The sequence below is a fragment of the Pristiophorus japonicus genome, chromosome 8 (assembly GCF_044704955.1).
Source record: "Pristiophorus japonicus isolate sPriJap1 chromosome 8, sPriJap1.hap1, whole genome shotgun sequence".
NCBI classification, from domain to species: Eukaryota; Metazoa; Chordata; class Chondrichthyes; family Pristiophoridae; genus Pristiophorus; species Pristiophorus japonicus.
In genome coordinates this window covers 55458184-55530272 of record NC_091984.1, presented here as the reverse complement: position 1 = coordinate 55530272, position 72089 = coordinate 55458184, and positions in this window count along the sequence as shown.

The following is a 72089-nucleotide window of genomic DNA, read 5'->3' as shown; positions in this document are numbered from 1 at the left end:
TTCCCCTCCTCGCTCCACGCTGCCTGGCTGAGGAGCTCCTCAGGCGGTGCCTCATTGGGGGGGATGAAGGTAGAGCCGGTGGTCGCACGGATCCGGGAGTGGGGGGTACCGAGGTGGCAACATTATCGGATGCAGAACCAGGATCTTGCTCCTGCCTCTCATGTGTCATCGGCACTCGGGGTGCGGAGCCTAGGAGTGGAGTGCCATGCTCCGGGACCACTGGGAGGCCTGTGCCACCAGTGTTCCTGGCTATGGCCTCCGCCATCCGTGGTATATACTCGGTTATGGTGCCGGAGATGTTGGCCAGCTGTCGGGATATGCCCCCCAATGCCTCTATGATCAGGTCACCTATGTCAACAGTCCTTGTGTACAACTGTACCATGTCTCCGCTCTCATATCGCACTCGTATCTCTGCCCTCATATCGCAGAATAGCTCAGATAAATACGTGGCTTGAGGAGTGGTGCAGAAGGGAGGGATTCAAATTCCTGGGGCATTGGAACCGATTCTGGGGGAGGTGGATCCAGTACAAACCGGACAGTCTGCACCTGGGCAGGACCGGAACCAATGTCCAAGGGGGAGTGTTTGCTCGTGCTGTTGGGGAAGGATTAAACTAATATGGCAGGGGGATGGGAACCTATGCAGGGAGACAGAGGGAAGTAGAATGGGAGCAAAAGCAAAAGATAGAAAGAAGAAAAGTAAAAGTGGAGGGCAGACAAACCTAAGGCAAAAAGCAAAAAGAGCCACATTACAACAAAATTCTAAAGGGGCAAAGTGTGTTAAAAAGACAAGCTTGAAGGCTCTGTGCCTCAATGCGAGGAGTATTCAGAATAAGGTGGACGAATTAACTGCGCAGATAGCAATTAATGGATATGATGTGATTGGCATCACGGAGACATGGCTCCAGGGTAACCAAGGCTGTGGGCTGGGAACTCAACATCTAGGGGTATTCAACATTTAGGAAGGATAGACAGAAAGGAAAAGGAGACATTACTGGTTAAAGAGGAAATTAATGCAATAGTAAGGAAGGACATTAGCTTGGATGATATGGAATCAGTATGGGTGGAGCTACGGAATACCAAAGGGCAGAAAACGCTCGTGAGAGTTGCGTACAGACCACCAAACAATAGTAGTGAGGTTGGGGACAGCATCAAACAAGAAATTAGGGATGCGTGCAATAAAGGTACAGCAGTTATCATGGGCGACTTTAATCTACATATTGATTGGGCTAAGCAAATTGGTAGCAATGTGGTGGAGGAGGATTTCCTGGAGTGTATTAGGGATGGCTTTCTAGACCAGTATTCGAGGAACCAACTCGAGGGCTGGCCATCCTAGACTGGGTGATGTGTAATGAGAAAGGACTAATTAGCAATCTTGTTGTGTGAGGCCCCTTGGGGAAGAGTGACTATAATATGGTAGAATTCTTTATTAAGATGGAGAGTGACACAGTTAATTCAGAGACTCGGGTCCTGAACTTAAGGAAAGGTAACTTCGATGGTATGAGGCGTGAATTGGCTAGAATAGACTGGCAAATGGTACTTAAAGGGTTGACGTTGGATAGGCAATGACAAACATTTAAAGATCAAATGGATGAACCTCAACAATTGTACATCCCTGTCTAGAGTAAAAATAAAACGGGGAAGGTGGCTCAACCGTGGCTAACAAAGGAAATTAAGAATAGTGTTAAATCCAAGGAAGAGGCCTATAAATTGGCCAGAAAAAGCAGCAAACCTGAGGACTGGGAGAAATTTAGAATTCAGCAGAGGAGAACAAAGGGTTTAATTAAGAGGGGAGAAATAGAGTATGAGAGGAAGCTTGCCAGGAACATAAAAACTGACTGCAAAAGTTTCTATAGATATGTGAAGAGAAAAAGATTAGTGAAGACAAACGTAGGTCCCTTGCAGTCAGATTCAGGAGAATTTATAATGGGGAACAAAGAAATGGCAGACCAGTTGAACAAATATTTTGGTTCTGTTTTCTGAAGACACAAATAACCTTCCAAAAGTACGAGGGGACTGAGGGTCTCGTGAGAAGGAGGAACTGAAGGATATCCTTATTAGGCGGGAAATTGTGTTAGGGAAATTGATGGGATTGAAGGCCGATAAATCCCCAGGGCCTGATAGTCTGCATCCCAGGGTACTTAAGGAAGTGGCCATAGAAATAGTGGATGCATTGGTGATCATTTTCCAACAGTCTATCGATTCTGGATCAGTTCCTATGGACTGGAGGGTAGCTAATGTAACACCACTTTTTTAAAAAGGAGGGAGAGAGAAAAGGGGTAATTATAGACCGGTTAGCCTGACATCAGTAATGGGAAAAATGCTGGAATCAATTATTAAAGATGAAAGAGCAGCGCATTTGGAAAGCAGTGACAGGATCAGTCCAAGTTAACATGGATTTATGAAAGGGAAATCATGCTTGACAATTCTTCTGGAATATTTTGAGGATGTAACTGGTAGAGTGGACAAGGGAGGACCAGTGGATGTGGCGTATTTGGACTTTCAAAAGGCTTTTGACAAGGTCCCGCACAAGAGATTGGTGTGCAAAATTAAAGCACATGGTATTGGGGGTAATGTACTGACGTGGATAGAAAACTGTTTGGCAGACAGGAAGCAGAGAGTCGGGATAAACGGGTCCTTTTCAGAATGACAGGGAGTGACTAGTGGGGTGCCACAGGGCTCAGTGCTGGAATCCCAGCTCTTTACAATATATATTAATGATTTCGATGAAGGAATTGAGTGTAATATCTCCAAGTTTGCAGATGACACGAAACTGGGTGGCGGTGTGAGCTGTGAGGAGGACACTAAGAGGCTGCAGGGTGACTTGGACAGGTTCGGTGAGTGGGCAAATGCATGGCAGATGCAGTATAATGTGGATAAGTGTGAGGTTATCCACTTTGGGGGCAAAAACACGAAGGAAGTATATGATCTGAATGGCTGCAGATTAGGAAAAGGGGAGGTGCAATGAGACCTGGGTGTCATGGTTCATCAGTCATTGAAAGTTGGCATGCAGGTACAGCAGGCGGTGAAGAAGGCAAATGGTATGTTTGCCTTCATAGCTAGGGGATTTGAGTATAGGAGCAGGGAGGTCTTACTGCAGTTATACAGGGCCTTGATAAGGCCTCACCTGGAATACTGTGTTCAGTTTTGGTCCCCTAATCTGAGGAAGGACGTTCTTGCTATTGAGGGAGTGCAGCGAAGGTTCACCAGACTGTTTTCTGGGATGGCAGGACTGACATATGAGGAGAGACTGGATCAACTGGGCCTTTAGAAGGATGAGAGGAAATCTCATAGAAACATATAAGATTCTGACAGGACTGGACAGGTTAGATGCAGGAAGAATGTTCCTGATGTTGGGAAGTCCAGAACCAGGGGACACAGTCTTAGGATAAGGGGTAGGCCATTTAGGACTGAGATGAGGAGAAACATCTTCACTCAGAGAGTTGTTAACCTGTGGAATTCCCTGCCGCAGAGAGTTGTTGATGCCAGTTCATTGGATATATTCAAGAAGGAGTTAGATGTGGCCCTTACGGCTAAAGGGATCAAGGGGTATGGAGAGAAAGCAGGAAAGGGGTACTGAGGGAATGATCAGCCATGATCTTATTGAATGGTGATGCAGGCTCGAAGCGCCGAATGGCCTACTCCTGCACCTATTTTCTATGTTTCTATGTTTCTATATTTCGTGGAGCAGAACTGCTGCATCCACGAAACCTCCACGGGGCCGGCGCCATCCTGGGGACACCTGGGGTGCCCTGTGGTGAGATACTTGGGCCCGGTACCTCCAGAGTGGAGGTGGGAATGGCCGGAGGAGCACTAGATGGCCTTGGGTGGAATGCTTTCTGGAGCCTGGCGATGCAGGTTTCTCAAAATCGCGCTCTCATCCGTGGAGAACGGACCCAGCTGACTGACAGGCGAGAATCGCAGCTCCTCAGCACCAGATGTAGGGTCATTCGTCGAGTCCGGCCCCGCGCTCCCACCTTCTGACCTCTGTGGTCTAACCTTGGGACACGCTGTTGGCTGAGCTGCAATACACAAATTAGGTTAGTAGACGAGAAGGGGGTACTATGGTCATAAAGTGAGTCCAGCGCTACACACAGCATATGCACGACAAAAGCACCACCGCTCTCAAAATCATCACAGACCTCACATATCATGCCCGTCAACACATTCTGCATTGCAATGATTTTCATGAGGCCAGCATTATTTATAGGACACTTTTAGAAATCATCTATCATGTATTATTGTTCGGATATGAGTGGGTATGGCATCTATTGACTTTATATCATGCAATGGTGTCTATTTTACTCACGTGGCATCACTTCAGGGTCTGCAGGTGCCTGTGTGGCCATCTAGGGGTTGTTCCCCACGAGTGTGAGCACCCGTTCCTCAAAGTCAGTGAGGTCGCCGGTGACTGGTGGCCCCCCACTCGTTCGCCTCTGCTTGGACCTATTCCTCGATAGCTTCTTCTGTAAAAGGTTACAGGATGACATGGCATGAGATAATTGCGTGTTATCATTGCTAGGTACTGTCACAGAGACTGATACAACACGTAACCGACAGATGTAATCATGATTATTATGATAATTATCATTCTTTACCTAAAGATGGCACCGTGACCACAGGCTTTGAGTGCAACATTTCCGGTAAAAGTGAAAAGATCTCACATCTGATGATAGTCACTCATGACTCTTACAAATCAAATTATATAAATACATAAGTACAAGTAAATAAATGAAATACTTACTCTTGCGGATCCCACAAGGTCGTTCCATCGCTTTCGCCATTGTTTGCCCTCACGCACCTCGTTGGTCACCGACGAGACCACCTCTGCTATCTCCGCCCATAATCCTCTGGTAGACCTTTGGGGTGGACTTCCCACGCCCTCCCTGTGTCACATCACCCCAGCGTGACTCGACCTCCTGCATGAGGGAGGCATTAACATCTTCTGAGAACCTCCTTGCTCTTTTGCATCCTCCAATTTGCTCCTCTCCCACCTCACTGCTCTTGCCAGCGTCAGTCTCCACAGCGTGCTGTGTCACCTCATCCACTCCCTCCATTATAGGTACCAAAGTCGGGAAAATATCTGGCTGATAACAGCTAAATTTTTTGGCACAATTTTGTATAAAGCTCGAATCTCTCCCTCCCAAAGCAGCCACACCACACCCACACACGCCTTCACTCTCTCTCAGCTCCCTCTCTCTCTGTATCCTCTTATGCGCATGTAATGATGACCCTTGACCCCCTGAATCGTGGGAATCGAGCATTGCCATGCCGTTGCTAAGGACAGCAAAACTTTACGGCAGAAGGTCAGAGAGATTTAACGCTAACGCCCATTTCAGATCGCTTGCGGTAATGCTCATTTTATAAAATGGAGGGTTTGAAAATGGGCGACAAGCCGGCGATCAGAAAATACATATTTACCGCCCACATGGGAAATAATGCCCATTTTTGGACGATCTGCACAAAATGGAAAATCTAGCCCATGGTCTTTAATAGGCCCTACCCTTTCTTTAGTTATCCTCGTGCACTTAATATATTTATAAAACATCTTTGTGTTTTCCTTGATTTTACTTGCCAAGAATTATAAAAGAAGTCAGACAACAAAGTCAACTAATAATTGATTATTCACATCAGCTCATAAATTTAAACAAGAATACAAGAATAGTTTGCCGATAGAATTACTTGACTAATTAAATAACAGAGGTTACAAAGGCAGTTCCGTTATGTTATAGTAATTCAGCTATAACTGCTGGATGATTATAAATTTACAGTTAAGATTGCTACAGATTTGTGAGATTAATTTAGCATTAGACTCTTAAGTTAGCCAACAAGCCAATAGCATTAGAGAGCCAGGGGCCGAAATTACATTGTTTTACGCCTCCCTTTAGCACTTCCGGGGGGAACTGTTTTCGCCCAGGGTCGGGCGGGCGGTGGGGGGCACTACTGGCTCCCGGGTAATTGCACGGGAGTTAGCGGAGGTGCTAACACGGAGCACCGCGCCCTGCTGGAAGTGCAGCGCAGCCGCTGATGACATCATCGCCATGTGCGCCGACCCTTTAGCACTGTGCACCAGCCCCTTTCCGGCCCATGGTGGGAATTGGCTAGCACCCCGCGAGGCTACCACGAGCGGTGTCAGTGCCAGCCTCGCAGGTCGCGAACCGGGTCGACATTCACACGCAGGGTGGAAGTTAAAGTGGAGTTGGGGAGCACTGCACGGCAGCATTTATTTTCTGGCCGACTTGCCTGTCAGCCCCTTCTGTGGTTTCGCATGGTCCGGGCCGCCATTGTGCAGCCGGCACTCCGTTTGGTTGCCGGGCTGTAGCCTCGCCGCCACTCCGCCCTGGTAGCCCAGTGGAGGCCATCAGAGGCTGACAGAGTGCGTAGCGGCCCTCCCCTTTGCGCTCCACTTCCTGTGAGGGCCGATAATCACAATTTCGCGGCCAGGGCGGGACCACCCCACCGGGCACAGGAAGTCCCACCCCGACTCGGTGACCACCCCCAAGGTGGGATATTTCCCCGCCACCCCCCCGCCCCCTCAACGTCTATTAAATAGATTAAAGTCTATGGTATTGAAATTGGAGCCCTTAGCACTGGCCGTTAAGGCTGGTTTGGAACAAAAAATAGCGGCAGCCTCACTTCCGCCTGCTTTCGGTGAGGAATGTGGCGGCCGCCATTTTGGGCAGATCGGTAGTGCTGCCATTGCCTGCGCTTGTTTCCCATATTTAAATGACCCAGATCATGACGTCAATCGGCGTACAATGCCTGAATTAATAAATGATCTAGGATTTTGGTCATCGTCCCTCTTAATAATGCCCTCTCCAAACCACGCACGGAAGAACCTGAGTGCAGGTAAGTTTAGACTTTTGCTTTTGGATTATGTTATTGGATTTAATGGCTTGGTGCAATACATTTAAAATGTGCAGGGAGTGCTGCTGGATGTATGCAAGGCTTTGGCTCTTAAAGCAAGACCTCTGAGAACACCACCTGCCCCAGGCCTGGGGGCCCTTGTTGCAGTTCCCTTTGTGCTGCAGCCTCACATGGTGATGGAGCAGAGAAAGCAAGGGGGCAAGCAAAGGAAGGAGGAAGAAGCAGAAGAGGAGGAAGCAGAGGAAGGAGGCAACCCAGACAGCCCCTTTCTGGCCGGGATATCCGGGATCCAATCATCCACCTGTGGTACCAGTGACCACAAGCCCAATTCACCTTTCAACATTTGTCCCACCCCTTACCTTCCCTCTGTTACTGACAATCACAGCGTCCTCTTGGCCACAATAAAAGCCACCACAAAGCAAACTTTCCAATCCAACTTTATCCATATATGCAGCCAATATTACATCAAAAAAATCAACTAACCATCCTTGTGCATTCCCTTAATGACTGTCTTCCGTGTGTCTTTGCCTATCCTACTGATATCATGCAGTGGCTGCAGCAAGGCTGGTGGAAGGCTGCTAACTTTCAATGGGGGACACTGCAGATGTCCTTGCTTTGAGGAGCTGGTGGCTGAGAGAGTGAAATCGAGTGACAGTGTGCCTTCTTCACTCTCCCTTCCCTTTTCTTGGTCAATCACTGGTTGGACAGACAAGATTTCTTGGGTGACTGAAATGAGGAAGGCATAAGGGTAGGGTTGTGGTGAGGGGAAGGGGTTAAAGCAAGAGCTGCATGCTTACACCATGTGCATCTTGTAAATCAGAAAAGATTGTGGGATGAGGGGGAAGTGGGATGTGAGAAGGAGGATAACATATGTGTATACCGGCATCTTATATTCTTTCAGCCCCGCTGCTGGCCAAGGATGCAGCCATACCAAGAATGGCCAGTACCTTCTCCTCCAAAGGGATGAGGTGAAGCTAGGAACGTGAGGTGTGCCTTGAGTTTGGTCGAGATTGCTGGTAGGTGAGTGATGGGGGAGTTGTGCATTGAGCAGTGTGTGAGGCTTGTGGTGCAGTTGGTAAGGGGTGGCTTTTGAAGATGCATTCACTGACCTTGACCATTCGACTGAAGTCATGAACTTCTTTGGGCACTGGAGCCAGGTCCTGGGAGCGACACTGCTGGCAGTGACCTCCCCTCGACGATCTGATCCCACACCCTTCTTTCAAGGGGGCCTCCTGGACCCCTGTGCATAGAGGATCTCTCTTCCACTGTTGACCTCCTGTACAAAGCTGGAGTGCTGCATCCAAGGGTGCCCTTTCTCTGGCCTATTGAGCCACTTGTGTTAGTGCTGAAGCACTTTTAGCATTTCTGATCTGCAGAAGGTTGAAGACTGACTTGAAGAGGAGCAGCCTAGCTTTAAGTAAAGTTAGCTTGGTTCCAGCAATGCGAACTTTGGACCCCTGCTGAGCACACAGCCTGACAGCAGTGGGTTCAGCGCTGGGCTGTGCACTCCTTTCATGGAAGGAGGAGAGGGGGAGAACAGGAGCAGGGTGGGCAATCATGGGCCAGCAGCAGCCTGCCTCCTTCTCGTTTCACATCAAGTTTTTAATAAGCAGCCGCTTGCTGGGCCACATCCACACCTGGAAAAGCTGAGCAGAGCGGGCTCGATGTTTCTCCATTCAGGGCAGTCCAATTTCCCTGAGGGATCCTAGTATATGCAAGGGACCTAATGCCTGTATTAGGTGGCTGCCACAGACCTCGCTGAAAGCAATTTTCTTTGAACAGTTATAAAACACAGTGAAGAACGAGTAAATAAAAGGAATGTTGAGCTTTTAAAGTTTGCAGTGTCCCAGATCCATCCTTCCTTCAACTTTGCTACTTCATTCCACACTCAGCAGTTTTATTGCCAGCCTCTTTCCAGACTCTCAGCTCTGTTTATTTTCCTTTGTCTTTCTCTGTTATTCCATCAGTGATCAAGTGCAGTGAGTAAACTTGCAAACTAATCACCAGGGCAGGATATGAAAGAATGAGCTGGTCTTCCCCAGCACCTTTCATCTTCACCACTGCTTTTTCATGTACCTGTGAACTTTCCAAAATGGTTAAAATGGGAGGACAATAAACACTTTTTAATAAATGTATTTCACTATGGAAGTCAAGAACAGTCTTGTAATACATGAGTCACTACTGTTATGGTTTGATTCAATATGGTTTAAATAGTCAGTTTATTTATAGAGATTATACTACAACACAATGAACAAACGCAGTTATTAATTTGATCTTATAATGTTCATGATTGCACCATGTGCTCTGTGATATCACTGCATCATCCCTATTTAAGCAAAGATGATGCAGTTTTTGTCTCTAATTCTTTTATGTACCTTTTGATTATTTAAGTCATAAGCAGCAAGTAAAAAACAGAACATTGTCTTCTACAAAATGTGGTATTTCTGCTGATCATCACTACCTATTGAGTTAGAAGGTGACGGAACGTGCACACACATTCAAACACCATCAAACTCCTTTGTACATCTTCACAAATCTTCACACAACTTTACAAGAATCCCTGCCATCGATGTCCTCCAGCACTGACCCTCACAGAGTTTGTGGGGTCACCTACTTTTCATGGCCACCTAATTTAAATGAGCCACCAAATACTCACAGTACAACAGGTCCATTTCCAGCTCTCATCTTGCCCAAGTCTCCACTCCAAGACTCCATGAGGCCCCATCCATTTTAAACCCTGCCCAGTTTTACTTTCTGTTATCTTCATGTAGTGTCTACAGTCGCTGCATAAGCATCACAGCTCTTAGTACCAGCTAAGTTCCTTCAGATGCTAAGTTTTAAATATGATTCACAAGTCATCTTGTGGCCAGGATTTTGCAGTTGGAATAACGATGAGACTATCAGGGCTCACCGTTATTAAGAAGTAAATCATCAGTATCGTCCAGCGTCCATACATGCACAGTTAATGCGGAAATCAGTAAGTTGCTGTCTGAGTTGCCCTGCTCCTCTACAAGCTTAGCTACACTGGTGCCCCGCCGAGAGATTCAGCATTCACATACATGAAGGGCATGAAGTTGCGGTACTTCCACACTAGATACCCACTAACCATGCCAGAGAAAGTTAGAGCTTCAAGTGTAAATGAATTTTTACGGCGTGATAAGTCTTAATTACTGCCAAACAAGCTCTCTGGCACTGAAAGTTTACTTTTACAAGTGTGGAATCTCATTACCTCAGATTTTGTTGGAGATAAAAACAAATTAAAAAATAAATAGAAAATGTTTTTTTTTACTTTTTCTTTTAATTTCTGTTTCTTTTATCGTTCTCTTTTAACTCCATATTTCTTTCCCTCTCTTTATTTAAATTTTTGTCAATGATTTAACATTGAATTTAATATTCTAACTTGTACTTCCTGGTTTGGACTCTGCATGCCTCAGTGAGGATTCTTCAATTTGATTGATTGAAGTGACATGCTGTTGCTTGCCCTTTTTGCACAGGTCCCAGATCACCTGTACAGGGCGCTGTGCTGTTTTGGACTTTTGGTAACCATAAGTTGCTGTGCAAAAGTCCACAAAAACTCTGTGGGCAGCTGTAAATGTAATGAACAGCAAGCACCGTTCATTTGCCACTGATCACAAAATCTGGGCCAATATATTCAAATAGGAGCAGGAGTAGGCCATTTGACCCTTCAAGCCTGCACTGCCATTCAACAAGATCATGGCTGATCCTCTACCTCAACACCATCTTCCCGCACTATTCCCCCCCCATATCCCTTGATTCCCCCAAAATTACTTACCTCTGTCCTGAATATACTCAATGAATGAGCATCCACAGCTCACCAGGGTAGAGAATTCCAAAGATTCACATCCCTTTGACTGAAGAAATTTCTCCTCATCTCAGTCCTAAATGACCGACCCCTTATTTTGAGACTGTGATCGCTGGTTCTAGACTCCCCAGCCCTGTAAGAATTTGGTATGTTTTAATGAGATCACCTCTCATTCTTCTAAACTCTCGAGAATATAGGCCTAGTTTACCCAATCTCTCCTCATAGGACAATCCGCCCATCCCAAGAATCAGTCTGGTGAAATCTTCTGGTATTCCTACTATTGCCCTGAGATTTGTTTATCCATGTAGATTATGCTGAATGTTATGTCTAAACTTAAAGTGGTGAGAGCATAAAAGAAAGGTATTATTTAGCTTAGGGATACATTGTTGAATCATCAGTATTCTAGTTCTGCTTAGTTCTGCACAAACCTAAGTTGGCTCGAAGTAAAGCAGAGAGGTTCAGTAATGATGATGTAAACATATAGGGACCAAAATTGATCAACTCACTGCCCACTGCCACCGACTGCCGTGCACTGCTGGTGACATTCCTCTGGAAGCTCCATCCAGTGCCACTTTCGAGGTGGCCTGGAACGGGCGGGAGGGGAGAGCCACCAGGAACCGCCCGCTGACGTCAGCAGTCGGCCGAGTGGCGCAATCGACATCCTGCCCGCCGAGCTCCCAGATTGGTGCGAGCGGAAGTCGGCGGGAGTTGGCACCAGAACAGGGGTGGATCGCTGGCTTGAGGCTGGTCTGTCTGTATGAACCTCCTGAAAAAAGGTTCATGAATATTTTAGATTTTTTTTTCCCCACTGTGACTTACTTGGATGGGGTCCGCTGAAGGTCTTAAAAAAAATGTTAATGATGATTTTTTTTGCAGCTGTTCGACCCTCGGTGGGCCCGACTCCATCCTCGGTGGCACTTGGGCGGCAATCGCCTCTGCCGCCGAGAATGAGACCTTCCACTCCCTGCCACCCAGATTGGCAGCATACGTCGTTCATTTGCCGCCCGCTGACCTTCGAGGGACCTCGACCAGGAATATTCCGTCCAATGTACCGTTTGGTACCTCGACGGCCATCGACGGCACTTTGGGCGGCACTTGGGCGGGTCTTGATCAAAATCGGCCCCTGTAGCTTCTGAAAAGATCAGTATAACGTCACTGAGAAATCACAAGAGATGTTGCAGTAGCACCGAAGACTTCATGGGAAGCTACAATATAATGAGGAGCTTCAGAAGATACAGTGGTTCTCAGTAAGTAGTCTCAACAGCATCAACTTGCATTTATATAGCGCCTTTAACATAGTAAAATGTCCCAAGATGCTTCACAAGAGCATTACCAAACAAAATTTGACACTGAGTCACATAAGGAGATATTAGAGCAGATGACCAAAAGCTTTTTCAAAGAGGTAGGTTTTAAGGAGCATCTTAAAAGAAGAAAGAGAAATAGAGAGATGGAGAGGTTTATGGAGGGAATTCCAGAGCTTAGGATCTTGGCAGCTGAAGGCACGGCCAATGGTAGAGCTATTAAAATCGGGGCTGCACAAGAGGGTAGAATTGGAGGAGCGCAGATATCTTGGAGGATTCCAGGGCTGGAGGAGGTTACAGAGATAAGGAGGGGCAAGGCCATGGGGGGATTTAAAAACAAGGATGAGAATTTTAAAATTGAGGTGCTGCTCAACCATAGGTCAGCGAACACAGGGATGATGGATGAACGGGACTTGGTGCGAGTTAGGATACGGGCAGCAGAGTTTTGGACGAACTTAAGTTAATAGAGGGTGGAAGATAGCAGGCCAGTCAGGAGTGCATTGGAATAATCAAGTAACAAAGGCATGGATGAGGGTTTCAGCATCAGGTGAGTTGAGGCAGGGGCGGAGTGAGGCAATGTTGCAGAGATGGAAGTAGGCGCTCTTAGTGATGGCGTGGATATGTGGTCGTAGCTCATCTCAGGGTCAAATATGACACCAAGGTTGCAAACAGTCTGGTTCAGCCTCAGACAGTTGCCAGGGAGAGGGATGGCTAGGGAACAGAGTTTGTGCCAGGGATCAAAAACAATGCTTTTGGTCTTCCCAATATCCAACTGGAGGAAATTTCTGCTCTTCCAGTATTGGATGCTGGACAAATAGTCTGACAATTTAGAGGCCGCGGAGGGGTTGAACTAGGTGGTGGTGGTGAGGCAGAGCTAGGTGTTGTCAGCATACATGTAGAAACTAGCACTGTGTTTCTAGATGATGTCATCGAGGGGGAAGCATGTCGATGAGAAATAGGAGGGGCCAAAGATAGATCCTTGGGGGATGCCAGAGATTACAGTGTGGGAGTGGGAAGAGAAACCAAATGATTCTCTGGCTATGACTGGATAGGTAGTAGCAGATGCAACCTGAGATAAGGTTTTAGTAACCGTAGATTCAAGACAAGTTGCAATAGGTGTAGCAGCATTAGGAAGGCCCACAATATGCACTTGGATCATAATTTTAATGATTACTGGATGTGCACAGCTATTATATTACAATTGTAAACCCTCGGTTTATATCTTATAAATTCAGAGAATTCTCTGAAAACATAGGGTAAAATCCCTGTCCAATTTAATGCAAGAAAGCCTATTTTTTCTAATGGTAACATTTTTGATGACAATTAGTTGGTGATTGTAAGGTGAATAAAACAAGGACTTCTTCCAAGATTTGTGTTGGAACCTACTGAGAATTGGCAGGTGAAAATAATTATAACATTCATCTGTACACTGTTTATCCATTATTCTTCAAAGATGACTGTTTTACATTCTACTTCCTATTGGTTACACATTGTTGCTTTTCACGGTTTCCTTGTTAGTTTAAGGAGGTCATAAAGGTTTTTTTTACAAAGCAACATATACATAAGAACATAAGAAATAGCAGCAGGAGTAGGCCACCTGGCCCCTTGAGCCCGCTCCGCCATTTAATAAGACCATGACTGATCTGATCATGGACTCAGCTCCACTTCCCTGCCCGCTCTCCATAATCCTTTATTCCCTTATCGCTCAAAAATCTGTCTATCTCCGCCTTAAATATATTCAATGACCCAGCCTCCACAGCTCTCTGGGGCAGAGAATTCCATAGATTTACAACCCTCTGAAGGAAGAAATTCCTCCTCATTTCAGTTTTAAATGGGCAGCCCCTTATCCTGAGTCTATGTCCTCTAGTTTTAGTTTCCCATTGTATCTTACATATCTGCAGTTGAGATTGATAATAGATGGCAACTATTTCATTGGAGTAGATAATAATATATCATTTAAATCCTCAAGGCAGAACCAGAATTTCATCATTAATTATAAGTTGATAAATACCAAAATAAAATGTGAAATACTTTATCAAACTTATAGTGGTTCCATGTCAGCAACAGAAACAGAAAATCTCAAGGTCGGAAAAGATTATACGATAGATTTTCTTCAATGGATATCTGCTGGGTGTACAACAGCTTGGGAAACTGATCCTGTGATTTTCCTGCCCTGAGCCATTTGTATGGCCCAGGTGTACTTCCAGTGCATGCCTACCTCCTGGATGGAACTTGCGCTAGATCGCAGAACTAGGAAGCAGGAATGAAGCAGCTAGAAGGGCCCATGGCCCGAAGGCCATATAGTAGGGGTTTCAAGTAAAGAACACCAAACCTCCAGTGTGGAGGACTCCTGGCACAAGCCCAAATGCTGGCCTTCCTCAACCATCCTTCCATTGGGATGACAAATGGTCCCTCTAAGAGAAAACTGAGGTGGAAAGCCAACAATGTCCCCCTTCTCCTCATTACCATTGTAACATTGGGAATGCAACTACTCTAAGTGTAGGTTAGTTATGCCATTATGAGGATGATCCAATACAGTATGTTTGAATGAAACCAGTGGATTGGATGTGAAAGTTACTTTTGTAGAGCTAAGAGATGTGGGGGCAGAAATTGCCCTTTGTCCCAAACAGGGTGCACTAAATGATTTTTTTTTTCTTGCCACAATCTATAAGCGGGAGATTAAAGCGATATTGAGGCCTTTGTATTTTTTTTGGTGTCGGTGTGGTGTTCCGGGTGGCGGCATTGCGCTGACGCGTCACAACATCCCTCGCCTTCAGTTAAAGGGGAGGGCCACTGCGAACTCTGCAGATATTTTAGTTCGGTCCACAGGGCCACCAGGAAGGGTTTCAGCCGGGCCAGTTGGCGGCCCGGCCTTATCTATGGCCACCATTGTCGGTCTGACCCGGCAGTCGGCTGGCAATTAAAATAAAATGGCGGCAGTGGCAGAGCGCCCTCCCCTTTAAGGGTTGATGCCCGCCCAGGCACACACACCTTCCTGCTGGGGAAAGCTGTCAGTGGCACCGACCGGGGGCAACGGACCTCCCGCGGGGAAAATTCCTGCGGGGCAATTTCCCACGCGGGGCGGAAAGAGGGTCACCGTCGGTCGGAAAGGGGTCAGCGCGTGCCTGACGGGGCGGCTACACAGGCGGCGCAGTGACGGTCACAGCAGGCAAAAACATGGCGGGCAATTTATTAAATGTCGGTGACCGTGGTCACATCTTTGTGGTGGTCACGGCTCTTTTAGAAAGGGACAATTTCGGCCCTGTGATTTTGTTAATCAGAACTCTACAAAACAGGATATTTCATTTCCTAAAAATCTATAAGACCTTGGGATAGAAATTCACCTTGAGCGGCAGTGCAAAATGGATGGTAGCATATCGGCTGCCGGTTACAATCCCCGCCCGATATTCAGCTCCCTTAACTGCAAATGAAGCGTTGCGTAGCACGGGCATCCGATGCGATACCGCCCGTTTAGCGTTACTGCCCAGATGGATTTCTACCCCTTGTATTTATGTAGCATATTTCATATCCTCAGGACATCCCAAAGCAATTCATAGCCAATGAGTTACTGTTGAAGTATAGTAAATGTTATTATGTAGCCAATTTGTGCATGACAACGTTCCACAAACAGCAAATGTGATAATTGATCAGTTGATCTTTTTTGGTTGAGAGATGAATTTGTCCAGGATACCAGACAAACTCTCTGCTCTGCTCCATGGGATATTTTTCAGCCACTTAAGCAAATTGATGAGGCCTTAGTTTAACATCCCATCCAAAAGACAGCACATGCTTAGTGTTGCACTGAAGCATCAGCATAGGGTATGTACTTGAGCCTGAAAATGGGGTTTGAACCTGCAGCTTTCTGCCTGAGAAGCAAGAGTACTATGAAAGGAGAGGATGACAAAAGACAATACGAAGAGGCTGGGAAAGTAGTCAAAAAACAATTAAGAAGGCAAAGAGAAACTACAAAATGAAATTACCAAAGAGTATAAAATAAATAATAAAGTATTCTACAGACATATAAATTGCAAAAGAAGAATTAGGGGTGCACAAAATAAACTAACAGGCAGTGACAGTGAAATTGCAAAAATATTAAATAATTACTTTGCCTCAGTATTTACCAGGGAGACTAAAAAAGTGGACATGACATTAGAACAAGAGATCAAAAAGAATATCAAGTCATTTAAGATAGAAAGGAAGGATATAATTGATAAACTTGACAAACTGAAAGAGGATAAAATTCATGGTCTGGATGGATTGCATCAGCACATGCTAAAAGAAGCTGGAAACTGAAAGCAGAGGCACTTACATATACTGTATATATAAAAAGTTAATTGTGCCAGAAGACAGGCAACAGCTAATGTTATTCCTATATTTCAAATTTGAGATAGAACAAATCCAAGGAAGTAGTTAGCTGAATGTCGGTGGTAGGAAAGATATTGGAATCTTTACTCAAAGATGCAATAGAAAAACATCCAGCAACCGAGAATATAATAACGAATCATCATGCTTGAATATCCTTGTTGAATTCTTTGAAGAAGAATAGACAAAGGTAATGCAGTGGATGTGATATACATGGACTTGCAAAATGCCTTTGATAAGGTACTGTATGGTAGACTCATGACTAAAATCAGAGCATGTGGAGTCAGGGGACAAGTAACAGAATGGATAACAAACTGGCAAAATAACAGAAAACAGAGAGTAGTGGTTAAAAACAGAAAATGCTAGAAATCTCAGCGGGTCAGGCAGCACCTGTGGAGAGAAAGCAGAGTTAACGTTTCGGGTCAATAACTCTTTGTCATAACTGGAGTGTGTTCGGACAGAACGGATTCTTAACAAGTACTGAAAGGGGGAGGAGAAGAAAGAACAGAAGGAAAGGTATGTGATAGGTTGGAAGACAAGAGAGATTAGAGAGACAAAGAGGATGATGGCCCAAATTCAAATGGTAATACCAGGAGTTAGGAAAACATTAAAGAAGATATGTTATGAATGGCAGGATAATGATCAGCTGCCATTAGAGACAAGGAGAAAAAAAGAAAGAAAGAAACAGGCTCGGCGGTGGTGGGGGGGGGGGGAGGGGGGGGCGGAGGGAGCAAGATGGGGGGGGGGAGGGGGGAGGGGGGAGAGAGCTAAAGATTAGCAGCAGCTATGCTCTGAAATTGCTGAACTCAGTGTTGAGTCCAGAAGGCTGTAAAGTGCCTAAATGAAAGATGAGGTGCTGTTCCTCGAGGAGTCTAAATGGGGTAGAGGAGCAAAGGAATATAGGGGTACAGATTCACAAATCATTAAAGGTAGCAATGTAGGTTGTTGTTGTTTGTGTGACAGGAACAGCTTATAATGGGATGTCTACTTTGGCTTTCCATTCGATGGTCTCCTGAAATGCCAAGCGGAGAAATGAGGTGTCTCCTGCAACATATCTTAGTGGGCAGGTTGATGTGATGTGTTCCATGGTCTGGGACTAATGGCCACAGTCGCACTGTGGGTCGTCCCTCCTCTTCCACTTGTGGAGCAGGGGCTGCATCGTCCGTGCCCTGTGCCGATTGGGTTGAACACTGTCCACTGTCTTCGAGGGAGGTTGAACCCAGAGACCCCCGCTGTTGGGTCAGTGATGAGGTCTTGGTTCTTTATGTTGCATGCGTCCCACGATTCCATCCCTCTGAATCGCCGGTCGATACCAGCTGCATGAATATTGGCTGCTGTTTCCCAGAATGGCCAGCGCGATCTTAAGTGCTTTCATGGTGGGTTTTTCAAGTTGAATGGGAAGATCGATGTTGCCCGTGATTTATTTCCATCTCAGGGAGCACAGTGACGTCGCGGTGAATGGCAGGCAGTACACTGTGGGCCAGCACTGGGAGGCCCTGGGAGGGGACTTGAGCGTCCCTGACACCATCCTCATGGTGCTGTTTAGCTGTACACCCCGATGACAACCTACACATAGTCTCCCCGTGTGCGCTAGTTGAATAAGAACTTACCAGCTAATGTCATCAAGAAGATGGCTGAACGCCTGAAAGCTGACTTCTGTCTGAAAAGCATGAAAGCAATGTAGCTTAACAAAACCAAAATAAATTGCAAACATAGCACTGGGATTTATTTCTAGAGGACTGGAATTGGAAAGTAGAGAAATTATGTTAAACTTGTATCGGACTTTGGTTAGACCACACTTAGGGCTGGAAATTCGATTCCAGCCATTTTACGGTGTTATTTATGGCGGGGCGGTAAGTATAGAACCCTATAAAAGTTTGCGCCTCCATCCGTGAAATTCGCCCAAAACTCAGCTACACTGATCAGGGGCACTAAATCACCTAAACACACCTGTGTTGGGTCATCCCAACCGAAAAACCGCAGCGCAAAAAAAAGCAAGTTTAGTTGCTCATACGCAGAGGTCCGTGATAGATCCTGAGCCCAGCCAAAAGTTTAAGGCGCGGCACTTTACGTTTGCACATGCGCAGTTCCACCTGTGCACTTCGAGCTGAGTGGAAAAATGGAGGAGCAGGAAGGACACCAAAAAGCACACCGCTTCTCAGCCACGGCCGCTGAACCACTGGTACTGGCCATAGAGAGTAGATGGCCTGCCTTGCATTTTACTGGAGGAAGGAGGCCCGTGCCAAGAGTGTTTCGAAGGATTTGGAGGGAGATAGCACAGGAGGTCTCTGCGAGAGACACGGTGCTTCGAACTGCGACCCAATGACGCAAGAAGTTTAACGACCTCACGAGGGTCATCAGGTGAGTGCCCTTTACATTAATGCGCCACTGCCATGTTTGCAAGATCGCTGTCTCACACAATGTAAAGTCTTTGAGGAAGCTGCCCCGTCTCTATGTGTTCCAGGTGTGAGTTGATGAAGCCACCTGAAAGCTGGAGGCTCAGTTCACCAGCCATGCCCTGCGCATTCAGGCATCGCAGGCCCTCTTCTCACCCCTCCTTGCAATGCCCTTTGACTCTTGATATGCATTTGCCAAACATCACCCTGAGCTGCAATCCTAGGTGGCTATTGCCTCCTCCCAGCCTTCCCACATGCTCTGTGCAGACACGCAGATTGTAATGCACATCTTTACACTTCCAGACACTAACAGCTACTCTACTGTGGAAGGCACATGAGCCACAAGATGAGCTACAGACTCACTCATACCTTCTTCTTGTTCTTATTGTAGGTGAAATTGGCTCACAATCGCCGGGAGCAGCAGTGTACCGGAGGTGGGGAGCCTGATCTTCAGGACCTCAGAGGTCAAGAAGCCAGTGTTGGCCCTCCTGGGCACCCCAGTTAGTGCTGTGGCCAGCGACCTATGGGTAGTGATGGTATGTGAATGGCGATTGCGATTTATGTTACTTCCTTGACCCCTGATATCAAGTGGCCTACCCCCTTTACATATAGGTGTCCAATGCCACCTTCCTCTTATCTCCCTGTCCCCTCCCTTGCTGCTAACTGCACATCTGTTGCTTTGTGCTTACAGATGATCAGCCAGAAGCCTAGCAGCCTGCCCTTGAACCATCAACATCAGATGATGTGGGAAGATGACAAGGGAGGGGACAACAGTGCGCTCACTGAGCAGGTGACGCCATTAGTCCCATCGAGTGGGGACACCACATCGGTGAAGGAGCCTGAATTTGAGGGGTTTGAGGAGCCTGAGGCTCCTGGCCCCAGTGGCCTACAGCAAAGCCCGGCAGCAGAGAAGCTCGGAGGCCAGCTCCCCGGACTTGGTGTCTATGTCCAGTGAGACCAGGGAGTCCATGCAGATGCACCGCAACCTCATGGGTGCATTGGAGAGGGTCCCGCAGAGCATTGACGCACTTGCGGAGGCCGCCTCAAGCATTGCCCCGTGCTTCTCAGGAGTCCAACGAACCAATCCTTGCCCGCTCATAGAGAGAGATGGCTCAATGAATGATAATGGAGTCCCAGAGGGGCCATGGTTGACGTGACAGCAGCAATCGCATCACAGGCCGAAGCCACTCAAGAACATCGTGATGTGATGTTGTCAGTGATTGCTGACATGAACTCGCAGATTGCTGCATGCCAGGCTCAGTGTGCTCTGAGTCAGTCGCAGAGTGAGTGATGCCACTGCTGCCACCCTCTCTGTGTTCCCCACAGTCCGACGGGGAAGTGATGGTGCTGAAGCAGGACAGCAATGTGTGCTCACACATCGTGCTCCGGATGCTGAGGCTCCGCTCCGTGTGAGTGGCAGTGAGCCGCTGGAAATGGAAGGTGCTGTCTTTCCTCAAGATGACAGCATTCCAGCTCCCACCACTGCCACTCCTCCTTTGCACCTGCCGCGGTCTACACCTGAGCCATCCCAGACTGCTGCCAGCAATGCTGAGGCAGTGGAGGCCACAGCCGGGCCTTCCAGGCCCAGAGCTGGTCCAGGGCATCCTGCTCGACCATCTGTACTGTCTGCCCCACACACAGCAACCCTCAAGCAGCCTTGATGTAGGTACTGAGGCCACATTGAGGGGGAGCACGAGGTGTGGGAGGGGGGGTAAAGATGGGGGTTGGGAGATGCCAGTCTAGGTCTGACTGAGGACTTTGCCCACCATGGACAGATGTACTCATCATGTAAATAATGGATACAAATATGTCTTTGCATTGTTTGACGCAGCCTATTGGTTGTGGTGTGTGTGCCTAAGATGCCACCTGGATGTTGCTGCGGGATGACTAATGGAACTCGCCTTTGTCCAGACATTTTTTCAGTTCATTGTGGTTGATGGTGTTTCGACGGGATATTGTGTTGTTGTTTTGTTACTTGCTGGGGAGGGCTTTGGTTGTGGATTTGAAGCCACTATATTGGTGTTGTGAATAAAATGTTACTTTCACATTTTGCATTGGCGGCTGGAGTATGATTGTGAACTTTTAACGGAGATGTGGCATTATAGCGCGATTAGTATTAGTTACATCCCTCATCTTCCTCCATTCAAGAGACCCGATGCATTATGAGTCACTGACGTGTGGCTCTTGCACTGGCAGCATTGCCACGCTGCCTCCACCATGGATGGCACACCTCCTGGTGTGGCTGGCCATTCGGGGCCTCGTCAGGCTCCTGTTCCTCGTTCTCCTCCTCCCAATGTGAGGCTGCAGCTCTGCCTGTAGGAGATGATATATCTCTCTCAGCACTTCCTTTGAGCAGTGCATCCTTCTCACACACTGCTCCTCAGAGAGGTGGAGGTATGAGCATTGCTGCCTGTAACCTCGTGGTTGGGGGGGGGGGGGTTGGTGAGACCTCCTGTACAGACATCCGCATCTTTCCTTATTTATGGCTCTACATGGCCAACAGCCTTTCTATCTTCATGCCACCTAACCACAGTATGGAGTACGCAACGATGGTGAACTACTAATGCACCCATTAAATTATTTCACTCAAGTAGTGAGGGCCCTGTTATGCCAGATCAGTGCTCAGATGTAAATTCAGGGGTTCACGTAGCATCCTGAGTGAAAGTGTGTCGTTCGATGTGCCTTCCGATATATGCTCCTCCTCCCTCCCTTTCAGTACGCTCCAAATAGCGCCAATCAACTGTGGGACCGCCTGGTTTTTCGGGCGTGACTTGAGGCGGATGTTAAATGCGGTATTTCCACCTAATTTAGCGACCAGGGCGCTCGCTAGCGGGATGTTGCACGCGACTGACGTCATGATCTGAATGAAACTACAGAGCGAGGCGATAGTGTTTTCAGCCACCGCAAAATCAGCACCAAGCTGGCCACTCGGGCGGTAAGTGTTTCAGGACCCATTACTGCCCCTCCGGGGCACTAACAGAAGCGCAATCCAACTGAATTTCCAGTCCTTAGAGTACTGTGCACAGTTCTGATCTCTGTAATTACAAAAAAGATATAGAAGCACTGGGGAAGGTGCAAAAATGTTTTACCAGAACATTTTGGGAAGGCTGAGCAGCCTGGGCTCTTTTCGTCAGAAAAGAGAAGACTGAGCAGTGACCTGAGACGTGTTTAAAATTATGAAGGGATTTGATAGGGTAGACATAGAGAAGATGTTTTCTTTTGTGGGGGAGCTCTAAACTAGGGGCCACAAATATAAGATAGCCACTAATAAATCCAGTAAGGAATTCAGGGGCTACTTCTTTACTCAGCCCGTGCTGACAATGTGGAACTTTTTACCTTGTGCAATGGATGAGGCATGGACACATTTACGGGAAGCTTGACAAGTACATGGGGAGAAAGGTATCGAAGGATAAGCTGATAGGGTGAAATGAAGTAGGATGGGAGGAGGCTCGTGTGGAGCATAAATACCAACATAGACCTGCTGAGCTGAATGGTCAGTTTCTGTGCAGTAAATTCTATGTAATCCTATATAACTAAGTCACAAGAACATAAGAAATAGGAGCAGAAGTAGGTCATTTGGCCCCTCGAGTCTGCTCCACCATTCACTAAGATCATGTCTGATCTTCTACCTCAACCCCACCATCCCGCACTATTCTCATATCCCTTGATTCCTTCAGTATCCAAAAATCTATCAACCTCTGTCTTGAATATACTCAACGACTGAGAACCACTGCCTTCTGGGGTAGAGGATTCCAAAGATTCACCACCCTTTGAGTGAAGAAATGTCACCTCATCTCAATGCTAAATGCCCAACTCCTTATGTCCCCTAGTTCTAGAGGGCCCAATTTTCCCCAACCCCTTTTTTTTGGCACACTTACTTTAAATGCGCCGACTTTGCACGCTGGAAATGGCGCCGAAAAAAAGGGGCCCCATCCTGCCCGCTCTGCCGAGTCTCCGGTGTCCCAGCGTGGCATAGCTAGTGAAACATAGAAACATAGAAAATAGGTGCAGGAGTAGGCCATTCGCCCCTTTGAGCCTGTACCGCCATTCAATGAGTTCATGGCTGAACATGCAACTTCAGTACCCCTGAAGTGGGAGGCGGAGCAACAGCCGAGCACAGAAAACACTGCCGGCAGCTGTGCGCATGCGCGATGAAGTCTGTGCGCATGCTCCTCGCCCTCCCAGCGGTCCTGCGGGCTGTGAGCAGGACCCGATGCTCGCAGTCCCTATCCCCGGCCGAAGGGACGCCCCGATCTTTGTCGCACCCTATCCCCGGCCGAGTGGCCTCCCGCACTGATCGGTCGGCCCGCTGACTTCCCGAGCCGAGGTAGGACTTCAGTTTTATTTTTTATTTATTGATGATTGTGCTTGAGAGTTTTGATTGGGGGGTGAGGGGGAGGAGGAGAGTTTTAGGTTCGGGGAGGGAGGGAGAAAGAGTATTTTGATGGGGGGGTGTGGGGACTTTAAAAAAAATTGATTCTGGCATAAAGGTAAGACTTCTATTTTTTATTTGTTGTTGATTGATTGCTAATTACTTTTTCTGGTTCGTTTAGTGCTTTGTAAGTCTTGATGCAGATCCTCTCAGCTCCCTTGTATTTTTTATTTGTTATTGAATGAATATTTTTGTGATTTGTTTAGTGCCTTGTAAGTCTTGGTGCTTTAAATGTACTAACTGTCATGTATTCAACCAGTATTGTAACCCATGTATAATCTGACCTAAGTTGTACACTGTGAGAACAATGACCACTAGGTGGTGAACTTGTGGGAGACACTCCTAACCTGGACCTTCAGGTATAAAAGGGGAAGCTCCACTCACTTTAATCACTTGAGTGCTGAGGAATAAAGGACAGGTCACAGACTGACCTCTCAAGCATGGGCCTCGTGTGCATTTATACTGTATAGTAAGGATGTATCAATAGCGACGAGAAACTGGGATTTAAACCACGCGAGCATGGCCACAAGCAGAACAGACAAGAGGTACTGTGTTAAGGAATGGTTGGGACAGAGATTCAACATTGTTAAAGCAGCACACAGTTCTCCAGGCAGACAAGGGCAATCGGGCATGCCCTAACATGTAGTCGAACCCAGAGGGGGAGTTCGACAGAGACAATGGCAAGCTGAACGGCGATTCACGCCATTGCAAGAGACAATGCGGCCAGTAATGGGGCTATCAACACCTGTTAATGGCGCACTCAAGGACAGTCACAGGGGCAGTCAGGGACGATCGACTGGCAAGGGACCTTTTGTTTCCAACAACAGCTCATGTTGGAGGCGTGGAGGCACACACTTAGCCGGAGTTTGCAGAGATGAGCAAAATACCTGCAGAAATTGCAGAAATGAACGCTGGGGGAAATCGCTGGAAGCTGAAGTTCAGCGAGTTCATGTGGAGTACATATACAGTTCATACACCAGGATGCCACCGATAATGATGAAAGTGCTCCTCAATGGCATCCCAGTATCAATGGAGGTAGACACGGGGGCCAGCCAGTCCCTGATGGGTATCAAACAGTTTGAAAAGGTGTGGGCATCCAAGGCCAGGAGGCCAAAATTATCGCCGATTGACGCACAGCTACGGACATACACAAAGGAGATCATTCTGGTGCTAGGCAGCGCCACGGTAGTCGTGACCCACAAGTATTCGGAGAACAGGTTGCCACTCTGGGTTGTTCCGGTGGATGGTCCCGCACTACTGGGGAAGAGTTGGCTTGCTGTCATGAACTGGAAATGGGGCGATGTCAATGCAATTTTCTCTGTGGAGCGAGTATCATGCTCACAGATCCTGGACAAATTTGACTCACTATTTCAACCCAGCATTGGCACGTTCATGGAGGCCAAGGTAGTGATTCACATAAACATGGACGCCAGGCCAGTACACCACAAGGCCAGAGCGGTGCCGTACATGATGCGGGAAAAGATAGAAGGCGAATTGGACCGCCTGCTGAGGGAAGGCATCATCTCGCCAGTCGAATTCAGTGACTGGGCGAGCCCGATTGTGCTAGTGCTCAAGGCAGATGGGTCGGTCAGGATATGTGGTGATTACAAGGCCACCATCAATCGGGTGTCACTCCAAGACCAGTACCCGCTACCGAGAGCGGAGGACCTCTTTGCGACGCTATCCGGTGGCAAACTTTTTTCAAAATTGGACCTGACCTCAGCTTACATGACCCAGGAGCTGGCGAGTGAGTCGAAGAAGCTGACCACCATCACGACACACAAGGGGTTGTTTGAGTACAACAGATGTCCATTCGGGATTCGCTCGGCCGCTGCGATCTTCCAACGAAATATAGAAAGCCTCCTCAAGTCGATTCCAGGGACGGTGGTTTTTCAGGACGACATCCTCATCATGTGTTACGATACTGAAGAACACCTCCACAACCTGGAGGAGGTGCTATGCAGATTGGACCGGGTAGGGCTGTGACTGAAAAAGGCGAAGTGCGTCTTCCTAGCTCCAGAGGTAGAATTCCTGAGGATGAGGGTAGCAGCAGACGGGATCAGCCCTACTGCGTCCAAGAAGGATGCGATCCAGAGAGCACCCAGACCCTGTAACACGATGGAGCTGCGTTCGTTCCTGGGACTCCTGAACTATTTTGGTAACTTTCCTCCCAAATTGAGCATGCTGCTAGAGCCGCGACACGTGCTCCTACGCAAAGGTTGCGAATGGGTCTGGGGGGACAGCCAGGAAAGGGCTTTTAATGGAGCACACAATTTGTTATGTTCCAACAATCTGTTAACGCTATATGACCCATGTAAGAAACTTGTGTTAACATGCGATGCGTCGTCCTATGGCGTTGGGTGTGTGTTGCAGCATGTCAATGTCAAGGGTCAGTTACAGCCGGTAGCTTATGCCTCCAGAAGTCTGTCCCAGGCAGAAAGGGGCTACGGGATGGTAGAAAATGTGTATATGCGGTAAAGAAAATGCACCAGTACCTGTTTGGCAGGAAATTTGAGCTGGAGGTCACAAACCCCTAACATCCCTTTTGGCCGACAACAAGGCCATAAATGCAAACGCATCGACTCGCATATAGAGGTGGGCACTCACCGCCTATGACTATACAATTCGGCACAGACTGGGCACCGAAAACTGCACTGATGCACTCAGCAGGCTCCCATTAGCCACCACTGAGGGGGCTACCGAGCATGCTGCTGAGATGGTCATGGCTGTTGAAGCTTTCAGAAGCGAAGGCTCACCCGTGACAGCCCATCAGATTAAAGTCTGGACAAATAGAGACCCGCTATTGTCTCTAGTCAAGAAATGTGTCCTGAATGGGGACTGGGCAGCCATGTACAGGGCATGCCCTGAGGAATTTAAACCATTTCACAGGCGCAGGGATGAACTCTCGATTCAGGCCGATTGCCTACTGTGGGGAAACCGCGTAGTCATGCCCCAGATGATCAGAGAGGTGTTCATCAGTGAACTCCACAATGGGCACCCGGGCATTGTCATGATGAAGGCAATTGCCAGATCACACGTTTGGTGGCTAGGGATAGACGCAGATCTGGAACTTTGTGTTCGTAGGTGCAACATGTGTGCCCAGCTGAGCAATGAGCCCAGGGAAGCCCCCCTTAGCCCCTGGCCATGGCCCGCCAAGCCTTGGTCACGCATCCATGTGGACTACGCAGATCCTTTCATGGGAAAAATGTTTTTGGTTGTAGTAGACGCCGCATCCAAATGGATTGAGTGTGCCATTTTAAATTCAAGCACATCCTCTGCCACGGTAGAAAGTCTACGGGCAATGTTTGCCGCCCGCGGTCTACTGGAGATCTTGGTCAGCGACAATGGCCCGTGCTTCACAAGCACTGAATTCCAGGACTTCATGGCAGGCAATGGAATTAACCATGTCAGAACGACACCGTTCAAGCCGGCCTCAAACGGCCAGGCAGAACAAGCAGTGCAGATAATCAAACAGGGGATGCTCAGAATCCAAGGGGGTTCCCTACAAAGCCGCTTATCACGCTTCCTGTTGGCCTACAGATCCCAACCACACTCGCTCACAGGGGTTCCACCTGCAGAGCTGCTAATGAAAAGGATGCTCAAAACCCGGTTATCCCTTATACACCCCACCATGAAAGAAATTGTCGAGAGCAGGCGCCAGTCACAATACGACTATCATGACAGGAATGCGAGGGCGCGATGTATTGATGTAAATGACCCTGCTTTTGTCCTCAACTACGCTGCAGGGCCCAAATGGCTCGCAGGCACTGTGATTGCCAAAGAGGGGTATAGGATTCTGGTAGTTAAACTTATCAATGGACAAATCTGCCGCAAACATGTGGATCAAACAAAAATGTTCAGCAACCCCATAGAAGAAGCAAAGGAAGAACACGATGTAGAGTTCACTCCACCACAAGCGACTGAACACCGGAACCAAAGGGAGGAGAGCCCAGTCACTGTGGGCAGTCCAGATAGACCTGAGGCACCGCAAACAGCAGACACTCAGGCCAGCGCCCAACAACCGGAGCCCTAACTCAGGCGCTCTACAAGAGAACGTAAACCACCAGAGAGACTCAACCTGTAATCCCAATAAGACTTTGGGGGGGTAGGTTTTGTCATGTATTCAACCAGCATTGTAACCCATGTATAATCTAACCTAAGTTGTACACTGTGAGAACAATGACCACTCGGTGGTGAACGTGTGGGAGACACTCCTAACCTGGATCTTCAGGTAAAAAGGAAGCTCCACCCACCTTCATCACTTGAGTGCTGAGGAATAAAGGACAGGTCACAGACTGGCCTTCTCTCAAGCATGGGCCTCGTGTGCATTCATACTGTATAGTAAGGACGTATCACTAACCTGCACCAAATTCTTAACTGCCCGCAATGTTTTTCAAAGCTGGCCACATACACTGACCTAAGTGGATCTGGAGTAAGTTTGAGCTGACCAAAGTGGCATAAATGGCCAGAACTGGTGTAAGTGGCTGGGAACGCCCCCTTTTGAAAAAAAACTCAACTAAAAAAAATCGGACCTAACTGACTTACTCTGGAGCAAATTTTGGGAGGAAAATGGCACTTTTTAAACTTACGCCAGGACAAACAACTTACTCCAAAAAAATTGTTGCAAGTCATGGCCAAAATTGGGCCCAGACTCCCCAGCCAGGGGAAGCATCCTCCCAGCATCAACCCTCTCAAGCCCCTTAAGAATTTTATACGTTTCAATGCTGACTTGTGAGTGAACTCTGAGCATTCTTCTAAATCATCTGAAAGAAAAGTGATAATCTTCAGCCATATTAGAATAAGACTTTGGTCAATCTGAAGTCCAGAGAAGTTTAAAAAAGCGAAGAATTAACCTAACCTATTGATCGTATAGGAAGGTGTTACTATCGAGCACAACCAGTGTGAAGAGAAGAATAACATACTTTAGTTGCAGTATGCTGAGAGAAGAGTTCTTTTTCATTGCTGTAAACTAAACAGTTTTAGTGAGATTTTTTTTCTTTAGGAGGGGACAAAGAAAGAAAATCTGGCAGGACCAGCAGTCGGTTGATTGCTGACAGGGGCCACACAGGAGTGAAAACCCAAACCAGCTGTGGTGTGGAGCATGGTCAATAAGAGGCAATGGTGGAAATGTAAAAGTATCCAATGAAACGTGTTGATTACAAAATCGTTGCTGATTTTTAGTATTTGCTTCACTGCTAGAATATGCACAAGTGCTACTTGAACCCGTCAGAAAAAGGCAGCTTGCAAACTTCTTCATCTTTTTCTTCACTTGTGGCTCTTTTCTATTTTCCATTCAACAATCGCACAGTAATCAAAAAGAGCAGATGCTTTGAAGCGCTTCCAAATGAAAATGCCAAAAGGCCCAATTCGTTCCAGCTGCCTGACCAGCCCTGGCGATCATTAACCGAGCAAGCTAATTTGAGTTAATATTTATCAAATGCATAGTTTGAAACTGAGATTTTACTAAAGGCTATAAACCTTTGATGTATAAATAAACCAAAGTGAAGCTTTTGAAAAAGACAATTATTTAACTTGTTCAAGAATTTTTTTTTCAACTCTCTCATTCACTTTGACATACATGCAGTAGTTTGTTTTTAAAATTAAGCAATGAAATCACAGACACAACATGTTGTATCTGAGTTTGGAACAATGAAACAAGGCTTCACTTCCTGTAGTATTTGCTCTCTTTGTTGAAATTATTTGGTGTCACTACATCATGTTTTATTCAATTAATTTGCACAGGCAAGTAAATTATTCCCAGTGGCCTACTCCTATCTCTTGTGTCAAACATCAGGCAAGGGCTCTGTGGGATGACTCAGGATTAGGTTTTCCCTCCTTTCTTGGGGAAAAATGCCTTCTTCCAGCAGCACAACTAACATTAAGAACCCATTGGCTGAAAGTTCCTCCAGGGAAGTACGTTGGGGGCGGTGGGGAGGGTCTCCGAGGAGGGCGGGAAATCTGGGAGGCCAGGTTTCCTGCAGGTCCTGCCAACTTTTACAGCAGGGCCTGATTTGCACGTGAGGCCTGCCCGCAGCCAGTTTGAGAGGCTGGTGGCTGCGGGCAGGTAGGCCTGCAGATGCGAGGGGTCGGGCCGGAGAGTGATCGCAGAGGGGAGGGGGAATGGCATTTGGCATAGGGGATCGCGGGAGGGGGAATCGGGGATCGGCAGGGCCGAGAGAGGATCGGGGCCAGCCACCAGAGGATTGTGGTCGGCCTCAGCATCATTGGTGGGGATTGAAGGCCTGGGAAGATGATCGGAGGCCTCGTGGGAGGGACTCCGATCGCAGGGGGTGAATTAGGGAGGGACCTTGGATTCAGTAGGTCAGTTTAAAACCACTTCCTTCCAGCTTCAGGAGGTTTAACTGTCGAGTTTCACAAATTATGTGCAATCCATCTACAAGCAGTTAAGTTCAAAATGGAGGTGATAAAAGAGGCTTCCAGCCTCGCTACGTTATTTAAATTGACATACTGCTCCCTGGTTGGTCGCCCAACCCTGTCCCGCCCCCCCCATCCCGCCTCTATTAAACCTGAAGTGGGTGGGTTGGAAGCGTGGTCAGGTCGGGAATCCCATTTTTAACAATTTAACAGCCCCCCTGCTCCAAAGCCACCCGTTTTTTAGGGGGAAATCCCAGCCATTATATTTGATGGGGAGCATTACTCTGTTTTAGGGCATTGCTAAAGTGAAGCTTGCAAATTGGGGATCTATTAATAGCTTTCTTTATCTTATGGTGTTACATAAGAACATAAGAATTAGGAACAGGAGTAGGCCATCTAGCCCCTCGAGCCTGCTCCGCCATTCAACAAGATCATGGCTGATCTGGCCGTGGACTCAGCTCCACTTACCCGCCCACTCCCCATAACCCTTAATTCCCTTATTGGTTAAAATGGAGCTGATAAAAGAGTGTTCGTTGACACAACACTGAAAGTCACCCTTCGCATTATTATGGGCCATAATGGCACTACCTGAAAGTGTGGTGGAAGCATATTCAATAATAACTTTCAAATTGAATGCATTTCAATGGTGAAGCAGAGGGCGATATGCCATTTTCGCAAAGCTAACAGCGAATCGGAGCATCTCGCACATCAACTTTTTGATATTTGAGTTTAACTGCGCATCTGCACTCCGCCTGAAGTTGTTGTACCATTTACGCATAAATAACTGCGATGCCATTAGCCTCACTGTTATTTTGATAGCAACATCTGGGCCATAATATAAAATTCTGTCTCTACAGGTTTCTAATGCTGCCACCATCTCTTTAGCAATTCACAACAATTGACCTTGAAGCACCCAATGGTTGCCTGGATCTCTGAATAGTGGCCTCATCTCTACATTGAATGTTCATGTTTCTACTGGAGCCTTATTATGTGTCAATAATTATTCCACATATCTCCTCTGCTACAGAGGTTAACTTGCAGATCCTAATTTTAGCCAGTGCCATATGCACAACTGTATGAGATGCCTCTAAAGTATCAGCTGTGATTCAGTGGGTAGTACCTTCGCCTCTGACGTCAGAAAGTTATCGGTTCAAGGCCCACCCCAGAGACTTGAGCACAAAAATCTAGGCTGATACTCCAGTGCAGTGCTGAGGGAGCACTTCACTGTCGGAGGTGCCATCTTTCGGATGAGACATTAAACCATCTGATCTCTCAGGTGGGCGTAAAAGATTCCATGGCCCCATTTCGAAGAAGGGCATCCCCAGGAGTTATCCCCGGTGTTCTGGCCAATATTTATCCCTCAATCAACATCTCTAAAACAGATTATCTGGTCATTATCACATTGCTGTTTTTGTGAGCTTGCTGTGCACAGATCGGCTGCTGCATTTCCTACATTACAACAGTGACTACACTTCAAAAGTACTTCATTGGCTGTAAAGTGCTTTGGGAGATCTGGTGATCGTGAAAGGTGCTATATGAATGCAAGTCTTTCTTTCCTTTTTAAAAGTTACCATTTTCTCTGGACATCCAGAGGGATGGAGTAGGTCTACTGCAGGCAGTCATTATTTTTCCATTATGTCTCCTTGAGATGATGATAGAGGGTCAATCCACCGTGAAGGTAACTGCAGATTTCTTCTACGACATACACAATGGGCATTTATAAAACATCCAAATCGCAAATGAATGCCAAACTTCAACTGATGACTGAATTAAGGCTACGAGAATACTCCCCATTGTCTTACCTTGCAATAGAATGGCCCTCAAGCTGGTTTGAGGAAAGTGGAGCAGACGGTTGCAGTAAACCATGCTACTGAATACAGTAAACCTATTTTCCTCCAGCTGGTTAATGTGTGAAAAAGTTGGTGCAAACATCAAATGTTTTATCCTCACACAAACTTTTGTGATTCACATTGGAGACCAAGATAAAATATACCCTTTGGAATGAGACTGAAATGATTCAAAATTCCTCTATGAGTTACTTTATCCCCTGGGCAAAGTCGTATTTGGTGCACAACTGTCTCTGGGGTTAATATAGGGCTTGGAGGAGTTGACAACCAGTATAGTGATGCATGTTTAAGCATTAATCACTGGCACAACAGAATAGTACGATTCAGCTTTGGCTCTCCACTTCACTGAGATATTGGTAACAGCAGGTGATGAGGTGGCACAGGGAAGCAGGGCAGAAATTGGATGGAGTCTTCCCCAGGCTGCTCTTGTGAGAGATCAAGGAAAGGAGAGAAAATAGAAAGATTTAAACTGTAGAAAAAAGTGATACCTCACTATCCCAATTCAATCACATACAAAATAATAATCCAACATCAGTCTCTTGAAAGTCCAGTCATGTAGTTCAAAAGTTGTTTAGCGTAGTAAACTAATTCTCCCACATAGAAGACCATATCACATCATTAATAAAACGCTACTGAGTCTTTCCCCCATGTAAATTATAATTTTCTTATTTCAGTGGCAGATACCAAATGTGGGTCTTTTATATCTCGCGCTGTGATAGCGTGCACTTTTTTCTCTTTTGTTCTTCTCAGCAAAAACATCTAAATTTCTTGATCAGATTCCTTTCTGGGAAGCACTCCCAGATATCCATTATTTCCCATATAATCTGCAGTGAATGATCCAAAATTCACTGTCCCGCATACAGTATGGTATATGCAATCAGTTTTTCCGCACACAATTTTTTGATTTTCTCTCTCGCTCTGTATTGATCTCTACATCTTACTGATATCATGTACTTTACACATTCAGAACTCAGTAATGAGCAAATCACTACAGAGTAAATATTTAAAGGAAATTCTGAAACAAAATTCCTCAGAAACCACATACTAAACCAACTTGGAAAACCGCAATGATGTTTTTCTGCTTGAAATTTTTAGGCACTTATGAGAAATAAATATTGAATTTATAATGTCATTTTATTTGTATTTCTAGAGGACTTTTTCTCTCAGCATTGCTGTGCGATGACCTTAAGGTCTCTGAAATCTCTTTTTAACAGAAGAACCTGCGTCACATTCTTACCCCAGCTTCAAATGTTTGTATTCATTGCAGGACCCATAATAACATCATTATACATGTAGATAATTATAAATCATTGAGACCTGAAATGAAGCTACACTGTCAAGAAAAACTAAGGAGCCCGTGCAGTCATTGATACAGAGAAGAGAAGGTGCACCAAGGTGGTGGCATCAGGTGGCAGAGGCAGAATGAGTATTCTGAGTGATTCCATTGCATTGCATGGAATCACTATCTGAATCACATATGAGGTTACATCCTTAAAATCATTTCCACGTATCCGCTAATTTATGTTATATACTAGCTGATTTCTGGGCAGATTCGGGCCTGCAGCAAAGTTATGATGTTTAACTGCAATTCCATTCTATCCCATTAAGGCCGCTCATCAGGCTCTCCCTGTAAGGAAGTATTGAGGAACAAATAGACTTTTAAATGCTTTTGGATTACTTTTATTATGGGACCAAGATAGAATGGCTATTGTAAATATTATGGGTTGAATAGAGTATGATGGGTAAAACAGTTAGCTTAAAATCTCATATGCTGTCAAACATGTAGACTTCTGACCATTGACGCTACACTCATGAGCACAACTAGGCAGAACGGGAAGATAGGACAGAGGCAGAAGGAGAAGTGATAGTCGATGATTAGCCACCATGCAGGTTGAATTTTAAAATAAGCAGATCTGCTAGATGACCTAAGTGCCAGGAATTATACAAAACCAACACCAGCGGCTGCATTTTCGGCTATTTTGTGCCTCGGTTAGTGCCCCGGTGGGGCGTTAAATGCGGTTTCTGGGCAGGATGCCGGGTGTCCAGGATTTAGCGCCCGGCCGAAAGATTCGTCCTTTGGTTTGCGCCAGCACAAAAACTTAGCACCCCACCTGTCATGTATCTCACACTACTGTACATAACTGTATCTTACCATGCTATACATGACTGTAACTAGAGATGACCTGTAGCCACAAGCTTACCTTACCACCAGGGGTGCACTTGCAGGAGACACTGGATACCTGTCCCAGACAGGTATATAAGGACAGGTCTCAGGCAAGTGTGACATTCGAGTGCTGTGTAATAAAGGTGCAGGTCCTGAGTGATCTTGACTTCAACATGTGCCTCGTGTGAGTCTGTACTGCGGGGACAGGATTTTATACCACCCTCTCTTTTCAACGTGATTATGGAACGCCCATTTCAGGTGCCCCGGATGGGCAGGCGGCTTCAAGCTGGAAGAAGGGTTATTGGCCATGTTGGGCCACAGATTCGAAGAGGTCGCAGAATTATGGGGAGGAGGCCTTACCCCCCACGGGTTTACAGGGAACATCGATCATACCTCCACATCTCTGAAGCTCAGTGCGTTAGAAAGCTGCGCTTCAGAAAAGAAGTGCTGACAGAGAAAAGCCAGCTCATACAGGCAGACCTACAGCCTACCAGCGCCAACAGGACTGTGCTGTCCATCGAGGTGATGGTCACTGTGGTGATGGCCTTCTATGCCTCCAGCTCCTTCTCAGGCAGCAGCAGGGGACATATGCAGCATCTCTTTGCATGCTACACACTGCATTCACCAGGTTAGAAAGTCACTGTACACATGCAGAATGGACTTCATAAAGTTCCCAATGAGCAGGGTTCGGGTTCGGATGATTTGCAGGCTTCCCCAAGGTTGAAGGTGCCATTGACTGTACACATGTCACCTTGCGAGCACCATTGCACAATGCAAAGGTGCAAAGGTCTTCAGAAACTGAAAGGGATACCACTCCCTAAATGGACAGCAGGTCTGCCACCACACGCAGCGCATCCTCACAGTGAATGCTCGCTATCCAGGGAGAGCACATGATGCGTGAGATCTTGCGTGAGAGCAGTGTCTCACGAATGTTTCAGCAACAAAGACAAGGCTAGAGCTGGCTGATTGGGGACAAAGGATATGGCCTGGCCACCTGGTTCATGACCCGCCCCTCCAGAAGCCCGCCACAGAAGCCGAGCAGCGCTACAATGAGAGCCATGCAGCCACCCGCAACATCATCGAACAGACAATTGGTGTGCTCAAGCAGCTCTTCCGATGCCTGGACCACTCTGGAGGCAGCGTTTAATACTCCCCTCAACTGGTCTCCGAATTCATTGTGGTGTGCTGCATGCTACACAACTTAGGCGTCACGAGGAGCCAGGGATTGCCAGTGGGGATTGCAGGACCACCTCAGGAGGAGGACGAGGAAGAGGAGCCTGGTGAGGAAGCAATTGTGGAGCCACCATAACTACAGGGGAAGCAGCGTGGAGATGTGGCCGCAGCAAGAGCCTTATGTCGGCAGTGTAATGTATGTACATAAGGTCTGCCCACCACCAGGGGGCACTACCATCAGAGGTCCTAGGGTCATAGGTACACTTGTGCTAGGCCCGGTATATAACCTGAACTTCACCTTTGTATCTTCACGTCTGGAAGCCATTAACGACTGACCAGGTTGCACCTGATCACTGGCTCACAGTACGGAGTTCATTGTATCATTTCATACACCACAACTGGCGACGAGCAAATACGAACCCACGCAAAAGTATGGCGAGCACAGCACGATTGAGTACTGTTGGAATTCTCGAGCGATTCAATGAGGGAGAGGATTGGGGAGATTTTACGGATCATCTTGACCAATATTTCGTGGCAAACGACCTAAACAAAGACAAGGATGCAGAGAAGCGCAGGACAGTTCTTCTCACCGTCTGTGGCCCCACGATCTATGCACTCACCAAAAATCTGCTCTCACCCACTCTTCCTACAGAAAAGGATTACAAAGAACTTTGTGCTCTAGTTCGGGAACATCTTAAACCCATGGAAGGAATCCTCATATCCCGATATCGCTTCTATACGCACGTTCGTCCAGAAGGCCAGGACGTAGCGGCATTTGTTGCCGACCTGAGACGTCTTGCAGGGCCTTGCAAATTTGGGCCTGTGTTGGAAGACCTGCTGCGTGACTTTTTCGTGATCGGGGTCAACCATGAGGTGATATTAAGTAAGCTGCTGGCTGCGGAGACGCCGGACCTCAGCAAGGTCACCACCATCGCCCAGGCTTGCATGTCCACACAGAAAAGCACGAAGCAGATATCGCGACAAAACAGGAACTCCATGGCAATTACTGTGTACAAAATTGTATCGACGGCCGGCAGAGCTGCACATGGCACGGCCTATTCAACTGCGTCTGCAAGACCGGGAGCCACTCAAAGTTTGCCATCGAGGGACTACTCGACTGCGTATGCGAAAACAGGAGCCATTCAAATCCCGCCATCGGGCGCAAATCCGAGCTCAATGTGTTGGCGTTGCGGGGGCCCTATCAGTGCCACTTCAGGCAGTATATATGCAGAGGGTGTGCGAAGACGGGGCATTTTCAGCGGACGTGTCCGCAGCGGTGCAAGCGAGCTGTGACACACCATGTGGATGATGATCAATTCAGTGTGGATCTGCCGATGCAGCCCAAGGCATTTGAGAGCTCCGAGGAGAAAGTGATTAGCATACGTGCGTTCCTAACAAAGAGCCAACCGATAATGATGGAGGTAAAATTAAACGGCGTGCCGGCATCCATGGAATTAGACACAGGTGCGAGTCAATCGATAATGAGCCAGAGGACTTTCGAAAAGCTGTGGGAGACTAAGGCAGAGAGACCCAAGCTGAGTCCGATAAATGCGAAGTTGTGTATCTACACCAAAGAGCTCATGCCTGTGATCGGCAGTGCAGCAATAAGAGTGTCGCACGAGGGAGTGGTTCATGATCTACCATTATGGATTATCCCGGGCAACGGCCCATCTTTATTCGGCAGGAGTTGGCTCGAGAAAATAAAATGGAAATGGTACGATATCAAAGCTTTGTCATCAGCGGATGATGATTTGTGTGCTCAAGTGCTGAGCAAATTTCCCTCGCTGTTTGAAACGGTAATTGGAAGCTTCAAGGGAGCGAAGGTACAGATTCACCTAGGCCCAGACGCAAGGCCCATCCATCACAAAGCCAGGGCGGTCCCGCACATGATGAGAGAAAAGGTTAAGTTCGAATTGGACAGGCTACAACGCAAAGGGGTCATCTCATCGGTCAAATTTAATGAATGAGCCAGTCCCATTGTTCCGGTGTTAAAGAGTGATGGCACAGTCAGGATTTGTGGAGACTACAAGGTCATGATCAACCGAGTTTCGAAACAAGATCAGTACCCGCTACCAAAAGCTGATGACTTGTTTGCAACGCTAGCTGGGAGAAAATTGTTCACCAAATTGGATCTAACATTGGCCTACATGACACTGGAACTGGTTGAATCATCAAAGAAACTTACGTGCATCAACACGCACAAAGGACTGTTTATTTACAACAGGTGCCCTTTTGGCATTCGTTTGGCGGCAGCCATATTTCAGAGAAACATGGAGACTCTATTGAAATCTGTCCCCAGGACCGTGGTATTCCAAGACGACATCCTAGTCACAGGGAGTGACACCGCCGAGCACCTGCACAATCTGGAAGAACTTCTGCATCGTCTGGACAAAGTGGGACTCGGGCAGAAACGTTCGAAGTGCATTTTCATGGCACCAGAGGTCGAATTCCTTGGACGAAAGATTGCTGCAGATGGAATCAGGTCTACAGACGCGAAAACAGAGACCATCAAAAATGCGCCCAGGCGCTAGAATGTGATGGAGCTGCGTTCGTTCCTGGGTCTTCTCAACTACTTCGGTAACTTCTTACCCAAATTGAGCACAGTATTAGAGCCTTTGCACAAGCTGTTCAGGAAAGGAGATGGCTGGATGTGGGGTGAACTTCAAGACAGAGCCTTTGAGGAGGCTAGAAATCTGCTGTGTTCCCACAAGCTATGGTACTGTATGACCCATGCAAGGGTCTAGTTTTGACCTGTGATGCGTTGTTCTATGGGGTCGGCTGCGTACTCCAGCAAGTCAATGAGTCAGGCAAACTACAACCAGTTGCATACGCGTCTTGAAGCCTGTTCAAGGCGGAAAGAGCCTACGGCATGGTAGAGAAAGAGGCTTTAGCATGTGTTTAAGGGGGAAAAAAAAATGCACCAGCACCTGTTTGGGCTTCACTTCGAGCTGGAAACCGATCACAAGCCGCTTATATTGTTGATCTCGGAACATAAAGGTATCAATACCAACGCGTCATCCCGCATCCAGAGGTGGTCGCTGACATTATCTGCCTATGATTATGTCATTCGCCATAGACCAGGCACCAACAACTGCGCTGATACATTGAGCCGGTTACCATTGCCCACACTGGAGGTGGAAACACCAATGCCCACAGAGCTACTCATGGTCATGGATGTCTTTGAGAGTGAAAGGTTGCATATCACTGCTCAACAATTTAAGACCTGGACCAGCCAGGATTTGACCCTATCGGTTATAAAACGTGTTTAACGGGAACTGGTCGACCATCCCCAAGGAAATGGGTGATGAAACCAAACCGTACAGCCATCGCAAAGATAAGCTTTCCATCCATTCCGACTGTTTACTGTGGGGTAATTGTCTTGTAATGCCCAAGAAAGGCAGGGCGAGATTTGTACGGGAGTTACATAGTACGCATCCCGGTATTGCCATGATGAAGGCCATCGTCAGGTCCCATGTTTGGTGGCCTGGCATTGACTCGGACTTAGAGTCATGCGTGCATCAGTGCAGCACTTGCATGCAGTTAAGCATTGTCCCAAAGGAAGCTCCGCTCAGTCTGTGGTCATGGCCATTCAAACCGTGGTCTAGAATCCACATCGACTTTGCGGGCCCCTTCCTCAGTAAAATGTTTTTTGTGGTGGTGGATGCATGTTCCAAATGGATAGAATGTATTATCATGTCATCCAGCACTTCCACTGCCACCATTGAGAACCTGAGGGCCATGTTTGCCACACATGGTCTACCAGACATTGTTTTCAGCGACAACGGACCATGTTTCATGAGCCTGAAGTTTCAAGAGTTCATGAAACACAACTGCATAAAACGCGTGAGGTCAGCCCCGTTCAAACCCGCGTCCAATGACCAAGCGGAGCGGGCAGTTCAAACCATCATAAGAGCCTGAAACGCGTAACTCACGGTTCCTTGCAGACACGCCTGTCACGCATACTGCTCAGTTACTGGACAAGGTCACACATGTTCACCGGGGTCCCGCCTGCAGAACTATTGATGAAGAGAGGCCTCAAAACCAGGCTCTCTCTAGTTCATCCTGACCTTAACGATCATGTTGAAACCCGATGTCAACGCCAGCACTGGTATCACGACCATGCCGCAGTGTCACGCGACATATCTGTAAATGACCCAGTGTATGTACTTAACCATGGTCAAGGGTACAAGTGGCTCCCGGGCAATGTTATGGATAAGGAGGGTAACCGTGTGTATATAGTTAAGCTCAAGAATGAGCAGATGGGCAGGAAACACATTGGTCAAATTAAGCTAAGACACACTGACGAACCGGAACAGTTGGAAGAAGACACGGCGAGCTTAGACGACCAGCCAACTCATGTCCAGCCATCAGAAGAACCCACTGTGGTCAACGCCCAGCCCCAAGTCGTGAGAGACTCAGAAAGCACTGGGATTGTACTGAGACGGTCAACCAGGAAGCGAAGGGCTCCGGACCGTCTGAACTTGTAATATGGACTTGTGCCAAGAACTGGGGGGGTGGGGGGGAATGATGTAATGTATGTACATAAGGACTGCCCACCAACAGGGGCTACTACCATCGGAGGTCCTAGGGTGATAGGTACACTCGTGCTGGGCCTGGTATATAACCTGAACTTCACCTTTGTATTTTCACCTCTGGAAGCCATTAAAGACTGACCAGGTTACACCTGGCCACTGGCTCACAGTTTGGAGTTCATTGTATCATTTCATACACCACAGGCAGTTCATCATGCTTGAATGAGGAAGGTGGGGTTGCAACGATGACTCGCTAATGTATGCCACCATGCCGGCTAATCTACACTTAATTCTGCAATGAAACACAAGACAACAATGGCAAAGGTGAAACAAATATTTTTATACACATTAATTATTCACAATGTTTCCCGCCTAAAAACCCCAAACTATACAATGGCTAAAGTAGGAGTAAAGAAAGACAAAACTGCTTCCTATGGTGAACAAAATGTAGAGAGACTGTAAACTGTTTCCTGTAGTAAGACTATTCAACATATCACACAATTTTGAACAATTTTGACAATGTTACATGGAGCCATGAGCACCAACTTGTGCCAGGCCTTAATGGCTCTTATCCACACTTTGCCCACCCCTTCCCTTCAAACTCCTCCCACGCATGCTGCTCCTCCTCAATGAGGCCGCAGTGCCTACAGCAAGGCTGCTTGAGGACTGCTGAGTCAGGGGGGCAGACAATGCAGATGGTGTCTGAAGATGCCCTGGACCAGCTCTTGGCCTGGAAGGCCAGGCTGTGAACTGCTGCACCTCATCATCGGCGGGAGCAGTTTCTGGTGGCTGGAACATCAACCATGTATGGTGCATGGTTGGTGAGTGAGTGGTGGGAGCCAGAATGCTGTCATGCTGAGGAAGGACAGCACCTTCCATTTCCTGGAAGTCACTCACTCTCCGACGGGACTAGGCCTGAGCATCCAGAGCTCGATGTGTCTCCACAACTTGCTGGTCTGCTCTGGCACCATCCCTTTCTCCTTGCACAGTGTGGAACACAGAGTATGGTAGCAGACATCGACTGCATCACTTGACCAAGCTGAAGCAGAGTTTGTGCCTGCAATGCTCCTGAGTCTGCGACATGATCAAGAGCACACGCTACACTCTCTGGAATGACACTGTCGCTGCTCGAGGCCACCAGCCTCTGTATGTGGGCAATGATGGCCTCGCTGGACTCCCGAGTCGCCCTGACAATCTGTGATGCTGCCTCCGCAATAGTCGCAGTAAGCTTGTCAATGCTCTCTGGGATCCGTCCCAATGATTCCATAAGCTCATGTTGCATTCCTGCAGTTTCCCTGGACATTTCCACCAAGTCCAGTTCCATGCCTGCCTATCGTTGAACAGACCCACTTTGCCGACTCACCCTCCGGAGAGCTGGCCTGTAAGATTCCCCTCTCGCACTGAGTTGCTGTACTCAACTGGGGCCAGGAGCCTCCGACTCCTCAAACCCCAGGAAATCTGCCTCATCCCCAGATGTGGATGGTCCATTCGGGCTACTGGTGGTCTCTGTGGCTCCGGCAGAACACTCTCTTCCCCTCCCTCATCGTCTTCCCCATGGCCAGATGTGGAGGGCTCCCTTATACTTGTGGCTGGTCATCTGCAAGCAGAAAACAACAGACGTGTGGTTAGCAGCAGGCGAGGGGGCAGGGAGGGAGGAAGAAGGTGGCATTGCACATGTTCATTGAAAGGCACGCCACCACTTCATTATATGTCTCAATGCATTGTCTTCATTCGCTCTATCCATTTACACACCCTCAGTACCCGAAGGGGGCTCAGTATCGCCCCCGGCAACTGTCCGAGCTGGTACACCAATGAGGGCCAACACCCATTCCTCGACATCATTCAACGGCAATAATTGGGTCGGCCCTCTGCCTTTTTGCAGCTGCACCTTTTGTTGTTGGAGTGCTTAGACTGCAAAGAGCAAAATAGGAAAGGTTCAGAAAGGGTTTCTCTGCTGTTGTGGCACATATGCCTACCATTGAACAATAGGTAAAACTGTGGCTTCCATGCAATGTGTTTGGATGTTGCATGAGCTTCGTGAGGAATAATTAGGAGGTCAGAGGGATGTAACATGGGGGCTGTAGGTGATCTTTCTGAAAGGCCTAGCAGCAGTGGGAGTGTATTGTGAGGAAGGATGTAAATGATTGAGTTTATGTGCATGGATCATTAGAAGCCAAAGGGTCTAGGAGTAAGCCTTCATCTTTATCATGCATTGTGAAAACCACCCACAGACTCCTGAGAGGGACTATATGCATTAAAAACTTCACATAGTGTGTGAGATTCATGTTAGAAGTCATGGACACATACATGAATGCAAATTGTACTCACCTTGACGGATCTAGTAAGGTCGTTGAACTCTTTTCGACACTGTGTGGTAGGTCTGGGCACAGTATCTGCAACGGATACCTCCTGCACAATCTCCCTCCATATTCTTTTAAAAACAGGTGGCAGTGGTCCAGCTCTCCCAGCAAGATGGAGCGAGGACCATCTCCTCACCACCGCGCTCACTAACGTCTCATTCGCCTCATAGGTGAAGTGCCTGGCACGCTGCCTTCCCTCCTGCTCCTCCATCTCTGCAGAAGTGGCTGAAGTGGGCCGGTTCATATGCGCCTGCACACAGGAAGCTGCTGCACCCTGCATTTACATTTGCGACCGTGAAAAGTTTTAAAAAAAGTAACAATACACAAAATGGCCGCCTCCTTTAATGACGCAAGTTTTGGCTCGGGCGCCCAAAGCCTGTTGTAAGGTCTGCCTTAATGTCAATGCTCCTCCAACTTATTTTTTTGCCGAAACTTGCAGTTGAAGGCGCAAACTATTTTCAGGCGCTAACTTTAACGCCTCGCCGCGATTAACGCCCAGAAATCCAAAAAGCCTAAAATCCAGCTGCATAAATGGGCCTAGAAATTGGATATAGCCACAAAATGGGCAGTGTTAAGCCGAACAATGTTGAGCTGCACCCCGTGAAGATGGTCTAGGTAGCACACAAAATTCATGCTCGCACTTCATTAACATGATTATAGTCATGATTTCAGCATTAAAATTGATGCTCATTGGCTTAACATGCAACAGGTGGACCAATATCGGGGCCAGTCTAATTCACAGTAAGGTATGCCACAGGCTTTTTCCACTACTTAAATGGTAGGTACATTGATACTACAGTGCCAACTTGTCTGGGCAGTTGGATCTGGCAGAAGGGGAAACTCAAGCCGCGTACAAGAACAAGCACAAGCACAAGTACAAGCAAGAGTTGTGTATACATCGAAATGGCAGATCATCGCGCCAGGGAGAGAACCAGGACGTTCTCCGAAGACGCTCTGGAGGTACATGTAGTGGCCGTGGAGAGGAGGCGGGCTGTCTGCTCCCCGCAATGTGCCAAGAAGCCCTTGCCTTACACATCCACGGACCATGTGTTAGGAGATAGCAGGCTATGTGAGGGCCAGCACTGTGGTGCCACGGTCCGCCATCCAGTGCAGGAAGAAGTTTAATGACCTCACATGGGTGGTCAAGGTGAGTGAAGACTTCAGCGAATGCCATATCCCACCATCTGCACCACAAGCCTCACATACTGCTCAATGCATCACACCCCCACACCCCCAGCACTCACCGACCAACAATCTCTACCTTTCACCACTCACACCCCACAATCATGGCTTCACTTCACCCTCACAACCTTACCACTGCTGCAACCCGCACACCCACATCACACACCTTGCACACACTGACAGCTATTCAACTATGGCAGGCACATCACCCAAACACATTGCACCACATTCATTGACACACTTCTCTTTCTCTTGCAGGCCAAGCTGGCACATAATCACCAGGAGCAGAAGCAGACAATGGTAGCCAGGCTGACAGGTAGGACTTCATCAATCTGGAGGAGTGAATACTTCAGCTAATTGGCCATCACCTGGTAGAGGCTGTGGCAACTAGCAAGGTTGAAACCTTTGGGGACAACAACAGCGGTATGTTCAGTCCTAAACCTTCTTCTCGCATCCCACTTCCCCCTCAGTACAATCGTTTCTCACTTTCAAGCTACTCGTGCTGTATGTATAGATTTCAGGCTTTACCCCTCACCTTCTCTCACAGTAACCCGACTCTTGTGCCTTTCTGATTTCAGATAATCAACAAGCACCCGAGCGGCTGTCCCCAATGTCATTGAAGAGAGTGAAGGGGGGAGAAAAAGAGGAGGAAGAAGACATTACGTCACTGCATTTCACACTCGCAGACTCCAGCTCAAAAATTGGCACTGCGCATAGTTTCGAGGCTAGTGTAGAAGTGGGATCTGCACAGGGTGAGACACTGGGCACAAGTGGGCTGCAGCAAGGCCAGGGAGAAAGGGTAGTTCAGGTGCTAGCTCCCCGGAGGGCAAGTCTGTGTGCAAGTTCTGCTGCACAAGACTCAGATGAGGACTTTGATGGCATGGCCTTCGGATGAAGGGTGATGGGCGTGCACACCGAATTGATGGGTGCTATGACAAGCCTGCCAGAGTACATCTCGGCAATGTCAAGTAGTGTGGAGGTGTCCACCTCCAACATTGCACGGGGCTCTGCGCATAGCATGGAGCCTATGATTCCCAGACTGTAAATGATGGTACACTCTCAAAGAGACCGTGCCAATCCAGACATGATGGTGCGCATGGTAAGCGATATTGCGGCTTCCATTGCAGTACAGGTGGAAGCGGCCCAACGTCTTAGTGCTGCAGTGGAAGCTCAGATTGCTCTGTCTGTCAGCCAGCCAACCAACCCAGACTGCTGCCACCCATGGTGAGGTGGTGCAGCTGGGCCTTCTAAGGCACGGAAACTCAGCAGCCTTCCACCAGCCATGCTGCAGACTGTGGGAGCTCTTCGTGGGAGCACTAGATTAGGAAAAGTCACACAAAAGACAGGCATTAAAGGGATTGTATAGGGTGATTAGTTAATATTTTTCATGTAAATATGTGAATTGATTCTTGATAAAATTATTAATTTTGTTTGGAATTTTTTGTGGTGTCTCTCATTTTATGATGGGGATGTGTTGAGCGACGAGGATCTGGGGTTCCATTCATTGGAATTGACTTCTGATGAGCCATTTGTTATGTATATAATGACTCAAAAGACTTGTTACTGTAAACTCACTCAGGTGTAAACCTGGTCCACTTTATTCACGCCCAAAGTGACTACAAGACATGGTACCAACACTTATTTACCAGGGTCTGCACACACGCGCGTACAGCCCGATAACCTCCGACAATTGTGCCCCCTGGTGCTTAGTGACCCTAAGCACCAATACATGACAACATCCCCCTTCAAGATCACAGTATCAGTCTCTTTACAAATTAAGATGGTCTGGGGCTTTCTGCTCACGAGTTGTTCATCTCAGTTCAACTCCAGTTCTGGGCGAGCGTTCTGAGTCAGTTATGACTGGAAGGTGAGTAACCAATCTGATGGGAGTGGTAATGACCATGTCACAGACTGAAAGTCGCGGTTCCGTAATGACAGCAAAGTCCTCTGATGAATGACCATTGGTTGGTTGGTCACTGACGGCATCTTCCTCAAGCGGTTCCAGTTCATCCGTGTGCCGCAGTTTCACTTGATCAACATGTTTCCTGTAAGTTTGCCCATTCTTGAGCATGACAATAAACACTCTGTTACCCTCCTTGGCTGTGACAGTACCCGGTAATCCACTTTGGACCTTGACCATAGTTCAATACATAAACCGGATCATTGACAGAAATATCACGTGACACAGTAGCACGATCATGATACAATTGCTGACTTTGATGTCTGTTTTCAACACGATCATTCAAATCGGGATGAACAAGGGAGAGCTTGGTCTTGAGACTTCACTTCATCAGTAGTTCAGCGGGGGAGACCCCGGTAAGCATGTAAGGTCTTGTTCTGTAACTAAGCAATATGCGTGACAAACGAGTCTGCAGTGAACCCTGAGTTACACGTTTCATGCTCTGCTTGATCGTTTGAACAGCACGCTCTGCTTGACCATTAGAAGCAGGTTTGAATGGGACTGACCTCACATGTTTAATACCATTGAGTTTCATGAACTCTTGAAACTCCAGACTTGTGAAGCAAGATCCGTTGTCGCTCACAACAATGTCAGACAAACCGTGAGTGGCAAACATGACATGAAGGCTCTCAATGGTAGCTGTGGACGTACTGGATGACATAATAATACACTCTATCCACTTTAAATATGCATCCACCACAACAAAAAACATATTTTCCAGGAAAGGGCCCGCAAAATCGATGTGTATCCTCAACCATGGTTTAGATGGCCATGACCAAAGACTCAGCGGAGATTCCGCTGGTACTTTACTGAGCTGCATGCAAGTATTGCACTGATGCACATATGATTCCAGATCAAATTCAATTCCAGGCCACCAAACATGAACCCTGGCAATGACTTTCATCATGACAATGCCAGGATGAGTGCTATGTAGTTCAAGTACAAATTTTTCTCTGCCTTTCTTAGGCATAACATGATTGCCCCACAGTAGACAATCTGACTGAATGGACAGTTCATCTTTGCGATGGTTGTAAAGTTTGGTCTCAGCACATATCTCCATGGATATTGCAGAACTGAGGACACAACGTTTTACAACTGATAAAATAGTTTCATGGCTGATCCAGATCCTAACTTGTTGAGCAGTGACAGGGGTACCTTCTCTCTCAAAAGCCTCCATTGCTAACAGTAGATCTGCAGGTTGAGGCGTCTCTATATCTGGTGTGGGCAAAGGCAGACAACTCAGTGCATCGACACAATTCTCAGTGCCTGGTCTGTGACGAATAGCATAATCGTAGGCAGACATCATCAACGCCCACCTCTGAATGCTGGACAATGCATTGGTATTGATACCTTTGTTTTCCGAAAACAATGAAATGAGTGGCTTGTGATCCATTTCAAGTTCAAAGCGAAGACCAAACAGGTATTGATGCATTTTTTTTACCCCATACACACAGGCCAAAGCTTCTTTTTCTACCATGCTGTAAGCTCTTTCCGCCTTTGACAAACTTCTCGAAACATACGCAACAGGTTGTAGCTGACCTGACTCATTTGCTTGTTGGAGTACACAGCCAACCCCATATGATGAAGCATTACAAGCCACTACAAGATAATTACATGGATCATAGTGAACCAGCAGCTTGTTTGAACAGAGCAGATTCTTAGCTTTCGCAAAACCTCTATCTTGATATACACCCCAGACCCAGTTGTCACCTTCTCTGAGCAGCATGTGCAGTGGCTCTAGTTAAGGGCTCAAGCTGGGCAAAAAATTGCTGAAATAGTTGAGTAGCCCAAGGAATGAATGCAGCTCCATCACATTCTGAGGCCTGGGTGCATTTTTGGTGGCCTTGGTTTTCAAATCAGTAGGCCTGATACCATCAGCAGCAATCTTCCTCCCCAGGAATTCAACTTCAGGTGCCATGAAGACACACTTTGAACGTTTCAGCCTGAGTCCCACTTTGTCCAGTCGATGTAGAACTTGATCAATGTTGTTCAGATGTTCAGCCGTGTCGCGACCTGTGACCAGAATGTCATCTTGAAACACAACAATTCTAGGGACGGACTTCAGTAGACTTTCCATATTCTTCTGAAATATGGCTGCAGCCGAACGAATTCCAAAAGGACACCCGTTGTAGACAAACCGTCCTTTATGGGTGTTGATGCAGGTAAGTTTCTTCGAAGTGTCGACAAGCTCCTGTGACATATAGGCCAACCTTCCACCGGCTAGCATGGCGAACAGGTCATCAGCTCTCAGTAACGGATACTGATCCTGTTTCGAAAATCGGTTAATCATAACCTTGTAGTCTCCACAGATCCTGACCGTGCCATCACTCTTCAACACAGGAACAGTAGGACTTGCCCACTCGTTAAACTCGACCGGTGATATGACCCCTTCACGTTGGAGTCTGTCAGCTCAATTTCAACCTTCTCCCTCATTATATAGGGAACAGACCGAGCTTTATAATTGACAGGCCTTGCATCAGAATCCAGATGAATCTGCACCTTGGCTCCCGTAAAATTTCCAATGCCCGGTTCAAACAAAGAAGGAAACTTCTTCAACACTTGAGCACACGAAGTGTCATCCACCGATGACAACGCTTTGATATTGTTCCAATTCCATTTGATTTTTTTGAGCCAATTCCTGCTGAATAGTGTTGGACCATTGCCTGGGAGGATCCATAACGGAAGTTCATGAACCACACCATCATATGACACCTTGACGACTGCACTGCCAATCACCAGTATGAGATCCTTAGTGTAAGTACGCAACTTGGCTTTGACTGGACTCAGCTTAGGCTTTACCGCCTCAGTGTCCCACAGCTTGTCGAATGTCCTTTGGCTCATTATTGACTGACTCACACCTGTGTCCAACTCCATCGATAGTGGCATGCCATTCAGTTTCACATGAACTATTATCGGCTGGTTCTTTCCCAAGAACGAATACAGACCATACACTTCCTCCTCGGGTTGTGCATCTGGGCCAGCACTAGACTGGTCATCATCACCAAAGTGATGAGCGGCAGCACGCCTGCTCAGTTGTGGGCACATTCTCTGAAGTTGCCCCACTTTGGAACAGCCGTTACAGATGTACTGCCTAAACCGACACTGATGAGACCGATGATTGCCCCCACAACGCCATCAGGGTAAAATAGGATTCGTACCAGTTGGCAGACTTTGAGCAGCTACAGGTTTCACATAAGCAGTCAAGTAGGCCCTGCCATAAGCAGCTCTGCCAGACGATGACACAATCTTGTTTACAGTACTTGCCGTGGAGCTCCGACATTTTAATATCTGCCTCAAATTATCATCAGTCGTCATGCATGCCTGGGTAGTCGCGATGACCTTGCTCAAATCCAGCGTCTTTGCAGCCAATAACATCCGGAGAATCACATCATGGTTGATGCCTATCACGAAGAAATCTCGCAGCATGTCTTCCAATACGGTCCCGAACTTACACGGCTCAGCAAGACGTCGTAGGTCGGCAACGAATCCCGACACATCCCGGCCCTCAGCACGAACATGTGTGTAGAAGCGATAGCGTGATATGATGATCCCCTCATTTGGCTTGAGATGGTCACGTACCAAAACACACAAATCCTTGTATTTTTTGTCCATTGGACGTGCAGGCGAGAGCAGATTCTTCATGAGGCCATGTATTCTTGAACCACAAACAGTGAGGAAAACTGCCCGGCGCCTAACTGCGTCATCGTCTCCCGCCATGTTATTGGCCACAAAATACTGATCCAGGCAGTCGATAAAATGCGCCCAATCCTCGCCATCCACGAATCTCTCCAGAATTCCAATAGTGCCCATTGTGCATGCGAAGGTTCTTAAGATACCTCATCACCAAATGTTATGTATATAATGACTCAAATGTCATGTATATAATACTGTTGCTGTAAACTCACTCAGGTGTAAATCTGGTCCACTTTATTCACACCCAAAGTGACTACAAGACATGGTACAAGCACTTATATACCAGGGCCCGCACACACGCGCGTACAGCCCGATGACCTCCGACAGTGGCGCCCCCTGGTGCCTAGTGGCCCGAAGCATCAATACATGACACCATTCATGGACAGCCCATCTGGAAGGATGATTGGCTACCTGCCTCCTCCCTTCCTATCCTTGCTTCTCATCCTCCTCTCCCCCCTCCTGAGGTGGTGCCGCAATCCTTGATAGCAAGGGCTGCTCCCTCATGATGGCAAAATTGTGAAGCATGCAGCAGACCATCATAAAATGGGACATCCACTCCACCAAGTATTGCTGGGCGCCTCCGGAGCAGTCAAGGCAGCGGAACCATTGCTTCTGTAGCCCAATGGTCTGCTCAATGATGTTCCTGGTGGAAGCCTGGCTCGGGATTGAGGAGGGGAATAATGAGCCAGGTGCGGAACAGATAGCCCTTGTCTTCAAGCAACCACCCTCGTGTTTGCTGTGATGTCTGGAAGATTGCTCGCACACCGGATTGACGCAAGATGAAGGCATCATGGCTGTTGCCAAAATAGTAGGCATAAACAATGAGGAATCATGGTGCGTAGTCGCAAACCATTGCCACATTAAGTGAGTGGTGGTCTTTGCGGTTATGGGACATCTCAGGATTGGTATGCAATGCCTGCAAAACCACGTGTGTGCAGTCGATGGCACCCTGCACCATGTGGATGCCTGCTATCCTGGCAATGAATGGCTAAATCAGTTTTTAGCCATAAACATTCACATCTGCACCCCTTGGACTTAAGGGAGTGGAGATGAGGGCCGTACCAGGGAGAGACCAGGGTAAGAGTGAGTAAACATTTTAATGGACACAAGGGCATCAAAGGTGGAGGTGAGGATGTGATTGAGCAGATCAGTAGCTACAGAAATATTGTAGTGAATGGACAGTCAAATGCTGGACAATTGTGAATTTGAAACTGCCATTGTAAGTGACATGGATGAGAGTTTATTCCAAGCGTGGACACATAAGGAAGTGGAGTTGGGAGAGGGAAGGTGGATGTAGGTGGAGAACAAAACAAGGAAGTGATCAGAAATGGCCTTATCTGAGATTGACACAATGGGAGTAGAGAGGCCACGTGAGATGGCAAGGTCAAGAGGTTGGCCCGTGAATATGGGTAGGGAAGTTTATATGGAGGGAGAGATTAAGGGAGGATAGGAAGCTAATGCACTCAGACGAGAGAGAACATGATGAGTTGAGGTGGAGGTTAAAATCACTGAAGATGAGTAGTCGCTCGGTACAGAGGCTAAAGTTGCTGGGTTCGATTTTAACCTGCCAAACTCGGTGATAATAGGGCGGTAATGGGGTTGATAGACTTAGCATCCCGTTAACCGTGGCAATCAGTCTGCTGCGACTTTCACAGAGGCCTACCTTTGGGCGGTCGTAGTGCCTGACTATTTTAATATTAAATTGGTGTCCTATGGCGTACATAGGTTCCTGATTGCCAGTTTAGAAGAGAAATGGTAAGGCCATGCGCCGTGCATGCTCCGACCAGTTACACTGAGGTTAGAAGCGAGGAAGCCCTGTAAAGGTATTTATGTGGGGCTAGAAAGAGCAGGAATGCACAAAAAAACCTCAGCCTCACCTTTCACCCCTTCCCTCCCAAGTCCTATTTGCAGCTGCCACCGGCGTACCAGCTAGCTGACGGTATTGTGGGACAAAACCCACAAACCCTCGAGATGCCCATTAGCCATCCACAGCTCACTAACGATGTGTCCTCAAAATCGTACTGGTCAGCCTGCTCTGATGAGGCAGAGTCAACCATATTTTATACCGAAAGAGGCAGCTCTATCTCGAGAGGTGATGTGAGAGTTTGAGTTGAATCACAGGAGATAGAGAGGCTTAGAATGTCAACAGAGGAAGAAGGATGAAGAAAGAAACCATTGAAGGAGGTTTGATTTATAAGAAACATGAATAAACTGGCCTGAAGTTTTGATATCTGTTATGTACCATAAATGAAACTCAATAGAGCATAAATATGGCAGAGATCAGCGACACTCAACCTCAGCCTATAATGTATAGGACTTGTATTTCCAGTCAAGTTAACATAAGATACAGGATGCTCCTGATAGAAACAGGGAGCAACTTCATTACAGTACGATAATGGGGCAGAAGTGACAGCATTTAGACATCAATGCTATTTCATGCCCTTTATGCCGGAAGTACACTGCTTGTAGCTGAATAAATTGGAGAGAAGAATTTTTTCTATGGCAAGAATCTGGCATGAGGTTGGTGTGTGGGCTTTATCCCTGCCTAACTTCCTCGCTGATGACCCTGGCAAACTTTCCGGTGCCTGCAGATTTACATAATTTTGGCAGGCTCCTGGCAGGATTCCTGTCTGTGTCGGGTGGTTTGGGAAGGAAACGGATGGTGTAGGCTGCAGGCATGTGCAGCAGTGGAGCGGAGCTGACTGCCTCTGGAGCAGCTGAGGCAGAGAAGCAAATGAGAAAAATTGATCGCCTTGTCCTCGATTGCACTTTTTAATGGAGCCTTTTCAAATGTTACTCCCCTCCTACCGAACATGCTGGCACTGATGGAAAATGCAACATCTCTGCATCATTATCACGCAATTGGAAAGCACATGCTCTTATTTGGGTGGAGGTGTTCAAAGTCCACCGTTAATTCCAGTGGAAAATCCCATTAGCGATGACAATGGGCAGAGAGCCAATGGAACAGCTCAATGGCTGACTTTGTGCTCCCACCCACCCCAGTTCCTCCTGAAATCAGGCAGAAAGAGAGTGGACGGTCTTCTCAAGCACGTCCAGTTGTTGGACTGTGCCTTTCAACATGAAGTTATTTAAACGGACACTCAGCAAGTTTAATGGTTGATTTGAATTGTTTCTTTGAACCAACTTAAATGCTAAAGAGGGTTTGTGGCATAGGTTTTGGCCCACCCATTTTTGTAAGAGAACTTCTCATTGAGATAATAGGTATACCTACATGTATCCCTCTGTATTGATGCAATTAGGAAGAAGACAAAGCGACAGGCGCCATTCAGCCCAACTAGTCCATGCCGGCGTTTATGCTCCACTCTAGCCTCCTCCTGTCTTTCCTCATCTAAATCTATCAGTATAAACCTCTATTCCCTTCTCCCTCATATGTTTGTCTAGCCTCCCCTTAAATGCATCCATGCTATTCACTCCAACCACTCCCTGTGGTAGCGAGTTCTACATTCTCACCATTCTTTGGGTAACGAAGGTTCTTCTGAATTCCCTACTGGATTTCTTGGTGACTGTCATATAATGATGGCCTCTAGTTATGTTCTTCCCCACAAGTGGAAACATTCTCTCTGCATCCACTCTATCAAAACCTTTCGTAATTTTAAAGATCTCTATTAGATCACCCTTCAGCCTTCTTTTTTCAAGAGAAAAGAGACCCAGCCTGTTCATCCTTTCCTGATATGTATACCCTTGCATTTTTTGTATCATCCTTGTAAATCTTCTCTGCACCCTCTCCGGTGCCTCAATATCCTTTTTATAATATGGTGACCAGAACTGTATGCAGTACTCTAAGTGTGGTCTAACCAAGGTTCGATACAGATTTAGCATAACTTCCCTACTTTTCAATTCTATGCCTCTAGAAATAAACCCTAGTGCTTGGTTTGCTTTTTTGTATGACCTTGCTAACCTGTGTCGCAACTTTTAGTGATTTGTGTATTTATACACATGAAGTACATTTAACTATATTGTGCAAGTGTATGCAAGGTGTTTTTTTTACTGAAATTAGTGCATGTGGCTAAAATGGTGTCACTGTAACAATACTTGTCATCAAGATCCACGATGTGGCCCTGGACACCGTGGACCACTTCTCATATCTCGGGAGCCTCCTATCAACAAGAGCAGGCATCGACGACGAGAATCAACGCCGCCTCTAGTGCGCCAGTGCAGCCTTCGGTCGCCGGAGGAAAAGAGTGTTTGAAGACCAGGCCCTCAAAACTGCCACCAAGCTCATGGTCTACAGGGCTGTAGTAATACCCGCCCTCCTGTATGGCTCAGTGACATGGACCATGTACAGTAGACACCTCAAGTCACTGGAAAAATATCACCAATGATGTCTCTGCAAGATCCTACAAATCTCCTGGGAGGACAGAGGCACCAACATCAGCATCCTCATCCAGGCTAACATCCCCAGCATTGAAACACTGACCACACTCGATTATCTCCGCTGGGTAGGCCACATAGTTTGCATGCCAGACAGGAGACTCTCAAAGCAAGTGCTCTACTCAGAGCTCCTTCATGGCAAACGAGCCAAAAGTGGGCAGCGGAAACGTTACAAGGACACCCTCAAAGCCTCCCTGATAAAATGCGATATCCCAATTGACACCTGGGAGTCCCTGGCCAAAGACCGCCCTAAGTGGAGGAAGTGCATCCGGGAGGGTGCTGAGCACCTCGAGTCTCAACGCCGAGAGCACGCAGAAATCAAGCGCAGACAGCGGAAAGAGCGTGCGGCAAACCAATCCCACCCACCCCTTCCCTCAATGACTATCTGTCCCACCTGTGACAAAGTCTGTGGCTCTTGTATTGGTCTGTTCAGCCACCAAAGAACTCACTTCAGGAGTGGAAGCAAGTCTTCCTCGATTCCGAGGGACTGCCTATTATGATGATGACATGGCAGAGTGGTCACGAAAGTAAAAGCCCATGGGATCCAGGGCAAAATGGCAAGTTGGATCCAAAACTGGCTCAGAGACTGGAAGCAAAGAGTAATGGTTGCTGGGTGTTTTTGTGACTGGAAAGATGTTTCCAGTGGGGTTCTGCAGGGCTCAGTACTAGGTCCCTTGCTTTTTGTGGTATATATCAATGATTTAGTCTTGAATGTAAGCGGTATGATTAAGAAGTTTGCAGATGATACAAAAATCGGCTGTGTGGTTGATAATGAAGAAGAAAGCTGTAGACTGCAGGAAGATATCAACCAACTGGTCAGGTGGGCAGAACAGTGGCAAATGGACTTCAGTCCAGACAAGTGTGAGATAATGCATTTGGGGAGGGCTAACAAGGCAAGAGAATACACATTAAATGGTAGGACACTGAGATGTGTCAAGGAACAAAGGGACCTTGGAGTGCATGCCCACAGATCCCTGAAGGTAGCAGGCCAGGTAGGTAAGGTGGTTAAGAAGGCATATGGAATACTTATCTTTAATAGCCAAGACATAGAGTACAAGAGCAGGGAGGTTATGCTTCAACTGTATAAAACACTAATTAGGCCACAGCGTGCAGTTCTGGTCACCACATTACAGGAAAGATGTGATGGCACAAGAGAGGGTACAGAGGAGATTTATGAGGATGTTGCCTGGACTGGAGAATTTTAGCTATGAGGAAAGATTGGATAGGCTGTGTTTGTTTTCTGAGGGGAGACCTTATTGAGGTGTATAAAATTATGAGGGACCTAGATAGCGTGGCTAACAAGAACCTATTTCCCTTAGCAGAGGGGTCAACAACCAGGGGCATAGATTTAACGTAATTTGAGGTGATATTTCTTCACCCAGAGGGTGGTGAGCATCTGGAACTCACTGCATGAAAGGGTGGTAGAGGCAGAAACGCTCACCGCATTTAAAAAGTACTTGAATGTGCACTTGAAGTGGCATAACCTACAGGGCTACGGACCAAGAGCTGGAAAGTGGGATTAGGCTGGATCGCTCTTTGTCGACCGGCGCGGACACAATGGGCAAAAATGGCCTCTTTCTGTGCTGTAAATTTCTATGATCCAATGAGGCATCAATATGGAGCATCCAGTTGAGGATTTGCAGGATCTTGCGGAGGCATTGCTGGTGGTATTTCTCCAGCGACTTGAGGTGTCTACTGTACATGGCCCACGTCTCTGAGCCATACAGGATGGCCAGTATCACTACAGCCCTGTAGACCATAAGCTTGGTGCCAAATTTAAGGGCCTGATCTTCGAACACACTCTTCCTCAGGTGGCTAAAGGCTGCACTGGTGCACCAGAGGCGGTGTTGAACCTCGTCGTCGATGTCTGCCCTTGCTGATAATAGGCTCCCGAGGTATAGAAAGTGGTCTGCGTTGTCCAGGGCCGCGCCGTAGATTTTGATGACTGTGGGGCAGTGCTGTGTGGTGGGTCAGGTTGGTGGAGGACCTTTGTCTTACGGATGTTTAGTGTAAGGCCCATGTTTTCATATGCCTCGGTGAAGGTGTTGACAATGGCTTGGAGTTCAGCCTCTGAATGTGCGCAGATGCAAGTGTCGTCCGCATACTGTAGTTCGACGACAAAGGTGCTTTACAATCTAATTGACTGCTTTTACTAAGTGCTCCCCTGGCAGGAGTGGTATGTGTGGTATTTGGTTACTGTTGCTGCCTAAGGTGGCCCTTCTCCTCTGTGAGGATGGGGCTGAAATGGCCCAGCTACAAGCTCTGCTACTTTTGCAGCCCAATCTGCCCACATTCTGCTATATTTGCAGTCGTCAGAAGAGAATGGCATGAAAGTCCAGACATATCGCCACCCTTACAAAGAAAGATTTGCATTTATATAGCGCCTTCCACGACCACCAGAAGTCTCAAAGCGCTTTACAGCCAATGAACTACATTTGGAGTGTAGTCACTGTTGTAATGTAGGAAACGCGGCAGCCAATTTGCGCACAGCAAGCTCCCACAAACCGCAATGTGATAATGACCAGATAAACTGTTTTTGTTATGTTGATTGAGGGATAAATATTGGCCAGGACATGGGGGATAACTCCCCTGCTCTTCTTTGAAATAGCGACATGGGATCTTTAACATCCACCTGAGAGGGCAGACGGGGCTTCGGTTTAACGTTTCATCCGAAAAAACGGCACCTCTGACAGTGCAGCACTCTCTCAGCACAGTACTGGAGTGTCAGCCTAGTGCTCAAGTCTCTGAAGTGGGACTTGAACCCACAACCACAGTTGAGCCATAGGTGACACTTAGAGCCAACATCATTATCTTTGCATATTCTACACATGTTCCTGCTACTGGGCACTGTCTTCCCATGCCAACTCAACTGCTCAACTGCAGGCCTGACGGCAGCAATGAGATTTTAATGCCCCTTTAATTGGCTCTTTACATGTGGCTCCCGAACCTGTACAAAGAGCAGGAGAATAAAATTAAAGTCCCAGTTCATCCATGGCTGTTGCAGTTTTTTTAAACTGTGCTCCTTGTTTTCCTATGACTGGGTGAGAAAATAAATAAGTCTATCAGCCCAAAATGTTCCTTCCCAGCACAACATTGACATTTTCACAATGTCAAGAATGTTGACCTCTGCCCCACAGCCTGAGTTCCTGTCAATCACAATACCAGGATTTGGAGGAGAGGTCAGCGGAACTTGGTGTTCTCTGAAAGTAGTGATGCGAAGAGATTTTAAAAGTTGGACTTTTTGTATTTTTATTTCATTTTCATTTTCTAGCACCCTTTGGTGCTAGTTTTTGTTCTTTTTCTTTTTTTCTGATTTTCTTTCTGATTTTTTGACATTTTCATTTGTTTATTTTTACTATCAGAAGATATAGGGAATGTTTAGATAAAAACAAAATAGCAGAATAGTGTCTGTGCAATCACCAGAAAGCCAACTCTAACTGAAGTTAATCTCGAGTCCAACAGAACAGGACGAACATAAAAAAAGAGGAGAAATGAATAGAGGCTCTTACAACACGAATTTTGAGCCCGGCCCAGCCAGCAGCAAGACATCTGAGTGCAAGCCAAAGGGTTCAGTGCTGGTCGACAAACCACATGAAAATTAATGAAGGGAGTTACTGTTAAAGTGTCCAAAGCAGCATTTTATGATTGATATGGCAGATAGAGCAATTAAGGAGAAACTGTTTCCAGTGGCGACAAGAGGAAGCTTTTTTTTAACACAGCAAATTGTTGTGATCTGGAATGCACTGCCTGAAAGGGCGGTGGAGGCAGATTCAATAGTAACTTTCAAAAGGAAATTGGATAACTACTTGGAGAGAAAAAAAATTACAGGGCTATGGGGAAAGCGCAGGGGAGTAAGACTAATTGGATAGATCCGGCACAGGCACGATGGGCTGAATGGCCTCTTTCTCTGCCATATCATTCTATGATTCTATTCCATAAGATGAAAGAAGCATTCCAGGGGGTTCAGTAAGTAGCAAAGCAGCACTGTCCACACCCACCATTATGCAAACACGATGTGTCCAGGTCTGGAGCATCGGGCAGAATGGCAGAGCACTGGTACGACCATCGTCAACAAGTGTACATGTCACAGCGGTCCCACGAGGACTTCTCAGTGAAGCTGGCGATCCGACGGTGGTGTTTTTCCAAGGATGCCATTGGGCGTCTCTGCCAACTTCATCATGACGATCAGCAAACTTGCTCCACTGTCACAGCTGTAACCCTCAACTTTTATGGCTCCGGATGCTTCCTGGCTGCCACAGAGCATCTGTGCAACATTAGCCAGGGATCTCCTTATGGTGCATATCGTGCACCCTCTTTCATAGAGCAGCCGAATTCCTCCAGGTCAGGCATTACCCCAAGAAAACTGAGCTGGGTGCAGGGTACCATTCTAGTGCCAACCGAGCAGCCGCTGATGTATGTGAATAAGAAGGGGCACCGTTCCCTGTAATGCAATCTCGGTGCGTTCTAACTTGCTGTTACAAGGAGCAACTTTCTGCAGGACATCTTCATCGACTGATCAATTGCAATGGTATCACCTCAGCTCACCTTCTTCTACCCACACTACCTGATGACACCATAACAGACCACTTTGGCCCAACAGGACTTTTACATGAAGCATCACCTGAGTGAAAAAGTCCACACCAAATGAGCGTTCCCTACCCTGAAAGATTATCGCAACCATAAGTAACAAAGCACAAGATAACTGCACAGTGCATTCCAAACAGAATAGCTGCGCTCTGTGCTTCCATAGAGATGGAGGCCCCGCCTGGTCCCTGGCTGATTCTCATCCGGGGTTCTGCTGCAGTTATCAATGCAGCTGCTGCTTGTTGCATTTTTCCGTGTAATGACGAGAAACAATCTGAGAAGTTGTCGCAAAGGAGAGATGCAGACGCGATAGCCACACCTGTTACTTGCTACACATCCTGGGAGATTGTCCTCAGAGCCTGCACAGAGTTTTGATGTTTCTCCAGCATCCTACTTTTGAGGCAAGTACCCATGAGTTCTGGGTCCACACCCCTGAAGTCAATGGCTGCCTGCTTGTCAGCCTCCATAAAGAAGAGGGCACATCCTCACTCACCTCCGACTCCCCTGTGCCCAGTGACTGACCTGGTGACAATTCCTCACTGTCACTATTTAAATCCCCTTGGGGGAAAGTTCCGGAGCTGGTGCCTGGGAGAGAGAAAGCCAGTGACACAGGTGGTCATCTGGGAGAGAGATTTCGGCAGAGGTGCACGGGACAGGATGGCTTATCTCTCCCTGCTGCCAAGGCTTCTTAACCTCCTCTCCCATCTCAAGGGCACTTGGCTGAAGGATGGGCTTAGGCCCTCTTCCTACCCCTCCTCCTCTGTGAACTCTAATGCTGTGGTGGATCTGCAGGAAAGCATGAGAGATTTTGAGAGGGAGTGAGCTGGTTCCCCTTAGGATGAAGGAGACAAGGAGATGGACTGTTGTATATACAGGGTAGTATAGGTGTTGAGCTACTCACCTGGCCCCGGCATGATGGTTCCAACCTCCACCTTTGGCAAGGCTGTGGCATAGTGTGTCCCCATGAGGGCCATCGCCTTCTATTCATGGGCCTGCTAGAATGCCCCCCACTCTGCCTTGCATTGTGCACCAGTTTTTCCTGCAACAACATAAGTAAATAAGTGTAAGGCTGGCAGTGGAGGAGTGTGATGGGAGAGCTCGTGAGAGTTCTGGGATGTGAGGACATTAGAGTGGAAGGAGGTGTTTTGCAGTTTGCGTAAGGCAATTTCTATGTGTTTGGGGAGGTGCGTAGTTATAGTGCTGGATTTAGTAGGTGCCCTTAACAATAGTGCACTACAAAGGGTTCATGGCTTGAGTGTTGATTTAAGAGGGTGAGTGTCCATGGTGGGAAAGGAAGAAAGGAAAGCCACTGTGAGTGCCTTACCTTGCCAGATCTGGTGTGATCGTTGAATTTTTCCTGTACTGCTGTGCTGTCCTGGGAGTGAGGGAGTTGCCAACAGTGACAGTACCACCTCCCTCCAGGCAGCATGGCTTACTGGACTGCCAGGCTTAGTTTATACTCAGAGTAGCTCAATAGTCACATGCCATCCAGGGAGGCTCCATCCCTAGCAAGAGGACATCAAGATTCTCCTCCAAGAACTTCACCATTCTCCTTCTCCCACCTCTTCTGTCTGCTTGCCCAGTGAGCACAGGTACCACTTGACATGCTGCTACCAATATAGAATAAAGATATGGCTTAGCGATGCCTTGGAGAGTTTTGAGCAGAATTGAGAGAGAAACCAATTGCTGTAACCTTACCTGTCAGTTTTCCAGGGTTGTGTTGAAGGCAGGAGTCTGCAGAGTACTTTTAAACAGTCTCACCATTATGATACTCAAATTTCATGAGGGTTTAGCTGTTTACACACGAGAATTATCCCAGAACTAGCATCTGTTCATATGCAAATAAATTTATCCAGTAAATTTCTGTGCTAGTGCCCCATGAATGGTATTAGTTTCTAGCACTATAATGTACAAAATTAGAATGTACTATGAACATCAAAGAAATTCAGGTCCTATGGGTTCAATTCCCATTCTAGAATCTGATTGTATAATCTAGTCTAACACTTCAGTGCTTCAGTGTTGTATTGCCAGAGGCACAGTGCTTTGGATGAGATGTTAAACCAAGGCCTTGTTTGCCTGCTCAAGTAGACAAAAGGCCCATGGCACTTTTGGAAAAAGAGAATGGAGTTTTCTGAGATATTCTTAATCAGTCTGATTTAAATATGCCGCCATTAATGCCTGAGTTATAAGGAGTAGGTGTGCGCTCTACTCGGAACTCCTTCATGGCAAACGAGCCAAAGGTGGGCAGAGGGAACATTACAAGGACACCCTCAAAACCTCCCTGATAAAGTGCAACATCCCCATTGACACCTGGGAGTCCCTGGTCAAAGACCGCCCTAAGTGGAGGAAGTGCATCCGGGAGGGTGCTGAGCACCTCGAGTCTCATCACCGAGAGCATGCAGAAATCAAGCGCAGGCAGCGGAAAGAGCGTGCGGCAAATCCGCCACACCCTCCCTCACCCTCAATGACTATCTGTCCCACCTGTGACAGAGACTGTGTCTCTCGTATTGAACTGTTCAGCCATCGAAGGACTCATTTTAAGAGTGGAAGCAAGTCTTCCTCGATTCCGAGGGACTGCCAATGATGATGATCTATGGTTTGTGGCAGGAAGTCACTTAGTTTGTACACAGAGTAGTCTCAATAGTCACATGCCATCAAATGTTGAAAACATTAGCATTTTCGGGGTTTTAAATTGATAACATCTGTAATTCTCTACGTTAATGTTTTACTTTTTCTGTAGAAAGAAAGCAACTGAGTGGCTGGGGCTGCTGGCACTGGACTGAGGAGGTTTGGGGCTGACTATATTCCTGAAACAGCATCACAGGACTGTTCCAAACCCCCCGCTGAAAATCTGGCATACTGGTTACTGGGGTAGGTTCATGTTGTAGCAGATGCGATATTCCTTGAAGCACTGACCTTGGTAAAAATATTTTTTTAAACCGATTTTAGTTAAAGTATGCAAACTTTTGTCAAAACAACTACTGCATTTTCAAACCTAGTGACATGTTATCCAAAATAATTTCTTGGTTGAAAATGCTCTTTAAACATTTACGTTAAGAAAATTTACAGAAAAAAATAGTTTACATCATAACAATACAGGGTCATTACATTTGAAGCATTAAAGTATACCCAGAACAACCAGTCAACATTGTTGCCATGGCCGGGAAGTTCCTCCAAGCTGCTTCCACTCTGCCGCAACACTTCTGCCAAAGTTACAGTAGCGAAGCGGGAGCGGCTCCAAGCAGATTCCAGGTCATTGTCCGAGTTAGTCCTCCAGAAGGTTAACTCAGCATTCAGATTTAAGATTTAAAATAGTAGTACATGGAACATTTCAATCGGATGGACCATATTGGTATCTTCTGATCTTGTATACTTCTATGCTCCCACTTTGAAATAAACGGGCTGATGTCTCCAGTATAACAACACATCGAGGATCAGTGTATTAAAACTATCATCACACACTAGGTGTTCATCTGCTAGTATCACCGATAGGTGAGAGGGCTATATTAATGGTTCATTTGTAGGGGTATCTGATATACTATCATTTTGATATTAGCCATATTTTTATAGGTTCCTAAGAGAATCATTATAAATCACTTCCTTTGTGGTTTGCCCTTCGTATAATTCACGTTTTCTAGCCTATAAAGAGGGTCAAGTGTTACAATTTTTTAGACAGCTAGCTGGCAATATTAGTCATCTTACTCTTGGGACTCTATTTGCAGAATCTGTGGAGCATGATTCACAGAGGATGACAGCATCTCTTGCAAATTTAAAAACTTGCTGAAAATTTATAAAATAATAAGCAATTAATTCAGTTGTTATTAACAAGGAAATCCACATCCAAATGGCAAAGCACGTCTAGAATTCATGATCATGCCAGCACATTATACATGGGCTCAAATGTTAAGATTTAGGTCAATTTAGAAAATTAAACTGAAATATGTGCTATGTTTAGCTCTTTTATAGCATGCATCACCTTATCATAGAATCATAGCATCATAGAATGGTGACAGCACAGAAGGAGTCCATTCAGCCCACCAAACCCGTGCCGGCTCTCTGCAAGAGCACTTCAGCTAGTCCCACTCCCCCGCCCTTTCCCTATAGCCCTGCAATTGTTTTTCCTTCAGGTACTCATACAATTCCCTTTTGAAAGCCACGATTGAGTCTGCCTCCACCACCCTCTCAGGCAGTGAATTCCAGACCCTAACCACTCGCTGCGCAAAAAGGTTTTTCCTGATGTCGCCTTTGGTTCTTTTGCCAATCACCTTAAATCTGTGTCCTCTGGTTCCCGACCCTTCTGCCAATTGGAACAGTTTCTTTCTATCTACTCTGTCTAGACCCCTCATGATTTTGAACATCTCTATCAAATCCCTTCTCAACCTTCTCTGCTGTAAGGAGAACAACAGCAGCTTCTGTAGTCTTTCCATGTAACTGAAGTCTCTCATCCCTGGAATCATTCTCGTAATCGTTTCTGCACCCTCTCTAAGGCCTTCACATCCTTCCTAAAGTGCGGTGCCCAGAATTGGGCACAGTACTCCAGTTGAGACCAGTGTTTTATAAAGTTTCATCATAACTTCCTTGCTTTTGTACTCTATGTCTCTATTTATGAAGCCCGAATATCTCGTATGCGTTTTAACTGCTTTCTCAACCTGCCCTGCCACCTTCAACGATTTGTGCATATATACCAGGTCTCTCTCTGTTCATGCACCACCTTTTAGGATTGTACCCTTTAGTTTATATTGCCTTTCCTCATTCTTCTTACCAAAATGTATCACTTTTGCACTTTTTTGCGTTAAGTTTCATCTGCCACATGTCCACCCATTCCACCAGCCTGTTAATGTCTATCACAAACCTTCTCACTGTTCACTATACTTCCAAGTTTTGTGTCATCTGCAAATTTTGAAATTGTACCCTGTACACGCACATCCAAGTCATTAATATATATCAAGAAAAGCAGTTGTCCCAGTACCAACCCCAGGGAAACACCACTGTATACCTTCCTTCAGTCCGAAAAACAACCATTCACCGCTACTCTCTGCTTCCTGTCACTTAGCCAATTTCATATCCATACTGCCACTGTCCCTTTTATTCCATGGGCTTCAGCTTTACTGAGAAGCCTATTATGTGGCACTTTATCAAACTCCTTTCAAAAATCCATCTACGTTACTTCAACTTCAACCGCATTGCCCTCATCAACCCTCTCTGTTACTCATCAAAAAACTTGATCAAGTTAGTTAAACAAGATTTACCTTTAACAAATCCATGCTGGCTTTCCTTCATTAATCCACACTTGTCCAAATCACTGTTAACATGGTCCTTGATTATTGTTTCTAAAAGCTTCCCCACTACCAAGGTTAAATTGACTGGCCTGTAGTTGCTGGGTTTATCCTTGCACCTTTTTTTTGAACAATGGTGTAACATTTGCAATTCTCCAGTGCTCTGGCACCGCCCCCATATCCAAGGAGGATTGGATGATTATGGCCAGTACCTCTGCAAATTCTTCCTTAACCTCCCTCAGCATCCTAAGATGCATCCCATCCAGTCCTTGTGACTTACCAACTTTAAATACAGCCAGACTTTCTAATACCTCCTCTTTAGCAATTTTTATCTCATCCAGTATCTCCACTACCTCCTCTTTCACTATGACTTTGACAGCATCTTCTTCCTTGGTGAAGACAGATGCAAAGTACTCAGTTAGTACCTCAGCCATACCCTCTGCCTCCATGTGTATGTCTCCTTTTTGGTCCCTAATCGGCTCCACCCCTCCTCTTACTACCCGTTTATTATTTAATTGCCTATAGGAGACTTTTGAATTCCCTTTTATTTTAGCTGCCAGTCTATTCTCATACTCTCTCTTTGCCCCTCTTATTTTCTTTTTCACATCCCCTCTGAACTTTCTATATTTAGCCTGATTCTCACTTGTATTCTCAACCTGACATCTGACATACGCACTCTTTTTCTGCTTCAGCTTACTCTCTATCTCTTTCGTCATCCAGGGAAGACTGGCTTTGGTTGCCCTACCTATCCCCCTTGTGGGAATGTACCTCAACTGTACCCGAACCATCTCCTCTTTAAAGGCAACCCATCGCTTGATTAGAGTTTTGCCTGCCAATCTTTGAATCCAATTTCCCCGAGCCAGATCCGTTCTCAACTCACTGAAATTGGCCATCCTCAATTCAGTATTTTTACACTAGATTGCTCCCTGTCCTTTTCAATAGCTAATCTAAACCGTATGATACTATGATCACTGTTAGCTAAATGTTCCCCTGCTGACACTTGCTCCACTTGACCAACTTCATTCCCCAGAACCAGATCCAGCAATGCCTCCTTCCTCGTTGGGCCAGAAACGTACTGATCAAGAAAGTTCTCCTGAACACATATCAGAAATTCTTCCCCCTGTCTGCCCATTACACTATTACTATCCCAATCTATATTAGGATAATTGAATGCCCCATTATTACTATTCTATAGTTTTTGCACCTCGCTGTAATTTCCCTGCAAATTTGCTCCTCTACATCTTCACTACTAGTTGGTGGCCTATAGACTACATCTAGTAGTGTGATGGCACCTCTATTATTTCTTAACTCTAACCAAATAGATTCTGACATTGACCCCTCCAGGACATCCTCTCACTCTAGCAATGTAACATTCTCCTTAACCACTACTGCCACACCACCTCTTTTCTTTCCTTCACTATCTTTCCTGAACACCTGATATCCAGGAATATTTAATACCCAATCCTGCCCTTTTTTGAGCCAAATCTCTGTTATCGCCATGATATCATTTTCCCACGAGGCTATTTGCAACTGCAGCTCACCGATCTTATTTACCAAGCTTCGTGCGTTTACACACATGCACTGTAAACTTGTACTAGACCTTCTTGTATTCTCTCTTAGCCTGGCCCCCACCTAATACCTTACTATTTCTTATCGTAGTGCTATCTGTCTCTCCCCATCCTTTGTGCATGTTATTTCTCTTTTCCAATGCTAAATCCTGGTGTCCATGCCTCTGCCAAATTAGTTTTAACCCTTCCCAACAGCACTAGCAACGCCCCCCTCCCCGCCCCCGCCTCCCCCCGCCACGAGTACATTGGTTCTGGCTCTGTTGAGATGCAACCCGTTCAGTCTGTGCAGGCCCCACCTCCCCCAGAATTGGTCCCAGTGTCCCAGGAATCTGAAGTCCTCCCTCCTGCACCATCTCTCTGGCAACGCATTTGTTGTGGTTCTAACACAGATCAGACTGCACACAGGGAGGTTAAAGTAACAGTGACCTCAGTCTTTATTAAGACACTCCAGAGTGAGGAACAGGCCTTAGGGGCCGGCTTATATACAGTGCTCCCAAGGGATGCTGGGATCCCTTGGGACTTCAGGGGATGCGCTCCCTGGTGGCGGAACATGGGAGTGCATGCTTTACAGATACACAACATCACTCCCCCCAAAAGTCAAAGTGAAAACTATTTACAAGGAGAGGAATGGGGAGCCTTTCTTTCCCTGGTGGACCGTCTCGGTACAAATGTCTGTTCTGGTGTGTTGGCTGTGCCCTCGCTGGGCTGGTGTGTTGTTGGCCCTGCAGGGCTGCCAGGTGAGCCTGGCCTTGCTGGGCTGTTGGGCGTGACGAGTTGGATTTCCTGATCCGGCGTGGTGTCGTTGATCCTTTGGGTGTGTGTTGTGGACTCAAAAAAGGTGGTGTTTGCTGTGGGTTGTTCAGGGCAGTCTGTGAACCGCAGCCTTGTTTGGTCCAGGTGCTTTCTGCAAATGTGTCCATTGTCTAGTTTGACGACAAACACCCTACTCCCTTCTTTAGCTATCACCGTCCCCATGATCCATTTGCGACCATGTCCACAGTTTAGCACATACACAGGGTCATTCAGATCAATTTCCCGTGACACAGTGGCGCGACCATCATTTACATTTTGTTGCTGCCGCCTGCTCTCTACCTGATCATGCAGGTTGGGGTGAACCAGCGAGAGGCTGGTTTTAAGTGTCCTTTTCATGAGTAGCTCAGCCAGGGGCACCCCTGTGAGCGAGTGGGGTCTCGTGCGGTAGCTGAGCAGTACTCGGGACAGGCGGGTTTGGAGTGAGCCTTCTGTGACTCATTTAAGGCTCTGTTTGATTGTTTGTACTGCCCGCTCTGCCTGCCCATTGGAGGCTGGTTTAAGCGGGGCCAAGGTGACATGATTGATCCCATTGCGGGTCATGAATTCTTTAAATTCGGCACTGGTGAAACATAGCCTGTTGTCACTGACCAGTATGTCAGGCAGGCCGTGGGTGGCAAACATGGCCCTCAGGCTTTCAATGGTGGCAGTGGCGGTGCTTCCCGACATTATTTCACATTCAATCCATTTTGAAAAAGTATCCACCACCATTAGGAACATTTTACCGAGAAACGGGCCCACATAGTCGACATGGATCCTCGATCATGGTCTGGAGGGTCAGGACCACAAACTTAGTGGTGCCTCTCTGGGCGCGTTGCTCAACTGAGCACACACGCTGCATTGCCGTACACAGGACTCTAAGTCAGAGTCGATACCGGGCCACCACACGTAGGATCTGGCTATCGCTTTCATTATTACTATACCCGTGTGTGTGCTGTGGTGATCCGAGATGAACGTCTCCCTGCCCTTTTGGGGTAGCACTACGTGGTTACCCCACAACAGGCAGTCTGCCTGAATGGACAGCTCATCCTTTCGCCACTGGAACGGCTTGATTGGCTCTTGCAATTCAACGGGGATGCTGTTTTTTTACTAGGGACAGCAGAGGATCTTGGCTGGTCCAAGTCCTAATCTGGCTGGCCGTGACAGGTGATTTATCATTTTCAAACGCTTTCATAACCATCAACAAGTCTGCGGGCTGCGCCACCATCAACAAGTTTGCAGGCTGTGCCATTTCCATCCCCGTGGTGGGCAATGGTAGCCGACTGAGAGCATCCGCACAGTTCTCGGTGGTTGGCCTGTGGCAGAGGGTAAAGTTATACGCTGATAGCGCAAGTGCCGACCTTTGTATGCAGGCTGAGGCATTAGTATTTATCCCCTTGTTTTCAGCGAACAGGGATATGAGGGGCTTGTGATCAGTTTCCAGCTCAAATTTGAGGCCAAACAGGTACTGATACATTTTCTTTACCCCGAACACACATGCTAATGCCTCTTTCTCAATCATGCTGTAGGCCCTCTCAGCCTTAGACAAGCTCCTGGAAGCATAGGCGACAGGGTGCAACTTCCCCGCAATGTTAGCTTGTTGTAATATACACTCGACTCCGTAAGACGATGCATCACATGCTAGCACGAGTCTTTTACTCAGGTTACACAATACAAGCAGCTTGTTGGAGCACAAAATGTTTCTGGCTTTCTCAAAAGCAATTACTTGTTTTTTTTCCCCATACACAGTTCTCACCTTTATGCAATAACACATGTAGGGGCTCTAAGAGGGTGCTTAACTCCAGTAGGAAGTTACCAAAATAGTTGAGGAGTCCCAGGAACGACCGCAGCTCCGTGACATTCTGTGGCCTGGGCGTGTTCCTGATAGCCTCTGTCTTGGCGTCTGTGGGCCGAATGCCGTCCGCCGCGATCTTTCTCCCCAAAACTCCACTTCTGTTGCCATGAAGACGCATTTCGACCTTTCAGCCGCAGCCCTACGTGATCCAGTTGCTGGAGGACCTCCTCCAGGTTTTGTAGGTGCTCGACAGTGTCCCTACCCATGACCAATATGCCATCCTGAAAAACCACCGTACATGGTACCGACTTGAGTAGGCTCTCCAGGTTTCTCTGGAAGATCGCTGCAGCCGACCGAATTCCAAACGTGCATCTGTTGTTGATGAACAGTCCCTTGTGCGTGTTGATGCAGGTTAGGCCCTTCGAGAACTTCTCCAGCTCTTGAGTCATGTAGGCCGAAGTCAGGTCGAACTTGGTGAACGTCTTGCCTCCTGCCAGTGTCGCAAATAGGTCGTCTGCCTTCGGTAGCGGGTATTGGTCTTGTAGCGAGAAACGATTAATAGTTACATTATAATCGCCGCAAGTCCTGACCATGCCATCACTTTTGAGTACTGGAACAATTGGGCTGGCCCACTCGCTGAATTCCACTGGGGAGATGATGGCATTGCAGCCTGTCCAGCTCGATTTCCACTCTCTCCCTCATCATGTGAGGTACCGCTCGCGCATTGTGGTGAATAGGTCGTGCCTCTGGGACCAAGTGGATCCGCACCTTTGCCCCGGAAAAGTTTCCAATGCCTGGCTCAAAAAGGGAAGGAAATTTGTTAAGAACCTGGGTACATGAGGCCTCATCGACATGTGATAGTGCTCGGATGTCATCCCAGTTCCAGCGGATTTTGCCCAGCCAGCTCCTTCCAAGCAGTGTGAGGCCATCGCCTGGGACAATCCAGGGTAGCAGTTCATGCACCGTGCCCTCATAGGTGACCTTGACCATGGCGCTGCCCAGGACAGTGATAAGTTCTTTGGCGTACGTTCTCAGTTTTGTATGGATGGGGCTCAGGGCTGGTCTGAGTGCCTTGTTGCACTACTCTCAAACATCTTTTGACTCATGATGAATTGGCTAGCCCCAGTGTCCAGTTCCATGGCTATGGGTAAGCCATTCAATTTTACATTTAGCATTATAGGTGGACATTTCGTCAAAAAATGTGTGCACCCCATGTACTTCAGCATCTGCCTCCTCTCTCTGAGGCTCAAAATTGCTTTGATCCATCGTTGACCGATCTTCCTCTGCCACATGGTGGTTAGCAGGTTTTGCAGAGTTTGCAGCTTGTCTGCAAGCTCGTTGGAGGTGCCGCATTGTTCCACAGCTCTTGCAAACATACCCTTTGAAGCGGCATGAATAGGCTGAATGGAAGCCTCCACAACACCAACAAGGTGTGAATTGCCTTGCATTCATCCTTTGTTGCGGACTCTGAGTCATCTGGGTCACCTGAGGCCTGCTGGCAGTTGCATACTCGTGGGTTCTGCTCTGTACATTTCTGCTCACAAACACAGTTCCAGTTAATTTATGAACATTGCTAGCACTTGTGTGCTGAGAGATTTGTTTGGTGTTATCACTGGTGGACATAAACGCCTGTGCTATCGCAATGGCCGTACTGAGAGTCGGTGTCTCTACAGTCAAAAGTTTTTGTAGGATGGTCTCGTGGCCAATGCCCAGTACAACAAAGTCTCTGAGCATTTGCTCCAGGTAGCCATCAAACTCACATTGTCCTGCAAGTTGCCTTAGCTCGGCGACTTAGCTTGCCACTTCCTGACCTTCAGATCGCTGCTACGTATAGAATCGATACCTTGCCATCAGCACACTCTCCCTCGGGTTAAGATGCTCCCGAACCAGTGTACACAGCTCCTCATACGACATATCTGTGGGTTTCAATGGAGCCAGAAGATTCTTCATGAGGCTGTAGGTCGGTGCCCCGCAGACCGTGAGGAGGACTGCTCTCCTTTTTGCAGCACTTCCTTCTCCGTCCAGCTCGTTGGCTGCAAAGTACTGGTCTAGCCATTCAACATAGGCTTCCCAGTCCTCACCCTCCGAGAACTTCTCTATGATGCCCACAGTTTGCTGCATCTTTGCGTTGGATTTGTGTACTCGTCGCCGGTTGTTGCGTTCCTAACACAGATGAGACTACACACAGGGAGGTTAAAGTAACAGTGACCTCAGTCTTTATTATGACACTCCAGAGTGAGCAACAGGCCTTAGGGGCCAGCTTATATACAGTGCTCCCAAGGGATGCTGGGATCCCTTGGGACTTCAGGGGATGCACTCCCTTGTAGGAACATGGGAGTGCATGCTTTACAGATACACAACAGCATTCATCTCGTCTATCCTCTTATTTCTATACTCATTAGCTCTTGGCACAGGGAGTAATCCAGAAATTACTATCTTTGAGGCCCTGCTTTTTAATCTCTTTCCTAGCTCCCTAAAATCTACCTGCAGGACCTCATCCCTCTTTCTACCTATGTTGTTGGTATCGATATGGACCATGACCTCTGGCTGTTCACCCTCCCCCCTCAGAATGTTCTGCAGCCGCTCAGTGACATCCTTGACCCTGGCACCAGGGAGGCAACATACCATCCTGGAGTCACATCTGTGTCCGCAGGAATGCTTGTCTGCTCCCCTAACTATCCCTTAACATGATTTTGTTTCAGGTTCTGTATTTTGGTGTACTGTGCCATGGAGTACAACGTACTAGGAGCTGGCTCTTCCTTGCAGTTCCATTTCTAAAATGGCACAAAAAAAATGTTACAGCTAATCTACAAACTGCACATTTTTTGGTCAATACAACTAATGCATACAAGCACATACATTGGCATATACGTCATGCACACACATGGGCATGTACACATCACAGACACAGCACACACGCTCATGCACACGCACATGCTTCTCATATATATACACCAGCATATACACTGACAGAAACATCTCACTCACAAGTACATACATACGTCTTCCATAAACACAGGCATATATACTGGCATGTGCACCTTACGCACAGATACAGACACTTATAGACTAGTCATTTTTGTCAATTATAAGTACTTTATTGTGAAAAAAAGTAGATTAAATGTGAAAATTAGACAACTGAAAAATGTTTTCTTCTGCTGAATTGTTGATATTTTTACATGTAATATTATATCTTAGTTGCAAGTGCACTAATCTGTTTCGTCTTTAAGGAGATTTTGAAAAACTGCAAAACTATGGACCACAGTGGAAATATTTGTTGCACAGAACAAGAAATCGCCTAAACGGCATATTGCTGCACTACGATTTTTAAAGTAGAATCCAGAAATTGAAAAATGAGCAGTAAACACGGGTCAAGCAACGGCTGCAAGCAGAATAATAGATTAATTCCCGCTGACACCAAAGTAAGACAGATCAGCGAAGGTCAGGTGCTGAAGCCAAAACAAATCTATCCTATTCCTAAAGTTACAAAATTCATCAGCACCAGTTCAAATTCCAGCTGCACCCCCTGCAACCATCTCTAAAAAAAAGTAAACCATCTGTAGCTACAATTCCATTGCAAATTCACTTCCTCCTTGCTCGTCTCTTTCAGAATAAACTAGTATTTGTCCCTGTTGAACTCAGAACTATTTCCACCATTGCCAAAACAAACATGATTGCAAGTGGTATTAGTAATAATAAAATCCAGAACAAACAGCACTGTGACAAAAAGTGCAATTTCTTTATTTATTTCATATAGTTTTGAAATAGTTTCCATTATTAACTCTACCCACCTTCCATTAGCAAAATTCAAAATGAAGGATGGAAGTTACGTTGTCTATGGGAAACCGCATCAAGATCTGGAAATTACTCAGGATTCAGGGGTTTTGTTATAAGTACAAATTAATTTGTACCTGGTCAAAGCAGGTACTCGGAAACTAATGTGTGAACATCTTCTCATTAGCATTTGGTGCAGTAATTCTTACTATTGTGCCTTTAATCATGCACGACTCATAATTCTGATTGCATTGGCCTTTAGATTGAATAAGTGCTGTGGAGTGCTCCTATAGTCCTTATTTGTTGTAGGAGACCCAAACGCCCACAGATTTGCTTCATCCAAGAACAACATGGTATCTGGAAGGTCTACCAAGAGCCAAGCCTGGTCATGTTATCCAACAGTTTTGTCATTTATCAAACCATGTAAGAACCATACACAGAAACAGAAAATGCTGGAAATACTCAGCAAGTCAGGCAGTGGCTGTGGCGAGAGAAACCGAGTTAGCGTTTCAGGTTGATGACTCTTCGCCAGTCCTGACAAAGGGTCATCGACCTGAAACGTTATCTCTGTTTCTCTTTCCACCGATGCTGCCTGACCTGCTGAGTATTTCCATCATTCTCTGTTTTTATTTCAGATTGCAGAATTTGCAATATTTTGCTTTTGTAAAAAATGTACACACATTAGTTGTCTGATTCTACTTGCTTTTTTGCCATAAGGACAAGTGCCTCAAGTGTTAGGGAAAAGCCTGAACTGAAACAACCACATCTTCTTGCCATAGCACTGCCCACTCTCAGACCTGATCCTCACAAACCTATCTCCAATACCACTCTCACAAAACTACCTCCAATACCACTCTCACAAAACTACCTCTAATACCACTCTCACAAAACTACCTCCAGGCTTAACTCTCAGAGAAGCAGCTTTGAACGCCCAATTCCCACTTTCCCAACAACTGGGCTCAGATCTTAGCTGTATAAAATCTGCAATTAAGTAAAACAATATGTACTGAAATCTTCTTGACTAATAAAACAGAATGGATTATTCTGTAAAATCTCTCCATCTTGCCAGCTGACACCAGGTTGAATGGAAAAATTGGCTGCCACACGATGTAGAAAACAACCAGCAAGTTTGAACAGGATACTCTCACTTAGGACATAAAATAGAAATCCAAAAGTTTCTACAGAAAACATTATGAAAATAGGTATCCAAGAGTAAAAATGTGATATCTTTTAAAATGTATTGTAAAAACAATTTAGTTTGGGAGTGCACATTCAAGCATTAAGCTTCATTCTTATGTTGGCCTCATCCAAGAACCTTGGATGCATTGCTGCTTTGTAGCACGCATTCATTATAGGGTAGAAATTACTGTCGATGATATGATCATACAAATAGCCCAATCTCTGGTTACAATAAAAATCTGATAGCAATTATACTTCAATCAAACTC